The sequence below is a fragment of the Cupressus sempervirens genome, chromosome 5 (genome assembly GCF_028749045.1).
Source record: "Cupressus sempervirens isolate cs-2001-9-10 chromosome 5, ASM2874904v1, whole genome shotgun sequence".
Taxonomy (NCBI): Eukaryota; Viridiplantae; Streptophyta; class Pinopsida; order Cupressales; family Cupressaceae; genus Cupressus; species Cupressus sempervirens.
Genome location: NC_143122.1, coordinates 705,289,930 through 705,362,018, shown reverse-complemented (window position 1 = coordinate 705,362,018; position 72,089 = coordinate 705,289,930). Strand labels below are relative to the sequence as shown.

At 33.6% G+C, this 72,089-nt stretch overlaps 1 pseudogene; it reads right to left on the bottom strand.

Annotated features, from left to right (window-relative positions):
• Window positions 1-20,900: 20,900 nt before the first annotated feature.
• On the bottom strand, window positions 20,901-64,993 carry LOC149557937 (alpha-dioxygenase 1-like; annotated as a pseudogene).
• Between the last annotated feature and the right edge of the window lie 7,096 nt (window positions 64,994-72,089).

Here is a 72,089-nt window from a genome sequence, read left to right as displayed (position 1 = left end):
ATAATACAGTCATTTTTTACTATCACTCAATCTCTACTTCTTTCTATCTCTCGTCCATTACTATTTTATATTACTTGACTATTACTAGTACAACTCATTCCTTTAGGAATCATATTAAAAAAATGATTCTTCTTCATGTCCTTCTCATATTATTTCCCATTAACCATACAAACTCTAATAGTAGTACAATTTAGCTCATCTATAACTTCAACCAAAGGAAATGATATTTTATTCACTCTATTCACCCAAAAAGCATGTTGATTCCATCTTCCCTCATGTACAACAAGTCTATCATACTTTAAAGGTCTACCCAAAAAGTATGACAACAATTGATATGCATAATATCTAACATAACTTCATCAAAGTAGTTTCCAATGTTGAATTTTACAACATACTCCCCACTTACCAACAACTTATGCTCATCCTTGATCTATAAGACATGATAGGGTTTAGGGTGTCTCATCCTTTGCAACTATAACTTTTTAACCAACTCCTGTGATGCTAAATTTTTTGAACTTCTACTATTAATGATTACTTTACAACATTTCCCAGTCATCTTATATCTAGTTTTGAAAAGACTTCTCCTTAGGATAAGTTCCTCAACCTCTTTTTCACTACACAAAGTTCTCCTTACCATCAAGTTTTATCCAACCTTAGGTCAACTTGATGAACTCTCAAGATCTCCTTGAATCACAACATTTTGACCATTATTACCTTCATTCCTCTTTCCAAAAATGTTACATTCAAAGTCTCTATGTCCTTCCTCACCATATTTAAATAAGTTACCACTAAATCATCCTCTTCCATAACTACCTCAGTAAGGACTACCTCTTCCTCAGTAAGAACTACCACCTTTCTACTTGGCCTTGCCTTTCTCATCACTTCTCCATTTGAATTTTCCTTTATCTTGTATTGTATTGTTAGATCTAGTACTTTCTCTACAAGATCTACCTTTTCCTCTATGGAATCTACCACATCTACCTCTTTTCCTTTGTTCATGCTTCTTTGTCAAGACCCCCTTAGTTTTCAAACCATATTGATATACTTCTTCCACACTATCCAATTTCACAAACTTATTTCATTTTGAATTCTAGATCTCAATCCATTCAAGTACCTTGCAACTTTCTCAACCTCATCATCAACATGTCCACATTTGATGCCCAATCTATAAAATTCCTCAGTGTACTCCTTTATAATCATATCCTTTTGTCTCAAATTTTGCATCTTTCTCAAGAAAATAACTTGGTAATCAACATGAAGGAACTTTTTCTTCAGCTTAATCATCATATTCAACCAAGTTTTGATCATTTATTTTCATCTTCTCTATCTATCAGTTTGCAAATGCTCTCACCATAGTGAGGTATGACATTTCAACCTAGTGACTGTAATTTTCACCTTCCTATTATCAGGAGTTCTTTTGAACTCTAAGAAATTCTCCATATTAGAGATCCAATCTGATACAATATTAGTATCCAATCTTCTACCATAAGGAAACTTCAATAAAAATCTTTGAATGTGCCTTAGACAAAAATCTCAATGATCTTTCCTCATCTTGGTCTTCCTTAGGTTTAGGATTAGGGTTTGGTGACATTGTTTCATCATCACTTACATCATCAAAATGTGATCCTCTCCTTTCAGTTGTGTCTATAGAATTTAATTTTGTTGCAATCTATCTCAACATGTCCATTATGGAATTATCAATATTTCCTCTTCCTTGAACCATCTTGACAAATAGGTTCTTGCAAGATCATAACCCTCTATAAGTTATAGGTTAAACCCTTAGATCTTCCATCCTAAACCAAGATGTAGGGTTCTACAAGGTCCAATCCTATGAACAACTGGGATCTAATACCACTTAACATAGGGATGGATGGGAAATTAGGGCTAGAGCCATAGCTAACTATCCAAACACCACACTAAGTAAATACAACAGAAATAAAAATAGAGAAGAACACTAGGGAGATACACATGTCTTATTGATTCATTAAATGATTTGCAAATATTCTTTTCTATGAGGCCTTTTGAGTTACAACCAATACAATGATCAAATATATATCAAAATACATCCAACATGATATAACTATGATTTGATATACTAATTCTAGCTCACTAATTTCTGTAATTCTTCTGCCTTTTCTCTTCCCTAAACCTAAAATAGACTCACTACTTATACTTTCCAAAATTTCTTATAGAAGACTCTAGATCTTCACATTAGAGAAGGCCAACCTCATAATGGTCTACAAGTATCCCAATGCATGATCCTTACATTAAATCCATATCTCAAATCAAGTGAACAGGTTACCTCTAACTAAGAGGCCAAGATGGAATAGTAGTTGTGACTGAGATATGGTATTGACTAAATTGGTATTATGTGGAAGTATTATAATTGATTTACTTTGTGTTAATTGAGATAGTTGTATGTCACTCAATACATGTAAAAAATATTAATGAGGCCCTAAAATTGGAATTCTGAGGTATATAAAAGATTTTTGGAGTCATTTCAAGCATCAAGAATTCATGTTTTTAGAGAGCAGAGTGAATTTGAGTATTTGGAGAGCGTTTATAAGTTATTGCAAGGAGAATAAATGTGTTCCATTAGTAGTCACTATAAATTGAATAGAAGTTGTGGTTGCTGAGTTATATATAAGTTCATGATCAAAACCCTAATTTGAAGAAATGACAACCAATTTGTCAACAAGTGAGAGGAAGCAAGGACTAGAGGTTAGTAATGCTCAATTAGTTAAGAATGATGTATGTACCTCATCTAAGTATAAGATAATACTTGAAATTGTGATGAAAAAAGATTCCTTGGGTGCCCTATCATCAATTTTATCAAGAGTGATGATAATTCATAGTATAAGGTCATGTTATATGTGTAATGTTGGAGAAGTCGGTAATTATGAGGTGATATTGGTGTATGAGAAGTTGTGTGAAGGAGTGATAAATGAATAACATAAGAATATCACCAATAATGGGTTAATTCATGCCCTAAATTTTCCTAGGAACTTCAAGGTTGAATGGATTAGGATAGTGTTAAGTAGGATTCACAACATGCAATTATTGTTGGAGAATAGACCTATGAGGATTACCAAGAAAATCATCAATAATGTGATTGGTTACCTTATGAATGATAGGAAGAAGACCATCAAATGCCAAATCTAAGATGTGATTGAAGAAAATATGATGGCAATCTAAAACAAAAGAGAGTGAAAATTTCTATAATCACTGATCAAAAAATTAAGTTTGGAATAACAATCACTACACACAAATTCTATCAGTCAAGATGACTTGATGGAATCCCATGCATTGCAATTGACCAGGCATGGAAGATTGTGAAGAAAGATCATACTTATGATCTTGTTGAGCTTCAATGAATCCATGTAGTAGACAATCTATCAACCATAAGGAAATCCAAAATCATAATGTGTAAGTTTGGATTGTTAATCATCTATATATTTTTCTATATTCAAAATTTCCTACAATTGGAAATGTTGTTTGGGAACAAGGTAGACCTATTACACAATAGATAAATTGTTTTATTTGTTAGTTAGGAGAAAAATTTAATAATGTGATGGATGCATATTTTGAAGAGTTCAAATAGAAAATGAAGAAAAGGACTAGAATTCCTAAATCATTGGTTGATAAGTATTATGATGATTTTATTTTTCTTCTGGTAGATAGTGATTACACATATGTTTAACTTTTCATTTATAGGGTAGCATGGTTAAGACCATTTCCCTATGAAGTCAACCTAAATGAAGTATGAACAATAATTATTGCATTACTAGCAAAGAAGGTTGATATGGATGTTGAACCTTTTGGCAAGTATGAGGTTGCAAAGTATAAAATTACAATTGAGTTCAAAATTTCCACAATAAATAAACATAGGAAGAGGATGATTAAGAACTTGGAGAAAACACTAGGCGAAGGAGTTAAACAAGAAATGCCTCTACAAATCACATAAGGAAAAAAATAAGAAAGGTCTAGTAGTGAAGATGATGATTATGAAGTAAGTGAAGAGGAGGACAATGAAAATACATAAAAGAAGGGTAAAGTGATAGTAGTGGTTAAGCCAAAGGTCAAGAAAGGAAAATATATTATAATTTTTGAGTCCAAAGTCAAGGAGAGCTTAGAGAAGAAGGTGACTAAACCTACCCTTACTCCTCCTAGTCAGAAAAGACAAAGAACAAGTGTAGTTACCACTATAGATGAGAGCAAGACACCAAAGAAGGGGGAGTGGCAAGAATTCTCAAATCAGGTGAAGGTTCCATTTCAATAAAGAGAAAGCATACTGCAACCAAGGAAGATTCAAGAAAATAAGTAAAGAAACCAAGAAGAATTTTCATAGTTGAACATGAAGAATAATATAATGACAAGACTAAGTTTGATGATGTCATTCATTATAGAGTTTTTGTACATAAGCCTTCCAAAAATATTGATGAGGTATGTGACAATATTGTAAATAGTTTTGGATTATTAGGTTTTCAGTTTATTAAGTATGAGAAGTTAAATAAAATTTATAAAGTTAAGATATAAGCAATCCTTATTGATATGATGGAAAACTTCAAGACCACACCATTAGAGATAGGGAATAATGTCCCAAATGAATTGTATAGAAAAATTGATGCAAAGTGGAAATATGCCATAATGATGGAGAGACATAATAGGGAAGCTACATTAGTTGAAGTCATGCTTGAATTGAAAAAGATACAAATTGTACAATTTATGGACAAATATATATATAAATTTGTACCTAAATCAGGGGAATTCTTAGTTTTGAAGAATAAAATTGAAGACATTGTGTAGCAAAGTAAGTTGATATGGAAGAGGATATTTGGATTGATACCTAAATATAACAAGAAAGATAATTTTGAGAAGAAAGAACATAAGCAAGTTGAGTTAAATAATCGAGAAGATTACTATGATGAGACTGGGAATCTAGAGGAGGCCATACAAAGAAAATTTCAAGAAAGTGAAAAATAGGAAGCTATCACTATTGAAGATGAACCTATAGATAATCCAAAGAATGAGGATGTGTTGGGAGAACTGACAAATGAGACCCTTGTTAAAATGCCTACTACAGGATTATTTCTCAATCAAAATCCTATGTTGATTCAAATAAAAGAGTATCTGAAGGTAGACACATAGATCTATGTACAAATTGTAGACACAAAACTAGATACCTTTCCTCTCCTACATTTTCATTGGAACAAAAGGATAGTCACGATGATTTACCAGGTGAAAATATTGAACAATAGGGAAAACCAAACAATATTGGAGATAATGAGTCACTTGAGCAATTAAAGATAGATGAGGCCACAAAGGGAACTGGTAATTTAAAAGAAGAACAAGGAGAGAAGAACTTTAATTACCAAATAGATCATTGTACTATAATATATTAGATAATTTCCTCAAGACCTCAGCCAAAAGGAGAAAAAGAGGGTGGTAAACAAAGTTCCATAAGTGAACTTCAAATTATTGTGAAAGATCAATTAGGTGTGTCATCACCATAGCCAAGTCAAGGGAGAAAAATAGAGGTGAAGAACATAGGAGAAGAAGAAGAGAAAGATGATGTGACCCAAGAGTCACACAAGCTGAATCTGGTAGTTCAAACTCATGGTTTGCAACAAACTATGTTGGGCTCAAGCACACTAGATCCTAAGGGTAAGAAGTTGAAGAAGCAACATATACACTCACCCTAGGTCATTAAAGGTAAGATGGTTACATTTGAAAGAGACATTGGTATACTTTACTGGGATAAATCTAATTTGAGTGAAGAGAAAATGAAAATATTGAGCGAATTGTATGCTAAAAAGGCTAAGAAAGTCAAGCTAAGAAGAGAGAACCAAAAAAAGAAATTTTTGTATGATATCAAGGATATTTTCCTTGACATTGTAGTTGTTAATAATTTAGAAGATAAACCCCCATTCTTTAATAATTTGTGAAAATTGTTGATAAGATCAATGATATTGACAATGATATTCAATAGAAGCTAATGGAAAGTGATGAAAGAAAATATGGCAATAAGGTCATGGAGAAAGTGTCAGCCAAGATAACTATAAAGATGGTTGAACTTTATAACCAAGCTAATAATGCTAAAATTTTGACCTCTAATATTAATTCATTATTTTGGAAGCTACATTATGTTCCAACATTTACAAAGGAGATAAGAGATCAAATGGATAAAATAGATGTTGATCTACAAAGGAGTGCAAGTACATTGACCTTGGATGCAAGTTCAAGTTTAATTCATTTTTCAAACTTAATTTTTTTTGCAAGGGAAGCAATCTAAACTCATATAGGAAGAGAGAAAAATAAGAGCTAAGCTACTAACTATTCAAGCTTTTCTAACTCCACATTTGGTAGTCATGAAAAAAATCTCAAGATAGCTAAAGATTTGATTCAAGATAATCAACAACTATCCATAGTTGATAATATGATAAATCTTGTAGCTATATTAGAGATTTAGAGACAAACTCTTGATAGACTAAAGACAAATTGGGACAACACCATCGCAATGATTTGACATCCCATAAATCATTTTTAGAGAAGTATCGTATAATTCCTAGCCCCCAGTTGAAAACAAGAACAACCATAAAAAACAACAATGAGGGAATAAATGAATAAGGCATGCGTAAAGCTATAACCAAGCATAACAAATATTTAGAGGTGTGTTAGAAAGATATTTTGAAAATTGCAAGTGCAGAAGTCCAGAGTTATCTTTATGGACTATATCCTAAGGGGGGTACTTATATTTTAGTTTTGATATGTAAAGTTTGATCACGATAAAGTGGTTTTTCCACTAATTTCAAAGGGAGAAATTGTTGATCCTTTAGGAAATCATGGTATTTTTAGTTAGTGTAAAACTTAGTCATTCATTAGGAAAGGTTAGTTAGTCATCACTATGACTGAGTCATCCTATACATGCTAAGCAATGCAATAAAGATCTTGTACATATTTCATTTTGTGTTAAGTAGTAGTTACTATCAAGTAAGTCTATGGTCATTGAGTACTCTAGTATTAGTTGAGTTATCAAGGAGATAGTGTTTTCCATGTACATACTAGTGGTGAGCATAGTAGAGACCAAGTAAAATAGAGTATGTCAAGTAGAGTTGAAGCTAAGTGACATCATGTAGATTAGACATGGCTGAGCATTAGGAAGTTCAAGTGTCGAGTAAGACAGTTTTGAAATGATTGTTTGCAATGGCACAAATATTAAGGTAAACCATTTTTTTATGCTAGAGACATTTTTATATGATTGAGGAGTTAGTTATGGAGTTGATTACATATTCCAGTAAGGATCATTTATCCCTATGCAAGCATATTAGCCAATCAAAAAATCACAAGGACTAAGTAGCCAAACAAATGTATCTTGATCATTGATTGTGATCTAGAAGCTTCACCTAATGGCTATTTAAGAAGGGTTTATGACCTAGTTTATGTGTGTGGGAGAATATATGTTATTAAGAGTTCGATTATATGCCAAGTATGATAGTGAATTGGGAAGAGTGACTAAGAACTATAGAGAAGAAATTGAGTGCAAAGTTAGTGACAAATTAGATCAGAGAAGTGACCAGTAACTATATAGAGGAGATGTATCATCAACATTATAGTACAAACTAAAGGATCAGGTACTGATACATTCTAATAAGTGTTTCAGGGTGTAAATCTCTTAATAGGGTGGTTATTATATACCTTTGTAAATCTCCTAATAGAGTACTCACTTAGTTGTGAGGTAAAATATTTTAACCAAGGTAGACTGTAGAAGTCTCATAAGCTCTTAATAGGGAAGACCCCTCACAAGGTAGATCATTAAAAGTGATCAAAATTTTAGCCCTAATAGGAAAATTTGTTTATGCAATAGTGACTACTTAGTGGGTATTGTTCCCACCACAATTTGACCTTCACCTTGGAGGGTTCCTATGTAACCAAATCTTTGTGTTTTATTTTATAAGTTGTTTGTGTGTTGTGAGTGTTATTTGTGTAATTAGATAATAGATCTAATAATATATTGTAGTGAATGTTTGATTTAATTTATGATAATATTGAGATAAGGGCTAATGGTGAAGTTATTAGATATGGTTAATGTTTGAAGTGTTAAAGTTTGAATAGATCCTTATTTAACCATCCCCTCCCCCTCTTAGTATCTTACTTTCCCATTAGATTTCCAACACTTGGGTCGATGTACTCTAGAATAGGTCAACCTAGTCCTAGAGATTAGGTCTATAATGTTACAAGAAGAAGAAGAAGATACCAAGATAAATATGGTGGAAAGAGGAAGAATATAGAAGAAAAAGACGTTGAAAAAAAGTATGTCCATGGTCCAAAGAAGGAAATATGGAGAGGGAGCTAAAATGTCTTAAAATGAAAATGCATCCATTTTAAGATAACACAACATCTATTTGGAGTCTTCTTCTTCAAATGTTGATCTCTACATATTTCTCATCTTCATGTAGCTCTATTAAAATTGATAAGAAAAAATTATAGTCAGTTATCATTTAAGATGATCTAAGTCATACAACTTATTTTATTGAGTGTGTGAATGACATGTCTATTAGTTAATAATCAAATGGGTACTAGAATCCTCAAATTATGTATGAACTATTTGGTTTTACTGTTAAATTTATTTGATTATGCTCTTCATAATATGGAGGTAATCTCATATATGGAATTATGGGAATTTTAATGTATCATCATGCTATATCAAAGCCATGGTCTAATAATCATACCAGTAATCATGCCTTAGGTCACTTTCTTTTTGGTTGGAGTAATATATGCATCTCTAATCATGTATCTTGTCAAGTTATTTCACAATAATTATTCAAAATTTTCAAACAATTATGGGTACATTACATTATGGTGGGTTAATTATATCGACCCCATTTCATGATTGCATCTCAAATCTATTATACATTTATGGTCTGTTTGGCTATGAGAATATAAATATGGGAGTTGGAATTGTTATTTGGAATAGAAAATAGGGATACATATTCCTATTCTTGTTTGGTTCAATCAAAATATGATGGGGAATTCATGGACCCAAAAATTTATGTTTTCCAAAATAAATAAAACTAGAATAGGAATATGTACTCTAATTCCACCTATTTAGGTGGAATTACAAATGCTCATTTTTGGGACAAAATTGCAATACACATTCCTATTCACAATTCCAATTTGGTGCACGTAAATGGAAAACTCAATACTTTAAGAATCTACATATGCCCATTCCACTCATATTCTTGATGCCAAATGAGCCCTTAGCATTATCAGATTACATTTTGGCAGAATGGTACCCTTTTTAGCTATAATGAATGGAGGGGGAATGACATGTGCATGGGATTTCATCTTTACTTGTCTCGGTACTTCTTTTAGTATTGTACAATCATGACAAGATATACTTTTAACATTTAAGTTCATCTATGTAAATTCCCATTTATTATTCTATTTTTGAAATTTAGTTGCTTAAAAAATGGACTATTGACCAAAATACTATATAATCAAGATTTAATTTCTTGAATGGGAAATGTCATTCAAAGACTCTATTTTGGATGAGGAATTGTCTCAAGAATTTATTTCATCCTATCCATTTTGTAGTCATGCAATAAAATGTATTATGAGTGAAGAAGTGATCTTTCCATCTAAAAAATGGTTGATTTTCCTATTGCAATTGGCTTCAATTTCTCTCTCTCATAGTATGGATATTGTTCAGAGATGAACAACTTTGGAGGAGATTATTGAAGTTGTCGGAAATGTATGGTGGGTTAGGTGATTGAGCGAGGGGGGGGGGTGTGAATTAGGAACCAATAAAACTTTAACTTCAATTCACTAATTAATTCTCTTTAAGATAATCTGATCTAATTGCATGCATGAAAGACTTAAAGAAATAAAATATTCATAAGAGTTGACACAATGATTGGTAATCCAAAAGCCTTCCAAATAGAAAGTCAATCTGGGGTGGGGATAATACCCACAAGCTTTAGTAATATGGTATAAATTTGTCCAGTTAAGGCTTACAAATGATCACTTCTAGTGATCTGCCCTATTAGGAGAAATAAGGACTATTAGATTCACCTTGTAAAAGGATTTATACAATACAATGAAGTATGTACTCGATTAGGAGATTTAGCATAAGATTTTTTAGTCCACCTTGTTAGAGGATTTGACTCATGCACCTATCAAGATGAACCAATGGTTGATCTCTACTTCTACAACTTAGTTTGTTGATTGAGATTCCTTTGATGTAGAAATGATCACCTTGTTGTGATATATGAGACTCTGGTTTTCCTTATAGTACTTATAGAATTTATTCTTTAATTCACATTCATACTTGTTTCATACATACAATCTTACACACTTGGATATGACAAGATGTCTTACATATATACCAATACAAATAATCACCTTCTAGAGTTGGATATAATACCTAACTCAACAATCTTCACTAAGTCGACTCAATGCTATAAATTAGGTTCTGAAGACCACTCGTGTGATATTCTGAAACTTGACAACACTACCTTCTACTTGGTTAACGTGGTTAACTCGGTAGGCACTGTTAGCTTAGTAACACTACATCCTACTTGGTTTATACTGTCAAGCTCAGTAGACTCTATGAAGATCGATAGCAATGTAAACAACCAAATGATTTAAGTGTTTTGGCACTAACTAACAAATGATTTGACCATGAGGCCAACAATCTAGAGGTGGACCTCTTTGGCAGTAGTGGCAAAAACACTTATCATACCAAAATTGAATGCTCAAAAATATAAGTCAAAACTCCTATCAATGTGCTTAGGTCTATAACTCAGTTTTGATTATTGTGCTAATACTCAGCTGACACTAACTCTATTTTTGATTTTTCAAATTTTTTTTAGCTTTTCTCTACATATATTTCCCCCTTTCTTTATTTTTCTTTTGATGTTGTCTTCTTCCTTATATACATATATCTTCTTTTTTGTATGATATAAACATTTCCCCCTTTTTGACACAAATGTCAAAAAAAAATCATAATTACAAGGTAACACCAAAATGTGAAAGGAAATCACTATGAACCTTCAAAATTGTAGACATTGTTTTATCCCAATTATCTTGTAAAAATTTGGAATTGTGCAACGCTATTTGCACTTTAGCTGATAATTCCATCATATTATCAACAATTGAAAAGTTGTTGTCATGGATTAATGTTTTATCATGAACAATATGTTTATTCATTACATCCATGTTGGGAATTATCAAAATCTGAATATCTGCCAATGTAACCCAGATTCTGGCTTATTCTCTCAACAATTCTACCTACAAATTTGTTAGATATCTGATCTTGATGAAATGTGCAGAGTTTGTGCTTGGGTCAAGTGACAACTGATGTGCACTTACCTTCAGATCAATATCTATCTTAGACAACTTGTCCTTGATTTCTTTGGTGAATTTTATAGTATCACTTAATTTTACAAATAAATAAACAACATTATTTATAGAATTTTCAAATTTAACAAGAATAGTGGACAATTCCACTTGATCAATTGCAATCTTCTGTGCCACTTTCTCCAAAACTTTGTTATCAAAATTTATTTCTACCCTTTTTAGTAGTTTTTCTTGTCAACTTAGATCTTCATTAAACTTTTGAACTATATCAATGAGTTGGTCTAGTATAGGTTTCTTTTCATCAACTTGAATACTAAGTACATCAACAAATATACCTTTTATGTCTTATAGCACTTGATTCCTCTTCTTCCTTTCTACTCTCAGTTTCTACTATTTTTCACTTTTCTTCCAAAGCCTTCCAAGTGTGTCCATCTCTTCACAAGTGAGATTAGAGGTATCCCAATTTGGAATAACTATATCCTCATCCAAGTCAATCTCATCAATGGAGGCTTCTACTTCTTTACCCTTTTCTTTTGAAATAGAAGAAGGAGCAATTTTCTTTCCTTTATTCAAATCCTCAGTATTTAGTTGAGGCTTAACCTCAACTATCATTGCACTTACTGATGAAACACTAGAAACAACATTACTGATAATAGAAAGAATATTCATAATACCTTACTGAGACTCGATCTTCCTTAGAGTTATGAAGAGTGGAGCCTACTACTTTGTAGATGTAGTGGTGGTAACAACACTCATCATTACACTCAATAGAATAGCTCCAATAGTCAATTGAGTGCTCGGTGGAACAATGTTTGACTCAATTTTCTATGACTTGGCAAAAAAATTCTCTGAACTTGATATGATCAATGTTTTTCTTGGAGAATTATGAAGGGAGGCCATTACCTCTACTTCTATCTTCTTAGGATTAGAATCTTGGATATCCTAAATCTCAGGTAGATCCTCATTGACTGTATGATCATCCACATCTTCCTCATTATCAACATCATCTACTTGTACAACCTCCTCAGTAGGCTTTACAACATGCAATCCATAGATGTTCTTCCATGCATTTGTATTTGATTGGACAACAGATTCAATATCTTTAGACAAAATCAATAATACATTGAACTTAGGAGTTAGCTTTTGTTCACACTTGGTCAATGCTTCCTTCACTTCCTTGTCTAAAAGATCTAACATTACTTTGCTCAAGGTTTTCTCCCTGACATCCCTAGCAAGTGCTACAACATTATCCCATTGAGGTGTAACTATCTTAAGTATAACATCTGGAACTTGGTTTTTCAATTCACTCATAACATATTTCCATTTAGCTATTTTTCCACTCAGGCTTCTTCAATTGACTTTTTATCTTCCTTACTCCTAGTCTCATACTTGAGTGATTTGAAATATGTCATACCTCCTCCTTCTATGAGTCTTCTTAATCTTTCTTCAAAGGTAAGAGAAAACTTCTAAAAGGTTATTTGTTTCTCTTCTTTGTCATCCTCATCTCAGACTTGTCAGGCCTTTTGGTGAAGAATGTAGGAGAGAACATTGTAGTTTTCTTTGTTATAGTTACCTTCCCCCTTTTCTTTGGAGTTTCTTTTGCTATTTATTTCTCTTCTTCTTCTTCATGTTCCTTTACTCTTTTTTCTTCTTCAATATCATATCCCTTTCCTTCTATGAGTAGAAGAGGAGAACCCAATTTCTTGCTTTCCTTTTGGATCTTTTCAACTATCTTTCTTCCTCCTTTTATGGCTTAAGGAATCTTTTTTTCCAAAGAAATCCTAGTCTTTGTCTCTTCATATGTGCCAAAATATGGTGTCTTAGGATCCATAGGATTATTGACAAGAGACTTATTGGTATCTCTTGTGTCATTAATGTTTACCTCATAACCAAGAGGTTTTACCCATGCCACTCTCAGCCTAAATGCTTGAATATGTACCTTGTCACAGTCCACAAGGAAACATATATCTTGTTCAAAATCATCAATTACTTACTTGGGTATTTTGAATCTAGTCTACATCCTTTCCTTAAAGGTCTCAAAATATGCATCCATGATGCCCTCAAAATTATCTCCCATTTCAGCTATAAACTCATTGATTTTATATAAAATAGGTATATCTTTCTACCAAAGTACAACACCTTTTGAAGGGAAAAACTTCTAAACATAAAATAATAAACATACAAGGAGTGATCCAGACTTACATGAATTAGTTTTGGATACTTGGATGCTCTCCATGTTCTTGCTTAGATGGCTCAGCTATAACTCAACAAGGTCAAAGGATAAATTGTTCTTGACCACTTTGTATGCTAGGTCTACAACTTCACATAGAATGCTATTAAGTTGGTTAGAACTATATTTTTGTGAGCAATTACATGTATCTAAAACTTAATCTACATGTCTATGACACATTAAGCTTCATTCCTCTTCCATCCCACTTAGAAAAAGTCTTCTTCGCTAGCTCAACCCAACCTAGGGTTTTTATGGTTTTAGGTCTTACTAGCATAGGAAACCCAGTAAACCTATGAATCATCTTCTTTTTTATTTTAATGGGTTTGTCAAGCTAGAATTACATGTCATAGACATAACTAAGTATAAACCTAATCCATTTTCCTTGAAAATCCCTCAACATATGTAGAATTTGGGTTAAACCCTTTCTTTCCAGATGCTTATGCTTGGGTTTCAAGTTTCCATCCACACAGTGCCTCATATGCTTGATTCATTTCAAAAGTACCCAATTCTTAAACCAAATAGTGATAAAATGACCTAATATAATGTATCAAGAGTACCTTTGAAGGAATTTGCAAATGTGCTCTGACTGGGTCTAGTTCCTCTGCAATTGTTAGAAAAAGTTTGAACTTCAGGTCTGTGGGTGCTACATTTCTTATCAACATCTCAAACCTTCTTGAATTTTCTACTAGATTAAGATGCCATTATCACTTAGTGATGCAAAGATAATTCTTTAACAAATCTACTTTGAATTTCTTGGGGGCTTAGGAAAGCTCTACTCTATTTTCTCTAAAATTCGAGATGAAAAACAAAACCTTCAATTGTTGCCTTTTAACCAAAAATTTAGTTTCAAGTCACCATTAATTCATTGCACATAGGAAAACTCAATGATACCCTATCCAACTTGCCAAAGTCTTCAACTTGGTAGATACCTTGACTCGGTTAGAACTCCAAACATGCCATTTGTATCCAAGCTTGGTTAGGTCTTTCAACCTGACCTTACTCGATAAGGTCTAAGACATTACCCCAACTATTATCTAACTTGGTGATCAAATGCATCTTAAATGTTGATTTGGATCTTCTTTCTTTTCTGACTATAAATAATATAGGATTTTTCCTTATGAATCATAGTTCTAGTGATCTCCATGGCTAACTAGTTTGAAATGGTTGAGTCACCCAACTCATTGACTTGGGTGTCAACATTTTCAAGACTTTGACTTGCATTCTCTAGAGAATTATTTATCCATTGTTACCTCATTTGACTTCTAATATTGCTAGCCTTTTCTTTCTTCTCATCTTCAACTTTACCTTGGTTCATACAATTTCTAGCTAGATGTCCAAGTTTCGTACATACAAAACATCTCTTTGTAGGGCCTCTCTTCCTCATGTGAGTTCTTATGCAATTTGCTCCAATATGTCCATGATCACCACATAAGTTACATCTACACCATGTGTTGTAATCCCAACCAAAGATAGCTTTCCAAATTTGTTCAGTTGGATTTGACTTCTTGGTCTTGAATTCTAAAGATTTGCATCCTTTTTTGTTGCAATTGAAACATTTTCCTTCAAACTTGGTTTTCCTTGAGCATTCAAATTTTACTTTCTCTATGTCCTAGATTGTTATAGCTATAGAATACTCCACTGAATTTTGATTTACCATTACTCCAACACTTGTTTGATGTATGCCCTATCTTTCCACAATGATTAAAAGTAGGTCTTTTGTTCTTTTGAGTTCCTTGTGTAGATGATTCACCTTCATCTATATAACCTGATCCCACTTTACCTTTGTGTCTGTGTTGAATTTTCTCATTCAATTGATTCATGCTTTCTTGAGATTTCATCATCCTTTCATTAGTTTTCCTTTCAATGTTGAGATCATTCTACAATCTTTCATTTTCTATCCTCAAGTTAATAAGCTCTTAATTTGTACACTTGAATTGACTCATCAAATCTTATCAAATCTACTTGTTGAAGAGATAGGTGTTAAATTTCATTGTCCTTTTCTTCTATCTATTTAGTTAGCAATCTCTTCTCTTCATTTTCCTTGTCCTTTTGTTCCATGTCTTCACACATTCTAACTTGCTGAATTTCTTGTTCTCTTTTCAGCTTTCTAATTTCTTCATGAAGAGTGAGATTCTTCTCTTGAGTAGGTCTTTAATTATTGCATCAACTTCATCTAAACTTCTATTTTGGAAAATATCTTCAATTCTTTCTTTTGTGTAGAGATTGTCATTCATCTTTGCTACCATCTCTTTTCTTCTTTTCAAGGATTGAGAGAGCTGATCCTTTATTTTCTTGAATTTTTCCATGGCCATCTACAAATCTAACTTTTAATTTTCAATATCTTTCTCAAGTCTATACACTTCCATTGGCTCTGATCTTTTCTCAAGTTGCTAAACTCCTGATGTGAGAATAAAATGATCTATACCAATTGTTGGAAATGTATAGTGGGCCAAGTGACTTGGGGGGGGTGGTGGGGGATGTGGGGGGGTGAATCATGATCCAATAAAACTTTAATTTCAATTCACCAATTAATTCTCTTTGAGCCAATTTGATCTAATTGCATGCATGAAATATTGAAAGCAATAAAACATTCATAATAGTTTACAGAATGATTGGTGACCTAGAAAGCTTCCAAATAGAAAGTAAAACTAAGGTGGGCATGATAAACACAAGCTTTAGTAATGTAGTATAAAGTTGGTCAATTAAGGCTTACAGATGATCACTACTGGTGATCTGCCCTATTAGGAGCAATAAGGACTGTTAGGTTCATCTTGTAAAAGGATTTATACAATACAATGAAATATGCACTTGGTTAGGAGATTTAACATAAGAATGTTAAGTCCACCTTGTTAGAGGATTTGACTAATGTACCCATTAGGATGAACTAGTGGCTGATCTCTACTTCTACAAATTGATTTGCTGATTGATATTCTTTTGAAGTAGAAATCATCACCTTACTATGATAGATGAGACTTTAATTTTCCTTATACTACTTATAGCCTTTACTCTTTAATTTTAATTCATACTTTTTTCATACACACACTATTACACACTTGGATATGACAAGATATCTTACATATATACCAATCCAAATAATTACCTTTTGGAGTTGGCTATAATACCTAATTCAAAAATCTTCATTAAGTCAGCTTAATGCTATAACTCAGGTTCTAAAGACCACTTAGGTGATATTCAGACACTCGGTAACACTGTAAACTTAGCAAGCTTTGGCACTTAGTTGAAATTGTTGTTTGGTCCACACTGATCACTCAGGAGTAGGCATGAACTTGGTTAGCACTTATGACTTGACAAACACTAGAGAACTTGGTTGACACTAAAGGGCTTAGTTGACACTGTACCTCAGTCAACACTACCTTCATTCTACTTGGTTAACATGGCTATCTTGGTAGAAACTATTAGCTCGGTTAACATTACACCCTTCTTGGTTTACACTGTGAAGTTTGGTAGACTTTGTGAAGCTTGCTAGCAATGTAACCAACCAAATGATTTAAGTGTTTGGCACTAACTAAAAAAGATTTGACAATCAGGTCAATAGAATTGACAACCAATCCTCAAATCCTAGTTAACATCAATTTGCTAGAATTAGTGAAAAAAATATAGTCTTTGGAATGGTGAGACTATGGTTATAGGTATTTTTCATTGGGTCCCCTTAAACCTATGTAGGAATATAAGCATATTATGGATAGCATGAAGTGTGTAATCAAGGTTTTTCCATATCTATCCATTTTAGTCAACACTAAGGGATGTAGGTTGGGTATTCCTTTTTAATTTATGTAGCAGGGTATATAAAAAACTACATGCACTCTTGACCATACTTGGACATGTTCATCATCTTTGGCCTTTTTCCTAGCTAGTAGTTTCCTATTCTTGCTCTAATTTTTATCCAACTAGCACTTGGGCTTTTGGTCCTTTTTGTCATTCACAATCCTTGTTTGTGCTACCCTGGTCCTTCTTCTTATGCAAGGGGGAATTTTTATAGCATTATCAAGCTAGAACAATAAAATTGAGGAACTATTAGCGACTATTGAAAACATGAAACTTGTTGATGGAGCTGGCTATGTTGACTTCTTCCTCATGGAATTATGAGATAAGTAGTGGGATCCCAAAACTTTCCCTCTAGTTTGAATAGGCTCGAGATTATAATGCCCTCTTCCTTTTTCAGGTATTACAGAAGTATTAATAGATTGATGTCTTTAGTGTTAGTGTTAACTAATTCTAAAACCTTGCTAACCTTCTCTAAATCATAACTACAAGTCAAGGCTACATAGTATCAATTTGGATGGTGAAATTGTGGATAACTATCTACATGCATCATTGAGTTAAATGAGGATCAAATGTACATGTATAAGTTCAATCTATAGAATTGCAGATGTTCCCATGCATTTTATTGTAGTTCCTTATTTCATGTAGTGATTGTTTTTATATAAATCCTCCTTTGTAATTTATTCTCAATCAATGATCAATAAAAATTCATACATTATTATAAATCTCTATTTTTTCTCTATTTTATTTTTGCAATGTTTTCTTCTAAACTTTCAACAAAGGTTTTTAATATATTTCACAATATCTATGAAATTCTACATGGTATAAGATCAATTAGGAGTTGGAAGAAGTATTAATTTTGTTTACAACAATCACAATCAAAGTTATTTTAGAATGAATTTTATTCTTTAGATTGGGGGTTGTTTGTATTTTTCATGCTATAATGAAAAACCAAGATCAAGTTCCATTTTTGGGGGAGATTAATGATGTCTAGAATTTATTTTCATCCTTTTGTTGTCAAGATAACCTTAGAGAATTATTTGTCTTTGAATAAGGGGATAGAGAATCACTTCCTTGAGCAAGATCTACTACCTTATCTCTTCAGGCACATTTCTGAGCCAAGTGATTATGAATTTTTTTTGCATGGTTTAATAGTAATGATATTGTCTATAGACTAATATGTCTTACTATTTTTGAGGATATTTTATATCATATAGAGCACATAGAGTGCCCTTTCATTGTTTGGACCATCATCTGGAAATTGTATGGATACATTGATTCTTCATATGAAAGTGATGATTCCTTGGATAACTAGGCTTCTATGGGTGATACTAAGATTTCATTTGCCCCATCTTGTGTGGAAACATCCTTCTTGGATGATCAGTTTATTAACAACCTTCGTGCTCCTATTGTTTTTTTAAAGATTAGAATTACTTCATTGAAATATTCTAATGGTTCTTTGCAGTAGGATCATTTGTGCCTTCTTGATTCAATTCATTGGGATCAATTTCTATCAGGAATATCTTTTTTTGTTTGTAGAATCCCTCATTCTAGATCTAGATGATAGTATTGATTTCATACATCTCTTTGATGAAGGTGATTCTTCTTCAGTTGTTGGGAGCGAATGTTTTGTCCCTCTTCTTCCTTCTTGACATGGTCATTCTTCACAAATTCATATGAGTTTGGATACTTTTGCACAATATTTTGAGGAGATCTACTTTCCTTCTGAGGAGATAAATGTGCCTTTTAATTATGTTATCTATTAGTTTCTAAAATATTCAAGATATACACAGAGACCATGGAGCAATTTTCAAAGACATCCTACATTTTGAGATTTCTTCCTACATATTCCTTCCAAGATTGGGGAGACTTCATTCATACATCTTCAATTTTGTTTCTTCCTAAAGGGAAGAATTTTGTTTGAAGATTATGTACCACCTTATGTGCATAATTTTGAACATCTACCATTGACTACACATTGTCGAGGGATCTACCTATTTCATTTTCTGAGAGATCTTATTAGAGTGAAAGAAATTGTAGTATGGTAGAGCTTTATTTCTTTATATTCATCTATTTTAAGGGGGAGTTTTATTCCCATTGGGTTTATCTCTTTCCTCTTTATTTTTCTCTTTCTTTTATTAGATTTTTCTCCTCTTGCTTGTTAGAATTAAGGGGGTGTTGGTATTAACTAATTCTAACACCTTGTTAACCTTCTCTAAATTATAATTAGAAATCAAGGCTGCATAATTTCAATTTAGACAGTAAAATTGTATATAACTATCTGCATGCATCATTGAGTTAAATGGGGATAAAATGCACATGTATCGATTCAATCTGTAGAATAGTGGATGTTCCCATGCATTTAATTATAGCTCATTATTTCATGTAGTGATTTGGTTTTGTATAAAGCATCCTATAATTTATTTTCAATCAATGATCAATGAAAATTCATACCTTTGCTTTTTCTCTGTTTTATTTGTGCAAAATTTTCTTATATCTTTCAGAAAAGATCTTTAATGTATTTCACAATATCTTTGAAATTTTACAGTCTGGTTGTTTATGAGGAAAATTGGATGTGTTTTCCATACTTTTTGCACTGGTTTTGTTGCCGACACAAATACTTTTTTTTTGGTTTGATTCAAGAATGGCTAGTTTGGAAGTGCCCCATAGTTGGAAATTAAAGAACTCACTCGATTCAAAATTCCATGTATATATCATATGGTGTATATATACTTGTAATCAAATCAGTTTCTTTTGGGGATTTCGTAATGTATGTAATTTTTTTGTGACATTTGAATTGGTTAGGAGGTGTTTTGGGAGTTATTTTTCAAATGTTGTTTGTAGCCCAAATTATAAGGGCATTTTCCTAGTAGTTTTATTTTGAGGCCCTCTATACTCGTTATCCATTTTTCATGGGCATTCTTAATGGCCTCTAGATTATGTAATTTTTTTGTATGTATTTGGTAAGGATTGGGGGTTCTCTTACTGGTTCTTTCCCTTATGAAATTTGAGCCAACGTTATTATGTTAATAAAATATATTAGTGGCATGTCACTTTCACACAAAAAAAATCACATCTTTAATAAAATATCCTTTCTAAATTATTAACTTACCTAATTCAAAAGGGACATATTTTTGTACAACAATAATGTTGCATTAATTTATGTTTTATATTTTCAACACAAAAATGAATTAATGCATAGACCATAATGAGTTTTCTCTTAGATAATAGCATAATAGAATAGATGCATCTTCATTTACTCATAGACTTCATTTTGGAACTAACATGAATGAATAACCGAAATATCTAAGCAAGTAATTAGAAAATTAATAATTCATAATGTATACTCTTTACATCAAGATAAATAACAAAGAATCTTAGAAGAGTTTTATCTAGAAGAGACGTGAATATTTTAAAAAAAAAAAAAAATAGAGAGTTCTTTTATTTAAATAAGGCTAAATAGCTAGCAATGTATAATATTTATTGCAAGAAAAAGAATAAAAAAGTTTGAATCTGGAATTTAATCTTGCTATGTAGAAATGCAGAGGTAGAGGGGTATATGTTTTATGGCTTCTGGATTGAAACTTGAAATATAGAATGCACTAGATGAGTTCACCCACTTCTTCATCATTTCTAAGTAGTGATGATTCAAAACATCTTTCAAGCTTTCAGTATTGTTCACCCTTGCTAATCCTTCCTTTGTGTATACTTCATCACTAAAATCACTTGTGAAGAAATGATCTGCTTCAAGTTGCCTATATTAAATTTGCATAGTTAGATCCATAAGCATATCAATTCAATAAGTAGAAAATAATGCCAATGGTTTTAAAAAATTTGTTGAAGAAAAAAAATTATTTCACCTTGATGCCATTAGTAGAAAGATGAAAAATGTAGTTTCACCGATTGCATAACCTTTAATCTTTTTCTCCACCATTAATCCAACCAGCAAGTCTAGATTTTCAACATCATTACCATAAACCTCACGAAGAACTTGAGTGGCTTCATTATCATCACTAAGGTCTTCCCACTTTGTAATAGGAATCATAAGCATGTTTCTTCTAAATTTTTTGTATTGTGAAACACTCCTCTCTTAATCATGATAAACTATAAAGAAAAATCAAGTATTAAAACATGGTTATCAACATATCTTCCATACAAAATAAAATAAAATTTAATATTGGGGTTTTCTTAGAATGAAGAGATATTTATTACTTTCAAGAGAAGCCAAATCTTTGTGTTCAAGTCTATCCTCACCATTAGGATCCTAAGCAATAAGGTCTCTCATCCATATGGGGTAGTTCCAAAGTGTTAAGGCTCTACTATCTTGATGCCCCATCGATACAATCATCTCCTCATTTCTAATTATAGATAATGTTTGTTTTCCATTAATTCCTATTATTTTTCTTAGATCCACCTTTCCATTAAATCGATTCATCATTCATTATTGAACATCCACTCATATTTTTTGCATATTGACACAATCTTTTTTTAATTTTTCCTATTAAAAAAAAAAATATTGAATAACATATTGTTACACAACTTCGACTATGAATTCATTATAATATATAAAATAACCATTTTAAACTCAATAATATGTAATATATGTTACCAAATAATTACATTTTGTTATTCAATATATATAACTTAGGCTGATGACAAAAGAGTCAAAGATCTGCAATGGGAAAAAATGTCTATATAAATGTACTGTAGATTTGTGATCAATTATTCTGCTAAATTAAAGAATAATTTATATATACTGGCATACAATTTATGTCTTAATTCTTTACATATATGATTAGATAGTATAAGTTGGTTGAAAATTAGAGAGTGAAACATCTCATATAGGGAATTGTATATATAAATTAGATAATTGATTTTACATAAACATCTTAGAACTACCATGAATTGACTTCTTTTGAATAAGAAACTTTTGTAGAAACTCACTCTTCAAGAACTCATGAGGTTTTTGTCTATCCATAGGGTGCATGAATGTCTCTAATACTGAGATTGTCTGGCATCAAACTGTGTATTCGGTAAATGCTAATGAATTCCTCTGTAAGAGAGTATGGAATTCCACCATGGTTATCAGGTTTCGCCATTCCAATGAAGCCGCATAGTATGACCAAATCTGTCTTTCAATTTTTTACCTAGCAATCCATACCTGCTCACACCCTTACCGTCATCTGAATTAATCAACTTCTATAGAATTAGTAACACTAGATTTCATGGTTCATAACAATCAAACATAATTTTCTTGGAAATATGTGAGTATGAAAATTTAACAAATATATTTGTGCTCTATAATTGATTGATAGTTTACGACCTTTTTTTCAAAAAAAAAAATAAATTTTATAGTCTTTCTTACTTTTCAAGCACTATTTTCTGTTAATGAAGATGACATACCAATTTGCATGCATGGCAGCAAGGAGAGTGCCTATTTTGAGGAGCTCAATTGTTCAGTCAATAGTGTGGATCTTTGCAATAATTGCTGAAGTTACTAATCTTGAATAACAAATACAATTCAGATTTGGTTGAGTGCGAGTATAAAGACTTACAACTCTCTAAATTTGTAAGAAAATGAGAATTCTGGTCCAATATAATGGTAAGGTTTTCTTGGTAATGTTTTAAGTGGGAATGTAGTTTACATCAATAATGCAATAATCATCTTCCATAAAGAGCGGATTCCCTTAATTTGGAATGATGTCCGGTTATGTAATGTTATTTTATGTTAGGAATTAGTTATGATTGTAAACTTGGGGTGTGTTTTAAGTGTTATTTAATATCAAGTTGACACGTAGGGTGACTTGTGGCTTAGTTTGGTATAAGTAGAGGGTCTTGTGATATCTAGAGGAAATTTTCAATTGATGATGGAGTAGCTAAGATCATATTGAGGGATTAAGTTAGGAGGTGGATCTTCACTTATGAGGATTGAGTTGTATTCTTCTTTGTATTTTGTCGTAACCCAGAAGGATAATAAGTGTTATTGAACAAAATCTCGATGTTATTGTTATATTTCCACTGCATATTTACTTGCTAGGGACTAGATCAACTCCAAGTGAAGTACACTCAACCTTGTACTGCATCACATATATATACATGTATATGTATATATTTTTCTTAAAAATCTTATGGACAAAACATTAATTGTTGAAAAAAACACGTAGATTGGTTGTTCTCAACAAAATTAAAAAAATTATTTAAAATATTAAATTGGGAGGGCATGAGACCCAACCCTCACCCTTATGACAGTTATTGCAACAAGAGCTGAGGCTCTGATATTGTCACACTAGTCATTGGATTTGGCAACAAGCTTGCAGTGTGCTGCAAGTAGTCATTGCCACCTATAAGGAGGGAGCCCTTGTTGGCCAAGACTTGTGCGGGGCACCCAAGGTTTACTTTTAAAAATAAAAAAATATAATAATTATTCTTTATTTGGTGTCATTGTTAAATTTACTTAATTATGCTCTTCATAATATGTTGGAAATTAAACATCAAATGCCTGCAAGTTGTCCTCGAGCCCCATGCCCATCTACCCTGTTAGGTCACCGTAGGCATCCATGAATGGCAGGCATTTATTTTTGGTAGGTGAGATTTTGAATTTGGATGTTGAGGGGGAAAAATATGACAAAAAGGAATTTTTCTACATTCATTCAGTGAGTTCAAGTAGATCAAGTAGATCAGAGAGAAGTTGCAGAACTAAGCAGAGAAGGAAGAAGGAAGGAAGTTTGTGCCTGTAGTTGCACGTGTTTCCCCTATTCACTCAGTAAGTTTGTTATTGTTTGGATTTGTCTTGTTGAAGTAGTGATTGCTCCAGGAACCATTGTATGCAACCATTAGAGTTGTAGGTTTAAAAGTTTATTAAAGTTTGAAGTGTTATCAGTTTAGGGTTATTTTAGGGTTTTCTAGTTGAAGCCAAATGCTCCCAAATTTTGCAATAGTTTAAATCTCAGTTGAATAGAAAAGAAAGTAGGCATACTTGAATCTATTGTTATTCCTCTTCTATTCATTATATTTGAGAAACTTGGTTGAAAGGTTAAAGCTCATCTCTCTGGTTTTAATCGTGAAAGCATTCACGTTAGATTTTTTCTAAGTTATAAATCTTATTAATTGGAGCCGACCTTACTTGGCATCCATTGTCTTCTTCGAGTGCCGAGCTAACTCGACACCTATCCTTTGCGTGCCAAGCTCACTCAACACCTGTTGCCCGTCACTCGGCACCATCAAGTGTCGAACAAGTGCCGAGTAAAACTGACACTCAACAATTTCATGTGCCGAGCAATTTTTCAAGTGCCAAGTAAAGATTTTAGTTTTAGGGTTGTGAGTATTTGTGTATTAAATTAATTTTAATTGATATTTCTCACATGGCGATCATGCCGTATATGGAATTATGGGAATTTTAATGTATCATCTTGATATAATAAAGCCATGGTCTAATAATCATAATAATCATACTAATAGTCATGCCTCAGGCTGGAATAATATATGTATCTTTGATCATGTACCTTGTCAAGTTATTTTACAAAAAATATTCAAATTCGTCAGGCAATTATGGTTACATTACAATATTGTGGGTTAAGTATACGCATCTCAATTCATGATTGTGGCTCAGCTCTAACATATAGTTGCATTATCAGATTACTTTTTGGTAGAATGCTACTTTTTTCAGCTATAATGAATGGAGTAGGATGCCCCGCGTATGTGTTTTCATCTTTACTTGCCTCGGTACTTCTTTCAGTATTGTGCAATCATGGAAAGGTATTCTTGATGCATATGGAAATTTAACATTAAAGTTCATTTACGTAAATTCCTATTTATTATTGCATTTTCTATATTTAGTTGCTTTAAAATTGACTACTACCTACAATACTATACAATTAGGTAGCGGTTTCCTGAATAGGAAATGCCATTTGAAGACTCTATTTTGGATGAGCAATTGTCTCAAGCTATCCATTTTGTAGCTATGACATTTGTTAGAAATTTTAATTTCTACTCTTAAATCTTAATAATATCAGTCATTAGATGTTTCTTGCATTTTAAGTTTAGGTTTAGGTTTAGGTTGTATCAGCTATAGTAGTTTCCAGAACTTTGCAGATAATTGTTTTGTCAGCAAATCTCAGATATCTCTAGAATATTGTGAACTTACCTATAAAAGGGAGTGCTATGTATCCATTTTTGGTCAATCAAAGAGTAATCAAATATAGTGCCGCAACACATCATTTTTTATATTTTATTTGTGTGTGCCTCTGCCCACCCATCAGAGTGGTATCAGAGCTTGGTTAAGAAGTGGAGTTTGAAGGATTGTGCATAAGGAGGATTGCAGTAGAGAAAGGGGATAGAAAGTTATTGTGAGATTCGTAAGTTTCTTATTGCCCTATTTAGGGTTTGTTATATATGTGAATTTTTTTTATAAGTTTCTATCAAACATGGCTTCAAGGAGTTTTCAGGCCTCAATTTTAATGTTTTCTGGAAAGAATTATGATGATTGGGCTTTTAGAATGAAGCCTATTTTTTATTCCTATGAGTTATTATATATAATCTTAACTAGTTATGCTAAACCTGTAGATAAGTCTACTTTAAATGCTAATCAAAAGAAAAAGCTTGATGAAAAAGGGCAGAAGAGTAAAAAAGATTTGCAGATTATTGGACAAGCTCTGGATGACTCAGTTCTTGGAAAAATTAAACCAGGGGTTACAACTAAGCAAGCTTGTGACATTCTTGAGACTGCATATCAAGGTACAAGTAACGTAAAGATTGTTAAGTTGCAAGCACTTAGAAGAGAATTTGAGAATTTATAAATGAAGGATTTTGACTCTTTAGAGCAATTTTTAAATTGTGTTATGAATGAAGGAAAAATTAAGCCAAGGGTTACAACCAAGCAAGCTTGGGACATTCTTGAGACTGCATATCAAGGTACAAGTAAGGTAAAGATTGTTAAGTTGAAAGCACTTAGAAGAGAATTTGAGAATTTATAAATGAAGGATTTTGACTCTATAGAGCAATTTTTAAATTGTGTTATGAATATGGTTAATCAAGTAAGGATGAATGGTGATTATCTTTCTAATTAGAAAGTTGTAGAAAATATTTTAAGAAGTTTGCCTCCTAAATTTGATAATATTGTGGTTGCAATTGAAGAATATAAGGATTTAATGGTATTGTCTATAGATGAGGTGTTTGGATCCTTGTATAATAATGAAAATAGGTTGAACAAGTGTAATGGTAATTCACTAGAGAATGTATTCAAAACACAAATGACATTTGGTAGAGGTAGAGGAAGAGGAAATGCTAGATTTAGAGGAAGAGGAAGAGGCAGGAATAATTTTCAAAAAGAAGAAAGGAGTCTAGATTCAGGAGGAAGAAGAAATCAATACTCCTATTCAAGGGGAAGCTATAACAACTAGACATCACAAAGGTATGATAAATCAAATATTCAATGTTATTACTACAAGAATTTTGGACATTTGCAAATGAGTATCAGAAAAAAACAAGTTGATATAATTAAGCACAATGTAAATTTTTTTAAGAGTAATTCTGAGACATTGTTCATTACTTGCAATGTAGCTGAAGAGAGCACAAATGATTTTTGGTTTTTAAATGGTGGTTGCAGCAATCATATGATAAGTAATAAAGAGTTTTTTGAAAGTTTGGATAGATTAATTAAATCAGAAGTGAAGTTGGGAAATAATGAGATAGTGGAAGTGAGTGGAAAGGGCACAATCAATGTTATAACAAAACATGGTAAGAATTCTATTTCTAATGTATACTTTGTGCTTGGTTTGAAACATAATCTTATAAGTGTGGGGCAGCTTAGTCAAAAAAGTTATAGAGTTATTTTTGAGAAAAATTTGTGCACTATATTTGATATGCCTACTAGTAACATGGTGATTGCAAGGGTAGAAATGACAAATAACATAATGTTTCCACTTTGGATGAAGAGCAAGTTTGATTGATGAAGTTGCAGCAAGTTTCAAAGTAGCAAGTCAAGATCAAACATGGATATGGCCCTTGAGGTATGGTCATCTAAATCTCAAAAGACTATCTTTACTACAAAGAAAAGAAATGGTAAGAGATTTACCCCCAATTGAAGCATCATTAAGTCCATGTGAAAGTTGTATTTTGGCCAAACATCATAGAGAGAGTTTTCCAAAAGGGATGTCATACAGAGCAAGGGTACATTTAGAAATTGTGCATTCAGATATATGCGGTCCAATGAAAATGCCATCATTAGGGGGGAGAATTTATTTCTTAACATTTATTGATGAATTTAGTAGAAAGATGTGTGTTTACTTTCTTAAATACAAATCTAAAACTTTTGGCAAATTTAAAGAATTCAAAGATTTTGTTGACAAACAAAGTGGTTTACCTATAAAGGTATTGAGATATGATAGAGGAGGAGAGTATAAGTCAAATAAATTTTTAGATTATTGTAGGGATCATGGAATCAAAAAGCAATTTACTACCAGTTACACACCACAACAAAATGGTGTTGTAGAGATAAAGAATAGGACAATAATGGAGATGGCAAGGAGCATGTTGAAAGGTAAGAATCTTCCTAATGAGTATTGGGCTGAAGTAGTTTCTTGTGCTATTTATATCTTGAATAGGAGTCCGACAAAGATTGTGACGGACATGGTTCCACAACAAGCATGGATTGGTAAGATTCATAGTGTTTCTCATCTCAAAGTATTTGGTTGTATTGCATATGCACATATTCCTAAAGAAATTAGAAGTAAGTTAGATGATAAGAGTGAAGAGTGCATTTTTGTTGGCTATGATGAGAAATCTAAGGCATATAGGTTGTTTAATCTTATCACTAGAAAAGTCATTGTGAATAGGGATGTTGTATTTAAAGAGGATGAATCTAGGGATGGAAATATAGATACAAATGTTACAGGTGTTGCAACAATACCATATGATGAGAAGGATAAAAAGGATCATGAAGATCAAGAGGATCAAATAAGTGACCAAGAAGGAACTCCACCATGAAGCCCATAAGGAGATCACTTAGAAAATGAAGCTGAGCATGGAGAATCTTTGAATTCACAAGTAAGTAATAATTCAAACCCTATACTTGCATAGTTCAGATCAAGGATTACAAGCAAGAAAGCTAGAAGCTTGAATGAGATTTATGATCAAGGAAGTAAAAGAGATTTGCAATTAAAGTTTTCTTTATTTGCTCAAGATCCTATATATTTTGAAGATTCAATTAAGGAAGAAAATTGGATTAATGCAATGAATGATGAAATAGAATCAATTGAGAGAAATGATACATGGGAATTAGTTGATTTGCCTAAGAACAAAGATTGCATTGCTATAAACTGGATTTATAAGACTAAGTTTAAAGCTAATAGAGATGTAGACAAATATAAGCCAAGGTTAGTCCCTTAGGGATTTTCACAAGAATATGGGGTTGACTATAATGAGAAATTTGCACCTGTAGCAAGACTTGATACTATCAAAATAGTATTAGTTATTGTAGCTCAAAACAAATGGATGGTTCACCAAATGGACATCAAATCAACATTTTTGAATGGATATTTGGAAGAAGAAGTCTATGTCCAGCAACCACCAAGATATGAAATAAGAGCATATGAAGATAGAGTTTATAAGTTGAAGAAGGCGCTCTATGGATTGAAGCAAGCTCCAAGATCCTGGTACAGTAGAATAGATTCATACATGATGGAGAATGGATTCAAGAGAAGTACCAATGAACCTACATTATATACCAACATCAATGAACAAGGTCATATTTTGATTGTTTGTTTATATGTTGATGATTTGATCTTCATAGGTAATTTATCTATTGACATGTTTAAATTAGCAATGAAAAGGGAAGTAGAGTATGTCGTAGGAACAACAACAACATGCAAAGTAGTATGGATGCAAAGGATTTTGAAAGACTTAATAAAAGCTCAAGATAGACCTACTACAATCTATTGTGATAACAAGTCTGTTATTGCACTTTCAAAGAACCATGTGTTTCACAAGAGGACAAAGCACATTGACACAAGGTATCACTTCATTAGAGAGCTGGTTAATAATAGAAAAATTAATCTGCAACATTGCAGATTAGAAGAGCAAATTGCAAATATCTTTACCAAGGCTTTAGTATAGAAACAATTTGAGATTTTGAGGGAAGCATTAGGAATTGTAAATATTCATGATGTAGATAGTAGAAATTAGGGGGGAGTGTTAGAAATATTAATTTCTACTCCTAAATTTTAATCATATTAGTCATAAGATGTTTCTAGCATTTTAGGTTTAGGTTTAGGTTTAGGTTGTGTTAGTTGTAGTAGTTTCCAGAACTTTGAAGATAATTGTCTTGTTGAAAAATGTTAGATATCTCTAGAATATTGTGAACTTACCTATAAAAGGGAGTACTATGTATCCCATTTTGGTCAATCAAAGAGTAATCAAATATTGTGTTTCAACACATTGCATTTCATATTTTATTTGTGTGTGTCTCTACCCACCCATCACCATCAAATGTATTGTAGGTGAAGAAGTGATCTTTCAATCCCAAAAAAGATTTATTTTCCTAGCGCAATTGACTTCAATTTTCCTCTCTTGTGTTATGGATATAGTTCATAGTTGGACTGACTCTCGAGGAGATTATTAAAGTGACAATCAATCCTCAAATCCTCAAGTTTCCTATTCTTGCTCCAACTTCTCTCTAGCTGGCACTTGGGCTTTTGGTCCTAGACTTGAGGAAGGCATACTGATCCGTTCAGGAAAACATTTTATAATTTTTTATTTGGAGGTATGTTATACTTTGAATGTGTGCTCTTTGGGTCAAGCTTAACTGGCACATCCAAACCATTGACTAATAGTGGCTAAGAGTTAGCCCATTCACTATTAGCCAATAGCTTGGGGCCACTGTTATGCATTCACCTCATGGTATTGGTTAAGAGTGATTGGGCCCACTCCCAACCATTATTAGTCAATGGTTCAAGTGTGCCGGTTAAGCTAACAATTTTTTTTTGAAATGTTTTATTTCTTTGATTTTAAAAACTGTTGCATATTGATTTGTTCCAAAACTCCGCTTTCATGATGAAATTCCATGGTGAATTGAAAAGTGTTGTTCTAGTTTACTAATTTCATATTCCCTTTGCCTCTTCAATTTTATTTATCTGAAACTTCTTCTTAAGAAAATTGGTCTTGGAATATTTTCCCATAAATTGGATATCGCTGGATTGCTCTAAAAGGTTAACTAGAAAATTGTAAATGTCTTATATATTTATATTGAGGAGAAAGACATATAAATACAGAGTATTAGAGTGGTCAATTCTATATGATCAGATGAAATCCCAAGAATTAGAAACAATCAACTCATTCTGGGAAACAGTTTAAAACTATACAAGGAAAGAAAATAGTTGCTAAATCAACATAATAGTCCCCCTCAATTTGGAGTATGAACATCATGAATACCCAACTTTCAAAGAAGATAGAGAAATTTTGAGCATCCCAATGGCTTGGTGAAAATATTTGCAAGTTGATGCGTAGTAGGTACATAAGTAGTCAAAATTAATCCTGATTGCATTTTCTCATGAATGAGGTGGCAATCTAGTTCAATATGCTTTGTTCTTTCATGGAAAATGGGATTGGTGGTAATATGTAACACTAACTTCTTTTCATAATATAGAACTACTGGTTGAGAATGAGAAATCTATATTTTAATCATGGAGGTAACGAATCTAGGTAAGTTCATAGCTGGTGGTGGCCATGGCATAGTACTCTACTTCAGTAGAGGAGCAAGATAAAATATTGTATTTCTTAGTTTTCCAAGAGAGTAAAGAATCACCAAGTAAGGTGTAGAAAACTATTGTGGAATGCCATGTCATTGGACAACTCACCCAATCTGAATCATAATAAGCCATGAGAGAAAGGGATCTCATGGCTGAATATAAAAGGCCTTGACCAGGGGAACCCTTGAGGTATCAAAGCACTTGCATAACTGCATCTAGATGAGGTCTATGAGGTGCATGCATAAATTGACTCAAGGTATGAATAAAAAATATAATATTTGGCTAAGTTATTGTGAGATAAATAAGGTGCCCTACTAAGTGGCCGAGTTATTGTGAGATAAATAAGGTGACCTACCAAGTGGTCAAGTTATTGTGAGATAAATAAGGTGCCCTACCAAGCCATAATTTTTTTATATTGTGTCAGAGTGAATGATTTAGTTGACTCATATTTGGTTACACTAGGAGAGGATGGTTTGACATTGAGAACGCCTTTGGTAGAATTATTGTTCTTGGGATGGCCAAGTGGACAACCATGCAGATGATAGCACCAATCAATGAAGTGACCAATACCAAGAAGGCCAAGGCTCTAACAATGGTCACAAAAAGACCTCTCTTTTTCTTTTCCTTGTCCATGACCATCTACCCCAGAGTCTAGAGGAGAGCAGGAACCAGAGGAAGAATGGTTCATAGCAAGAGCCACACCATCATAATTGCAAAAAGAGTTGGCAATTTCTCTCTATTTTTCTTCTTGTAAAATAAGGAAATAGGCCCTATTAAGAAGAGGAAGAGGATTCATGAGTAGAATCTATCCATTAACAAAAACATAAGAGTCATGAAGTCCCATGAGAAACTAGAGAACTTTCTCTTCTTGATCACAATTGTGAATGGTGTTCATCGTTCCACAAGTACATGAAGACATGGGTAAATAAGATGCCAATTCATCCCAATATCCCTTCAATTTTTTGAAATAAGTAGCCACAAAATATTGGTCTTGTGTAAGAGATGAAATGGCCCGCCAAATTTGATAGAGATGAGGAGCATTTCTTTGAGAAAAATGCTCAATTAAGTTTGCCCATACCTCTGAAGCTAAATATGTGTAGATGGCATTGTTGGCAAGCTCCACATCAACAGAATTGAGGATCTAGGAGAGAACCATATCATTCTAGCATTACCATAGAGAAAAATTGTCTAGATTCAGATCTAAGTCCAGCTTGGAAATGGTCCCATCAATGAAGCCTAGCTTGTTCTTTGCACTCAATGCCATTTGCATGGCTCTTCTCTAGGTAGAAAAATTGTCTCTTGTTAAGATATGAGAGACCAAAATAGTGCCTAGATTGTCCCAGAATTATGAAGGAAGTAAGAGCTCGTTGAATTGAATGGGGTATATTGACAATGGAACTAAAGAAATATGATCAATCATAGAAGAGGCTTCCATGATAGCAATGATTAGAAATTAGGTTGAAGGGGAGAAAAGAAAATAAATAGGAAGGGAGTAGTTGAGATTGTTATAGCTCTGATACCATGAAAAATTGTAAATGTCTTATATATTTACATTAAGGAGAAAGAAATATAAATATAGAGTATTACAATACTAATTCCATGTGATCAGATGCAATCCCAAGAATCAGAAATAATCAACTCATTCTGGGAAATAGTCTAAAACTATACAAGGAAAGAAAATAGTTGCTAAATCAACATTAGTTAACATTAATAGTGGTTGCATTTATTCTCGATGACCTATGTGGAAACCCCTTCTCAAATATTTGAACCATTACTTGTTTGCCTCTTTCTAAAATGACCACATTCATCATCATCATTTTTTGAAAATTAACTTGAGAAGGAATAGATCTATCATTTGTTTTAGAATATAAACTTGGATAGGAAAAAATTGGTCATAACTATATTTGGATTAAAGGTTGTAATAGTGGTGTCATTCAGAAAGTTACATGTGCGAGAAATATTTTTCAATTGTGTAGTTCACAATAGTCAATATTTCCCCCATAAAAAATTGTGAATCTTTGTTTAGATAGACTAAGTTGAGATCCTCTCTCAGCAACAACAAGTTAAAACATTCTCTTAAAAATATAATGGAAGCAAATGCAATACATGTGCTTTTATAGCTACAATTAAAATATTTCTAAATGAAGGCATATAATATTTCCTTCGTAGTTCTAGTAAATAAATAGATATATTAGCAAGGATACAAGATTGAAAGAATATATCTTGATTATAGTGCTAATAATCCATGTCCTTCGTGAAAGAAGAAAAACTATAATTCAAAAACTATGGCTTGTTGTAGCCAGTACAAAATCCAAAGTTAAGCTTCTTTTGGAGGTTATGAATCTACTCAACTAGGCCCATAGATTACCATAGCCCCACATTCGTATTAATTTTAATGTACATTGTATCTTGTAGTCAGTAGAAAACCTGAAGTTGAGCTATCTTTCAAAGGTTTTCATTCAATTCAACTAAGTGCATGAATCACCATAGCCTCACATTAATATTAATTTTAATCTTCTGTGCATCTTTTATAAAAGCTATCAATACTAAAGAGATTACTAATTCTACTTCTTTTCCTTGATTGTAACTGAGAATTGATCAGCTATTGAGAGGAATTTGGTGAAGCAGGAATTGAAGAAGAGGGGTTTCTTGTTGTAATATCTCTAAAATGGTGTGGAGGACTCATGTTTTCTTGTCCTATGCATGTAGCTAGTGTTGGGTAGAGAAAAAGGGTTAGCAGCACAAAGAGTATCAATGAGCTATAGGTTAGAACAAACTTAGGAAAGAGGCTTCTATGAATCAAGTTGGACTAGATGCTGATTTGAGCCATATTTGTAAACTATCTTCAAATACTAAAAATTGCAAGTACTTTGAAGTGTGAGGGTCTAAGTACAGACATGAAGACAGGAATGCCAATCCAACAAGGTGAACAAATGATGTAGTGCAAGGTAGGAGAATCCCCAAAGGAGATTTCCTAGCCCCGAACAAATAACCACATAGTAGAAGAATAAATAATAACACAGATAATTAGATCCAAAATAATGTCAATTCTCATAATATAATCATAAGATTTGTACATCCAACATGCTCGGCTATAAGGCCTTCTAGGTTATGGCCAAATACATATGAAATTACAATAGTAATTTTGCAAGATCCCTCAAGATCCAATCCCAACTCTAGCTAGTCCAGATCCACACTTTGGTAGAAACCTCCAAGGAAGATCTCAACTTGTGCTTGCAAGCCCACCAAACAATCTCCTTGTTTTCCAAGCCGCAACTACTAGATCTTCTCAAAATTTATCCAAGATCCAAGTGCAAACTACCTCACATTTAGCACCCTGTCCACACACACTTGAAATATTCTCTCACTCAGCTACTCCATCTTCCATTCTCTTTCTCCAAGCTGGATGATAATCACAATCCTATTGTAAATTTCCTCACATTTAGTGATCTATCCAAAGACTCGGGAAAAATTCTCTCTTCAACTACTTTCCACACACACTCCTCCTCCAAATGAATAAGTGGCTAAATACTTCACCACAACCCCTACTTCTATCAACCTAAGGCACATGTCAGCCTAGTAAGTTTCAAATTAAATATGCCTTACATTAACTACTTGAAGAGCCACAAGTCAACCTCTAACATAAATTAAATACCAAATTCCTTTAAAGGCTTACAATACTTATTAAATACATCAAAATTAACTACCCAAGACCCAAATAGATCCACTCAACTCCACCAAAATCCCTTAATCATGTAGGATAGCCAACTACCCCAGGATGCTCCTACATCAGACACCCTAGGTGCACAAAGAAAAGTGTGTTCCACACTTGATGCTTGATCAAAAAGCCGCAACTATCTTCATCTTCACCAAAGGCTTCCACTCCAATAGAGATAATAAAACCAACATGAAAATCATCACATTTGTATCACTCTGTCAAACACCAGAATCTCAACCATCCAATTAGCATGCTCACTCCTAGGAACAAATTGAACATAATGCTTTATCAACAAACTCTCATCCACATTAACAACTAGTGAATCCATACCAGGAGTAACAAAATCCATATCAGTAGCAATATGTAGATCTCCATTAACACATCCAAACTCTCAACACTAGCAATCTTATTACTCACAATAAGATGCTCTACAAGATAGAAATCACCACCAATAGCAACTGGGTCATCCATGACTGAGTGCTCTATAATCTCCATGTCAGACTCAACTAACTAATAATGAAAACCAATTTCCATCCCAACATCAACAAGGTTAGGAATATTCTCAGCAACAATCTCTAGTTGCTCTATAGGTTCTGTACTAGACTCCACAAACTAATCAACAAAACCAAACTCTTCCACATCAACCTTGTTATGCCATCTTCTCTCTTGAACAAGTCTTCTAACTAGCCAGGCAACTCTCTTTTGGATTAGTAGATTCTAGCTCCACAAACATACAAAAAATGCCTTCCTCACCCCATCCTTAACTTGATCAGCCAAGCTAGCTTCAAACCATGTAAATATCTCAAAGAACCTCCTCTCTACCACATTATAGAGATTCACAATTATCCCGAGGTCCAATATTCTTGGAGCCATCTTCCAAGATCATTACAAACCCTCTATAATAAATCACCAATAGATCAATCTTCCCAAACAAGATCAATGTTCCATCTTCACAACCATAGATCCATTTGCATGTCCTCCCAAGGTCTTAGTGCAAATTGACTTCAATGATCTATCTATATGCTCAGAAACAACCTTCACTCTAATACCACTTGATGCAGTATAAGGCAAGAGAATCCCCAAAGGAGATTTCCTAGCTCCCAACAAATAACCACACAATAGAAGAATAAATAATAACATAGATAATTAGATCCAAAATAATGCCAATTCTCATAATATAATCATAAGATTTATATTTAACATGCCTAGTTGTAAAGCCTTCCAGGTTACTGCCAAATACATAAGCAATTACAATAGTATTTTTGCAAGATCCCTCAAGATCCAATCCCAACTCTAGCTAGTCCAAATCCATACTCTAGTAAAAACCTCCAAGGAAGATCTCAACTTGTGCTTGCAAGCCTACCAAGCAATCTCCTTATTTTCTAAGCCATAGGTACTAGCTCTTCTCAAACTTTATCCAAGATCCAAGTGTAGAGTGTCTCTCATTCGACGCTCTATCCAAACACTCTAGAAATATTCTCTTACTCAACTACTCCATCTTCCATGCTCTTCTCCAAGATAGATGATAATCACAATCCTATTATAAACTACCTCACATTCAATGCTCTATCCACAGACTCAGGAAAAACTTGCTCTTCAGGTACTCTCCACACTCATTCCTCCTCCGAATGAAAGAATAAATGAATAAAGACTTCACCACAACCACTACTTATACCAACTAAAGGTAGAAGTTAGACAAGTAAGTTACAAATCAAATATCCCTTACATTAACTACTTGAAGAGCCACAAGTTAGCCTCCAACAAAAATAAAATACCAAATGTCATTAAAGGCTTACAATACTTATTAAATACATCAAAATTATTTACCCAAGACCCAAATAGGTCCACTTAACTACACTAAAATCCCTTAATCATGAAGGATAGACAACTACCCTAGGATGCTCTTGCATCAACAACTAGATAGATAATGAAGCAACTATGTTATATATAAACATAACTATCAGAAGGTATTAGTACAACATTGAGAAGGTAGGACATACTCCTATATTTGAACTTGTTAGCAACTATGTGCATATACAATGTCCCTACAATAAGTTTCAAGTAACAAAGCATGGTTCAAATTTTAAACAAGTCAATCTCCATAATATTCTTCGCAAGAATTCAATATTAAAACATAGTCTTGATGATGCTCAATACATATAAAACTAAAATTTCAAAATTAAATTTAAAACATTAATAAAACACATTTAGATGGATTCAATAACAATTTCATACACTACTATAAGATATTGTAGGATTTGAAGATGAACAAATTCATAGATCCCTGTATATCCTGCATGCAAATAACCTGTTACAATGAAGAAAGAAAGACAGAGAGAGAGAGAGAGAAGGGTTTTCTTGATAAACAATAAGATTGAATTTACTTGTGTAAAAAAGAATGAATGAAATTACAACCAATCAATCCTTATGAAGGAGATAAAAACCCTAAAAGGGAAGCCGTAAGAGGTAAAAGCCATTTAATAATTACTAATTAATTATTAAATGTGAATGCAAAAAAGCATAAAGGAGAAATCTTAAGAAGTGAGAAAAGGTAATTTAATAAATTAAATTAAATTAAATTATTTCTCTAACACCCCCCCACCAAGATGAGCAACAATGAAACTAAAAACAATGCAAGGAAACTACAATGCTAAAAGAAAACTTGGGTCCTGACAATAAGGCCTGGTGAGGTACCCAATCACAACCAAATCTCTATGAAATGGAGAAATAGAGAAAACTAAGTGGGGAAAACTCTACTTCAAAAAGAGATAGAAAAGGATACAAAAATGAAACATCTTAAGAGAATCTCTCAAGATCATAAGTACATTGAAAGCCCCCATGATAGAAGATTGAGACTCCATGGGTCATGGGAAACCCTATGGCCCATTTTGACCTAGTATACAACAACATATCTTCCTAAGGGTCAAAGGATGCCTAGGGACATATATTTTGTGTTTCAATGGGTAGAAAGGGGTTATGGAGTATCCTATGACCCCTTTCAACCTAATACATAATAACATATGTTCCTAGGGGTCTTGAGACCCTTATAGACATATATGTTGTGTTCCAATGGGTCAAAAGGGTTTGTAGAGTATCCTATGACCCTTTTGATCCATTACATGAAAAAATATGCTCCTAGGAGTCATAGGAACCCTAGGAACATATGTTGTCATGTAATGGGCCGAAAGGGGTCATAGAGTATTTGATGACCCCTTTTGACCCATTGGAAAACAACATGTATGTTCCTAGGGTATTAGGACCCCTAGGAAAATATGTTATCATGTAATGGGTCAAAATTTGACCCATTAGAGAACAAAACATTATGATAGGGGTCCTGGGACCCCTAGCAACATATTTTCTCATGTAATGTGTCAAAGGGGTCATAGAATACCCTATCACCCCTTTCTACCCATTGGAATATAAGAAGCATGTCCCTAGGGGTCATATGATACCCTATTACCCCTTTATATTCATTTAACACAACATATATGTCCCTAGGAGCCCTAGGATCCCTAGGAACATAAGTTGTCATGTATTTGATTGACATGGGTCAGGTTATCCTATGACCCCTTTTAACCCATTTCAACACAACATGCTTGTCCCTAGAGGTCTTAGGACCCACAAGAACATATTTTGTTATGTAAAGGGTCAAAAGAGGTCATAGGATGTCATTTAACCCAATTTGACCCATTGGAACACAACATGTATGTCCCTAGGGGTCCTACAAACCTTACAAACATATTTTGTCATGTAATTGTCGAAATGTGTCATGGCATACCTTATGACCCCATTTTAACCATTATAACATAGCATGTATGTCACTAGGGGTCCTAAGACCCCTAAGAACATATATCATGTGTTTGAATGGGCCAAAAGGGGTCATAGGGAACCCTATGACCCCTTTTGAACCATTAAATGATAACATATGTTGATAGGGGTCCTAGAACCCCTAAGTAAATATATCATGTGTTCAAATGAGTTGAAAGAGGTCATAAAGTACCCCATGACTCCTTTTAGTATATTCTATGACAATATATGTTCATAGGGGTCCTAGGACCCCTAAGGACATAAATCATGTGTTTAAATGGGTTGAGAGGGGTCATAGGGTAACCTATGACCTATTTTGACCCATTAAATAAAAATATATGTTCCTAAGGGTCCTAGGACCACTAAGAAAATATATCATATATTTGAATGAGTTGAAATGGTTCATAGAGTACCCTATGACCCTTTTTGTCATATTTCATGACAACATATGTCTTTTCGGGTCCTAGGACCCCTAGGGACATATTATAATAATTTATATGGGTTAAAAGGGGTTATAGTATAACCTATGACCCTTTTCAACACATTTCATTACAACATATGTCTCAAGGGGTCCTAGGACACCTAGGGACATATTATAATCATTTATATGGGTCAAAATGGGTAATGCGATAACACATGACCCCTTTCAACACATCTCATTACAACATATGCCTCTAGGGGTCCCAAAACCCTTAGGGACATATTATAATCGATTATATGGGTCAAAAGGGGTCATAGGATAACCTATGACCCCTTTTGACATCATTCATGACAACATGTATCTCTAGCGGTCCCAAGACCCCTAGAGACATATTATAATTATTTATATGGGTCAAAAGGAGTCATAGCATAACCTTATGACCCCTTTTAACATGTTTTCATGACAAATATGTCCTTAGGGGTCCTTGAACTCCTAGGGACATATTATAATAATTAATATGGGTCGAAAGGGGTCATAGGATAACTTATGACCCCTTTCAACATATTTCATTACAACATATGTTTCTATGGGTCCCAAGACCCCTAGGGACATATTATAATAATTTATATGGGTCAAAAAAGGTCATATAAAAACCTATGACCCCTTTCGACACATTTCATTACAACATGTCTCTAGGGGTCCCAAGACCCCTAGGGACATAATATAATCATTTATATGCATCAAAAGGGGTCATAGGATAACTTGTGACCCCTTTTGACACATTTCATTACAGCATATGTGAAGAGAAATGAGAGCACCCCAAAAATTCATCTGTGATCAGTATGCACATCCTGTATACAATAGTTCCTTGTAAAAATTCTAATAAGCAAATACAAGTGCATACTACTATGCCATAAAAGTAGAAATAGACATAGTTGATTTCCCACAATTAAAACCTTAAAAAGGAAAGTGATTGCAATTTACTGATCTAAATAAATTTCAATAGCATTATGACATACATATTATTATTCTACAATCATAAAACTAGAAGAATGAGATAGAATAGAGAATACAAATATACATGGGGAAAACCTTTCCAAGTAAAAAACCCCACCATCCAAACCATCAAGCTAATGTATTATTTAGCAACAAGTTACAATACATTTTCAGCCTTCACATGAAGATTTACATCTTGCTCCATTCTAGAGAAAATTTGGTAGCATAACCTTGTGTAAATAACTTCTCATCTCTCTCTCTCTCTCTCTCTCTCTCTCTCTCTCTCTCTCTCTCTCTCCATTCTCTACAACAATGCTTTGTACTTATAGAGTTTTCATACAAGAGAAAATAATTTCTAAAGTATCTACATTTGATGCATCTAAAAATTATTTTAGAAACTTCCTTATGTACAACCCTTACATAAATACAAAGCATAAGAGAATAAATCACCAAAAAATAGAAGCTTTCTATTTTTCTATTCCAAGTCTTTTCTTGTGGAAGAATCTAGAGTCATTTAGCAACTTTCCAAGAAAGCACAAATAAAGCAATAAAATGTGGTAAGACTGAGTCACCTCATCCCAAAAATATCCCACTTGATGAATAACTTACAAGATTCAAACTGATGAAACTATATCATCACAGCCATCCATGAAACAACATAAATCATAACATATGCTCTTGTGCTCCAACTAGACACCTGTCCAAATAACAAAAGCATAAGATCCATGTGATAAAAAAAGCTACACACACTATCACCACTCCACTATGCTCATGAGCTACACACAAGCATCAAAAACATCAACTTCTTAACCCAAAAAAATTGTGAAGTCATCCTCCAGAAAATAAGATAAAATATCAGCCAGAACAACAACCAAACTGATTTGTCCAATCCAATTGATAAACCCATGAGATTGAAAATAACATCCACAGTAAATGCTAACCCATCCAATCAACCATACCTCAAAGTTATCCAACACTAGAAAACTCATGCCAACAACATAACTAAACCATAAACTACAACCTCAAGCTCTATGTGCAAACCATTCAATGAAGACCAAACACATACAAGAACTCCCACTGCATGGGTAATCTTGAATCTGAAAAATCAAAAGCATACTGAATCTACTGATGACAACACAAATAAAGTGCAATCAAGTAGTACCAAGGACCATCCACAAAGATATGCAAATCCTATAGCAAGAGCACTACAAGAAACATCTCTCTCATCCAGTCTTCACAACTCTCCCATGTTCTCCACATCCAACAAAGAAAAGAGATAAAGGAACCACCTTGTCATCACAAAAAAAATGAAGTACAAGTGATAACAAATGACCACAAAAGAGTGACAACCATAGCTCCAACAGATCTCAAAAACAATTTTATGTGAACCAAAACATCTAAGAAGATAACCAAGACCAAAGAAAGAAACCAAAAATCATAAGCATGTAGCATGTCCTTCTACAAACACTTCTAAATGTCAACTGTGCCAAGTACGATCTCCTTCACAACCCCAAGATAAAAGCCACAACAACATCCAAAACTGTTCAACCTCAAGAGATCAAACATGGCATGATATCATGAATCTACATGGATGTGAGCCTCCCAAAGAAGATCAAATAATCCCACTTCCCATTTTAGGAAATCAGCCCACTACCATCTCCTATTGTCATCATAAATGAAAGTACACCTCAAGGAGATAAATATGCTATCCATCTCTCACAATGGATCCTCCAGAACCATCTAACTATAGCTCAAGATCCACGAATATGAAAGAAAAGATAAAACACCTAAAAGTAATATTGGGCAATACCTTTCAAGTGATAAACTGCCGAGTAGACCAAGAGCGGGGAATGAGAATGCTCCTCCAAGATATGAAAATCACCCAATGACTTATCCAAGAACAATATCCTCATAGATCTATATTGAACTCACGTCCAACAAAGGTGTAGGCTCCTCAAACTTTCTATTGAAATCTCATCAAGAGTATACATCTCAACAACATGTCTCTCATCTCAAGAGAACTCTAGCCTCATCTAAGTCTCCAAGTATGCACAAGCACCTGTAATCAATCACTCCATGTAAAACTCCATTGCACCATAGCACTATTATGAAGTATCAAGAAAATGATCAAAGTACTCAATACCAAGAAACTAAAACAAGATCAATTTCAAATCTCCAACCATGAAATCAAGAACATAAACATGACATCATGATCTAAACTATCTCCTCCAAAGAGATAACATGCTTCATGTGATCATATCAAATAATAGCTTTAAAAACATCTCTACCAAGGACTGCTTGAATCTTAAAGATGTCAAGATCTCCAAACACATGAAGATACCATCTTCAACTAGTGAACCAACAAATGTGAAAGACCTTTCTACAACAATAGGATCTAAGGCATCCTCAAACATCTGCAACACTAAAGAAGATCATCTATCACCATATGATGGAAAAATATAGCCACTACTAAAGTGTGATACCAAGCTCTCCAAGCATATGACACACCATCCTCCAAATCTAAAAATCATCTAGGCCCACCCATCACACTAGGTGAAACCAAGATCTCCATACTAAGGAAATTCACCATGCTTTAGGACTCCATAACTGACTATCCAAGTACTCAAATATCATTCATCCTCTTATCTCAAAGCAACCACAAAAATGCACAAGTGACCACAAACAAGGCTAGCTAACAAGTCTGCACCAACATTGAATCAAATTTGGTGGATATAAACAATCCACATCCAAGTTATCCCACTATAGTTAAATGGGTGGCCTACCCACCTGAGTGCATAACTTGTAGATCTAATCATTGCAACATGCAAACCCACTATCACATTAGTGACACATGAAAATGAGATCAAATAGAATAATCATGTAGACAACATGACTCAAACACTAGATCAAGCACAAATATGATTTGTCAATTATGTCCACATCAAGCACCATAGTCTAGGAATCCAACAAAGGATCACCACAAAAATGTTGAGTGACTGATCACGAACCAATATCTCCATGCAAAGAAAGAAAAATACCTCCTCTCACCATGTACAAAGAATACATGCATGTAGAACTACAACTATCTCATCTGGTACCACTCTAAAGGAAGAAGAGTCCAAAGAATAACTCTCCAGTAGATCCACAAAAGACTACAAGTTTTTATTTCAGCATGAAAAACCTACAAAAACATTATGTTTAAGAACACCCATGCACATCCACAACCACTTCTCATCTGGAAGACTCAAAGTTTGAATAAAATACCAAACAACTAAACCTAGAATAATGGATTATCATAGATGAACATCACCATAGATTTTTTTTAAGGAAAATCTATAAACCCCTCAAATTCAACGAACAAGAATCCAAGCCATGCATGTATAAAAATCCAAGAGGAGAACATAGTATTGGAACTCTAGAACCACTTGTAGACCAATCCCACAACCACTACTAGTACATGCATCTGAGAGAGATAATCTATCCAGAAGCTTCCAGATCATCAAATGATCAACTCCATAGCCTCTATGCATTCTAGGTAACAAAAGAGACACCTTAAAATACCCATGCATCAAGAGTTATTCTACTATTGACCAAGAACTCCAAATCAATGTCATTTCAACATGACCAACTCTATTTTCTCTATCTTCATCATCCTTCAAAAAATGTCTATTGTCTCCTGAAAGAATAAATCAATTGCAAGACTTCCACTCATCAAAGGATTAATTATCAATTAATTTCTTCAAAACAAACCTCTTCAAGCTCTACAAGCTAAGAAATCTTAACAGAAGAAATACCCATAACTAGAAAATTTGTGAATCCTCACATGGAAGCAACATGCAATTCACAAAACTGAGTTTTGATACCAATTAAAGGGAAATGAGAGAACCCTAGAAATTCATCTGTGATTAGTATGCACATAGTATATATAATAGTTCCTTGTACAACTTCTAATAAGAAAATACAAGTGCATACTACTATGCCATAAAAGAAAAAATAGACATAGTTGATTTCCCACAATTAAAACCAAAAAGGAAAGTGATTGCAATTTACCGATCTAAATAAATTTTAGTAGCATCATGACATACAAATTATTATTCTAAAATCATAAAACTAGAAGAATGAGATAGAATATAGAACACATATATACATGGTGAAAACCTTTCTAGGTAAAAAACCCCACACTCCAAACCATCAAGCTAATGTATTATTCAGTAACAAGTTACAATACATTTTTAGCCTTCACATGGAGATTTACATCTTGCTCCATTTTAAAGAAAATTTGGCAGCATAACCCTATGTAAATAAGTTCTCATCTCTCTCTCCATTCTCTACAATAATGCTTTGTACTTATAGAGTTTTCATACAAGAGGAAATAGTTTCTAAAGCATCTACATTCAATGCATCTACAAATTATTTTAGAAACTTCCTTATGCATAACCCTTGCATAAAAATAAAGCATAAGAGAATAAATCACCAAAAAATAGAAGCTTTCTATTTTTCTACTCCAAGTCTTTTCTTGTGGAAGGATTGAGCTTCATTTAGCAACTTTCTAAGGAAGCACAAATAAAGAAATAAAACATGGTAAGGCTAGGTCACCTTATCCCAACAATATGTCTCTAGGGGTCCTAGGATTCTTGGGGACATATTATAATCATTTATATGGGTCGAAAGGGGCCATAAGATGACCTATGACCTCTTTCGACATATTTCATTACAACATATGTCTCTAGGGATCCTAGGATCCCTAGGGACATATTATAATTATTTATATGGGTCGAAAGGGGTCATATGATAACCTATGATCCCTTTGACACATTCCATTACAACATATGTCTCTAGGGGTCCCCAGATCTCTAAGGACATATTATAATTGTTTATATGGGTTGAAAAGATTCATAGGATCACCTATGACCCTTTTCGACATATTTCATTACAACATATGTCTCTAAGGGTCCTAGGATCCTTAGGGAAATATTATAATCATATATGGGTCGAAAGGGGCCATAGGATGACCTATGACCCCTTTCTACACATTTCATTACAACATATGTCTCTAGGGGTCCTAAGACCCCTAGAAACATATTATAATTGTTTATATGGGTCAAAAGGGGTTATAGGATGACCTATAACCCCTTTCGACACATTTTCATGACAACATATATTATAATCATTTATATGGGTCAAAAGGGGTCATAGGATAACTTATGACCCCTTTTGACACATTTAATCACAACATATATTTCTAGGCATCCCAGGACCCCTAGGGACATATTAGAATCATTTATATGGGTCAAAAGTGGTCATAGGATGACCCGTGACTCCTTTCAACACATTTCATTACAATATATGTCTCTAGGGGTCCCAGGGCCCCTGGTGACATATTATAATCATTTATATGAGTCGAAAGGGATCATAGGATAACCTATCACCCCTTTGACACATTTCATTACAACATATGTCTCTAGGTGTCCCAAGACCCCTAAGGACATATTACAATCATTTGTATGGTTGAAAGGGTCATAGGGTAACCTGTGACCCCTTTCAACACATTTCATTACAACATATGTCTTTAGGGATCTTATGACCCCTAAGGAAATCGAAAGGGGCCATAGGATGACCTATGACCCCTTTCAACACATTCCATTACAACATAAGTCTTTAGGGGTCCTAGGACCCCTAGGGACGTATTATAATTGTTTATATGGTTTGAAATGGGTCATAGGATAACCTATGATGCCTTTTGACACATTTCATTACTACATATGTCTTTAGGGGTCCAAGAACCCCTAGGGACATATTATAATCATTTATATGGGTCGAAAAGGGGTCATGGGATCACTAATGACTACTTTCAACACATTTCGTTACAACATATTTTTTTAGGTGTCCTAGGACCCCTATAGACATTGTAATCATTTATATGGATCAGAAGGGGTCATAGGTTATGACCCCTTTCAACACATTTTATTACAACATATGTCTCTAAGGGTCCCAGGACCCCTAAGAACATATTATAATTTCTTATATGGGTAAAAAGGGGTCATAGGATAACCTATGACCCCTTTTGACACATTTCATGACAACATATGTCTCAAGGGGACCCAAGACCCTAGGAACATATTATAATGATTTATATGAGTCGAAAGGGGTACTAGGATAACCTATGACCCCTTTCAGCACATCTCATGACAACATATGTCTCTAGGGATCCTAGGACCCCTAGGGACATATTATAATCATTTATATGGGTCAAAAGGGATCATAGGATAACCTATGACCCCTTTTGACACATTTCATTATAACATATGTCTCTAGGGGTCCAAGGACACCTACAAACATATTATAATCATTTATATGGGTTGAAAGGGGTCATAGGATAACCTATGAATGCTTTTGACACATTTGATTAAAACATATATCTCTATAGGTCCCAAGACCCCTAGGGACATATTATAATTATTTATATGGGTAGCAAGGGGTTATGGGATAACCTATGATCCCTTTTGACACATTTCATTATAACATATGTCTCTAGGGGTCCTAAGACTCCTAAGGACATATTATAATCATTTATATGGGTCAAAAGGGTTCACAAGATAACCTATGACCCCTTTCAACATATTTCATTATAACATATGTCTCTAGGGTTCCTAGGACCCCTAGGGACATATTATAATCATTTATATGGGTTGAAAGGGGTCATAGGATAACCTATGACCCCTTTCAACATATTTCATGACAACATGTCTCTAGGTGTCCTATGACCCCTTGGGACATATTATAATTGTTTATATGAGTCCAAAGGGGTTATAGGTTCCTAGGGGACCTAGGACCCCTAGGGACATACATTATGTCTTTGAATAGGTTGAATGGGATCATAAAGTTTCCTATGACCCCTTCTGACTCATTAAATAAGAAAATACATTCCCAAGGGTCCTAGGAATATATATTATGTGTGCGAATGAGTCAAAAGGGGTAATAAAGTATCTTATGACCCCTAAGCACACTTAATGTCATCAAATGGGTCAAAAAGGGTCGTAGAGTATTCTAATGCCATTTTGAGTCATTAAATCACATAATTTATGTGGTTAGGGGTCCTAAGAACCATAAGCACAAATATTGTGATTGAATGGGTTAAAGAGTGTCAAAGGGTACCCTATGACCCCTTTTGATCCTTTAGAACCATTATATGTATGGTTAAAGGTCCTAAAGCCTTTAAAAAACATATTAACTTGTATCATAAAGAGGGGTCATACTATTATAAAAGAATTTGAAAATAAAAATTGAAAAGAAAAAGTTTAATTTTTTTATAAAAAAATGGCTATCCAATTTGAGAATGGGTATCAGATTTGGGAATAGATTTTTGATTTGGGAATAAGTACTTGATTAGGCTTGGTTTTTATTTGGATGCCAGCCCTCCATGGTCAATGCCAAAAACATCCCAAAGCATATTTTTGACCTGTTGTTGTGTGTTTCTGACTTCGACGATGTAGCTGACGACATTTTTTTAATCCAAACTTAATGAAATGAAAAGGGTTTCTTGAGAGCATTCTCAGCTTTCCATTGATATAATGTCTATCAAATTATCAGTTAAGTAAGTAATTATTACTTATTTTCTAATAGAATTAGCTACAAGGTGTTGATTGACATACTGATTGAAAAATAGCTATAACTTTCAAACCATATAAGATTTGTGAAATCCAAAAGATGTGTCACATTCAATGCTTCCTATAGTATAAGAAAAAAAAGAAAAAAATAATTTTGATTTTTTTTTGAACTAGTTAAGGTGGTCAGACACAAGAGTTTTTATAATTCTGAAAATAGTATAGTAGAAAATTAATAATTAATTATTGATTTCGAATAAAAAATTCCAAAAATATGCGTCACATCTAGGCATGAGTCTACCTTTTATATCTATAACTATATTAAAAAATATATTCATTTGATTTTGATTAAGGTGGTCAAACACACACCTACTTTTTATTTTTGCCCTAAAATTTTTGTAGTACTGCATTGAAATCCAAACTTTTTTTTGCAGATATAATTTTCTTACAACTTTTAGATATAAAGTCCAAAATCACTTTAAAATTATGTGTCAAGTTGACATAACTCTAATTTTTTGATTTTTTACTACCACTTAAGGCCATAGTTTAGTTGACCATGATCCTTCATATAGCTATGTACCTTGAGGAATACTAATAAAAAATATCAGAGAGTATAATAGGTCTCAACAAGATCTTTTTGACACTTTTTTGGACTGAAAAACAAAGCTATGAACAAGTTATGCCCCCTAGAAGATGATAGACATCAACAAACTTCAAGCATAAAAATAGGTACCAAACTAGAAGAAAATCCAAAAAATACCTATACCATTATCTCCATCTCTAAATAAGTTTTTTGATGCTTCTTTCGAATAAAAAAAAGACCCTCGTATGCTCAATATATCACAAAAAACCCAACAATAGGTCTTTAGGACAAAACAAATCAAAAAAAAATGGGTGAATGAAAATCAAATTTTGGCTTGAAAAATGCTAATACCAACACTTGCGCATATGTTAGCAACTGTACTGCTAACGTCAGTGCTTGTAGTGCTGATGTTAGCACTTTTGAAGTGTTTTTTGACTTTGTTTTTTCTAAAACCTTTTGCATGGGCCATTTTTTTAAAGAAACTTTTTCAATGCCCATTTAATAAAAAATGATTTTTAAAAAAAATTGATTTAATTTTTTAATAGAAAATAAAGCACTGCCTTGAGAAGCATGTCAGATCTAGGGGCAAATTTTTTGCCTTAGATTTCAACTATGTCCGAATTGGACATGCCTTATATGAAAATAAGGGTTTTTGGATGTTCTGAGCACAACAGTGAGGTCCATTTTTGCTCAAAGTGATCTAAAAATTAGAGACCCCCTATTTTTACACAAAAAATTAAAAAATCCTAGATTTCTTCTATCAACCCCTTGTTCTTCTTTTTCTTCAGACAAGAACAGGAAGCCATAGACAAGTGGGAGTGTACACAAACATGTATATATAAAGTTGGAGAATTTTGGGTCCCATGGAGGAACAAAGTATAGGAACTACTAAGAGTTCATAGATCCAAAAGAAGGTTTCTTCATTAATCATCTAGATTGGCAATCAGACAAAACCCTTACAAAATATCGAGCTAATGAAACTTCGATTTACCTGAGAAATGACTATTGTCCATGTGTGTCCACAGAGAACAAGACTACCACATCAAAGAAAATCACACTATAAAGAGATTACCGCATCAACATAGGTCCTCAATAATACTAAATGCATCGGGTCCCATTTACTTAGTAAAGGTATGTATATGTGAATAATTCATTTTCAAAACTAACAAATATATAATGTATAATGAAATCAATAAATTGGGTAATAATTTTTATTAGTCATATGAGATGATGAATAAAACCTATTATAATGTGACATTAATGGTATGACCAATAATTAAAAGTTATAAAAAATAGAATAAATTTAATATCTTCGATCCAAGAATAACTTGGTGGAAGGCATTCATTATTAATGTCATAACTTGATCTAGGTATAACCTGGTGGAGGGAATTCATTATGAATGTCATAACTTGATCTAGGTATAACCTAGTGGAGGGCATTTGTTACAAATTTCATAACTTGATCCAGGTATAACCTAGTGGAGGGCATTCATTACGAATGTCATAACTTGATCCAAGTATAACCTGGTGGAGGGCATTCCATACGAATGCCATATTGTAATCCAAGCAAACTTGGTGAATAATATTTGAATGTTAAAATGTGAAATAGCTAAGTAGATTTATTGTGATCTTTAGTATTATTATGTGTCCCAATCTAACCCTAATAGTGGAGACATTATAGTGGTATCAGAGCATAATCCTACCATTATGTGGACTTGGTTAGCCCACACATTCATCATACCTTAAAGAACGATGGCAAGGGAACTAGCACAAGAAGTAAGGAACTTTATAGAATAGACTAATGAGAGATTTGAAAGGACTAAAAACTCCAATAAGGTACTACTGGAAGCTATACAAAAACTAAGCAGTAATAATAACAAAAATGACAGACTTAACTCACAGAGGGACCATCATTCCACTCATGAGGAAAATGAACCCTCATCACAAAGTTTAGTCCTATGAGAAACATTTTCCTCATTCATTTTGAGAGAAGAACCTATTGTGGATAATGGAACAACCATTAATAGCATGGAAGAAATTGCACAAATTAATGCCAACTTGGATCCAAATCTTTGACAACTTATTCCCTTTAAATAATACTATGAATCTAAACTCATGGAAAATAGAAAGAAACCTTGCATGTAGATGAAGACCTTCAAAAGAAGGTAAATAAGGTAAAATTATTGTGTTTTAATGGGTCAGGAGAAGAAGCTACTCAATCATGGGTCCAAAAGTTAGATACATATCTATCGTATAGTCCTATGATCGAAGAAGGTACTATCAAGTTTTCCATTCTTCATCTAATAAGATCAACCCACAAATGGTGGCACTATGGCCAAGTTTCACTAGGGTTCAATTTTTTTACCTCCTATATCAAATTCACTCAAAGATTAATGAGTAGGTTTGATCTAAGGGATCTTGAATGGTACTTCCAACAACTAACTCACCTAAAACAATTAGGGTTAATAGAAGAATATGCAAATCAATTTCAAGATATTTTTGTAATGGTTCCAAAGCTATTGTAGAATCAACTCACTCATTTATTTGTAGGACTTAAAGATACCATTAAAGCTTATGTAAAAACCCTTGAACCCAAAAGCTTAGAAGAAGCCATTCGAAAAGAAAAGAAGATTGAATCTAATAAGATAGATGAGAGGTCCAAGAATCCTAACACATCTATCAAACATAAAGAAACAAGGAGGGAAGACCAAGAAAGGAAATGTCACTTATGTCATGAACCATGGAACTTTGGTCATAGATGCCTAAAGAGACATGATATACTAAAGAAAGGATTATGTTTCAAATGTAAAGAACCTTGGGAGCATAATCATCGATGTAAAAGAGACAAAATAAATGAAATAACATATATCGAAGGAAGCCTCAACAAAAGAATGAGATGTGATGATCAAGAACATGCAACACTGGCAATTATTACTCAAGAAAATGGGGATAATCCTTTTCAAAATAGAGGTTCACTTTAAGAAAAACTCGATGAATCTAACATTGAAGTTGTATTGCTTTAGGAAAAATTTGAGAGGGGTGGATTGTCATAACCTTGTAATGACATATGACTAATGGAAATATCAATATTATTTTTTATCATTTTCCATCATGATAATGTAAGTTATTTATATTAACATAATAATATAAATATTATATTGAATTAATATATAAAATAGGAAATATTAGCAAATGATAATATTGGATAAATGAATGAATTATATTCTAAATAATCATATTTATAATATGGATAATGTATATACAAATCTTGTTTTTTTCATTTATATATTGACCATTTATAGTCAATCATATTGAATTATTATTAATACTCAATAATAAAAAATACTTACAAAAAATTATATTAAAAAAAATTAAGAAAATAATAATGATATAACATAATTATTCTAATAATCATATTTAATAAATAACATTACACATAATAAAGGAGATTCAAGAGGTCATGACCCCACGACCACAAATCAAGTGTATAAATCAAAGGAACAACATTTATGAGGAAAAAAGGGGGAATGAAGGAACTATTAGGTCAAAGGTGTTAAATGAAGGAAATAACAAAGCCCACATTAGCACCAAATATCAACGAGAAAAAATAGTCCAAGTATCCACCACATTTGGGATTGGACCAAGTCATTCAAACCATGAAAAAAGAGAGGAAAGAAGGTAGCATAGACAAGCGAGACTGTACACAAACACATGTCTATAAATTTGGAGAATATTGAGTCACATGGAGGAAGAAAGGACATGAACTAATAAGAGTTCATAGATCCAAAAGAACGTTGCTTCATTAATCATCTAGATTGGCAATCACGTAGACCCTTACAAAGTATTGAGACAATAAAACTTTGGTTTATGTGAGAAGTGACTATCATCCACATGTGTCCACAAAGAACAAGACTACCATGTTGGAGAAAATAACACTATAAAGAGATTACCACGTCGACATAGGTCCTCAATAATATTAAATGTATTGGGTCTCATTTACTTAGTAAAGGTATGTATAGGTGAATAATTCATTTTCAAAACTAACAAATATATAATGTATAACAAAATCAATAAATTGTGTAATAAGTTTTATTAGTCAAATGAGATGATAAATAAAACCTATTATATTGTGACATTAATGGTATGATCAATAATTAAAAGTTATAAAGGATAGTATAAATTTAAAATCTTTGATCCAAGAATAACTTGGTGGAGGGCATTCATTATGAATGTCATAGCTTGATCCAAGTATAACATGGTGGAGGGCATTCATTATGAATTTCATAACTTGATCCAAGTATAACTTGGTGGAGGGCATTCAAATTTATGAATGTCATAACTTGATCTAGGTATAACCTAGTGGAGGGAATTTGCTACGAATGCCATAACTTGATCTAGGTATACCCTAGTGGAGGGAATTCCATATTAATGTCATAATATAATCTAAGGAAACATGGTAGACAATATTCAAATATTAAAATGTGAAATATCTAAGTAGATTTATTGTGATCTTTAGTATTATTACATGTCCCAATCTAACCCTAATAGTGGGAACATTATAGGAAGCCCTAATAGGTAAAAGCCATTTAATAATTACTAATTAGTTATTAAATGTGAATGCAAAAAATCATAAAGGGGAAATCTTACTTGAAGGGAGAAAAGGTATTTTAATAAATGAAATGAAATTAACCTTTTTCTCTAATAGATTGTTAGAAATAATAGTCCACCAAAATAACTAAAAGGGGTGGGGGGGGGTGGGGTGTGAATTAGTTATCCAACAATTAAAGAATTTATCCCCTTTAAAAAAACTTAACCATTCAACCAAAGTAAACAACCACAATAAGATGCACATAGACAATTACCTCGAATATGTTGACTAGGGAAACCCTTGATTAGAGGGAAAACCCTAGTGGGAATGATGCCCACAAGATGATGTACTAATATACATATTCCTTGTTAGAGGATGGACCTTGTTAGGAGTCTATTACAATATTTAGTACAATGAGTCCCTATTAGGAGACTTTGAATCCTTGTTAGGAGATTCCATCCTTGTTAGGAGCTGTGCCAACCCTATTAATGCAAGAAGAGCCCACTGCCCAAACATGCAATTTCAACCACAAGAAGAGCTCACTGCTCAAACAAGTAATTTACTGTCACCTTCTTCTGTTCTTTGTTCTTTCCTCTATCCTGTCAACTAGAACAATCACTGTTATAACTTGTAGACCACGTCACAAACCTTAGATCCAAATATCAAACTTCAAATCACTCAACAAAACCTCGATAATGAAGTTTCCTTCACTTTCACACTTCTTTGCTCAACTTCACATTCCACATTCTTTGCTACTTATAAATAATTCAAATTACATTCATTTGATACCATGATAAAGGAAAATGTCCTTCCTTTATACCAAGTCCATAAAAAAATTCCCTAAGTCAGCTGTTAGACCTTCTCAATTAATTATTATAGGACCACATTAAGCACATGTTACACTTAGCAATAACATTAATCTTTTCCCTTGCAACTTGAATAGCTTTCCATACACACAATATTACGATGAGTGAGCTTAGCCATGTCATCCTCAACATGTCTTCTTCATGTCCTCAACCTCGATCCTCAAGATATCAACTCTACTAAGAGATATAACAAGTTTACCAGAACATGCCTCTATAAACTCTATCTCAAAACAAACATCAACAAAACTTACATAACTTCTTCTAGACTTATCCTTTCTTCTTCCAATGGTAACTACATATACTAGATACTTAGAAGTATCTCCCATAACCTTAGGTGGTTATTATGCTCAATTAACCATCCATACCAACTTGATCTTTTCATTGTTCTTCTGTTAGATACCATAGAAAACTTACTATGTTGACATCAAACTTGCTATGTTGACATCAATGACAAACTTAGTCATGAATGTAACATATCATCATAGTAGTACTCCCCCATAGGAATATCATCAAATTTCATGCTTCCAACCAATCTTCCAACAATCTCTCCCTTTGACATTGATGGCAACATAGATGAAAAACATCTAGTTCCAAGAATATGAACATAAGACTATTCATCTTCAAATCTTCTTCATCAATCATACTTCCCCATTGATATACCTCAATGTGCTCAATACCAAACTATCATTCTGCATATTGTGCTTATGCCAAACTTCTCTCCTTTAGCATAATGTTTTTCATGCCAAACTTCCCCCCCATTGAAATCAATGTCAAAAGTTTCTGCAATCAACGTCTCTACATCAAACTCAACAACAACTTGCTAGCTCGAGTGTCAAAAGACACTATTCAAAACAACATCAACAAGAGTCCTAGATGACTCTGTCCATCATAGATACTCCCCCATATAGGAAGCATTAGCATCTAGTCTAGACAAATAATGGTGCTCTATTAACCTGGAATGATGCACTCTTGCATCTTCTACTCTGATGGAGGAAGGGGCATAACCCCAAGCATACCTCACAAATACTCAAAAGTCTCTTTGGGAAGAGGCTTAGTGAATATATTTTTAATTTTCTCTTTAGTGCTCACATGCCCCAATCTAATTTCCTTTTCTGCAACTTTTTCTCTCAACATATGACACTTAATAGAAACGTGCTTAGTCCTTGAATGCAATATTGGATTCTTAGAAATATTTAGCATGCTTATGTCACTACTACATCTGAGGCCATTTTTCGACCATTATTGGTTGAAATTTTGACCTACATTTTGACCAAACTTTAACCAATGTCGACCAATACATTGGTCGGAATTTCTTTGGTCAAAATTTTGACCAACATTTTGGTTGGTCAAAATTTTGACCAATACATTGGTCAAAAAACCTCTATAACCACAGTGCAAGTTTTGCCTAGAATTGGTCCAAATTTTGACCATTGAAGATTTCCATTTTGACCAATATAAGTAGAAATTTTGACCAACAATGGTAGAAAGTGTTGGCCATGAAAGATGGAAAGTTTTACCAATGAAGGTAGAAATTTTGACCAATATAGGTAGAAATTTTGACCAATAAAGTTTGAAAAGTTTGACCAACAAAGGTGGAAATGTTGACCAGGAAAGGTAGAAATTTTGACCAATGATGGTCGCAAAGTTTGACCAATGAAGGTGGATAATGTTGACCAATAAAGGTAGAAAGTTCGACCAATGATGGTCAAAAAGTTTGACCATTGAAGGTAGGAAATATTGACCAATAAGGTAGAACTTTCGACCAATGAAGGTCAACAATTTTGACCATTGAAGGTAGAAATTTTGACCAATGAAGGTAGAAATTTCTACCAACACCTGGGTGTAAATTTTTTTTAGGCATTCTATAAAATAGTTCACATGCTTTCCCTATGATATGACATTTTGCATGCATCCTGTAGTGTCTCATCCGGCTGATGATGGATTATGGAGAGTGATCTGAAACGATGATGCTAAAAAACATCACAATCAAATCCAAAATGAACTTGCATTACAAATGGATTGTGGAAATCTGATATTGTTGATTTTGCATGCATGTCTACCAGGACAATCAAAACTTAAACATATTATGTTTAAGTTGTGATTGTCCTAGTAGGCATGCATGCAAAATCAACAATATCAGATTTCCACAATCCATTTGTAATGCAAGTTCATTTTGGATTTGATTGTGATGTTTTTTAGCATCATCGTTTCAGATCACTCTCTGTAATCCATCATCAGCCGGATGAGACACTGCAGGATGCATGCAAAATGTCATATCATACAGAAGGCATGTGAACTATTTTATAGAATGCCTAAAAAATATTGACAATAACTAATCAAATTGTCGTAATCATCAACAGTAACTAATATGCTTCTTCATTAATATGCCTGATACAATAACCAAACTTGGAAACTATGCACAACAACTTATACACTAAAAGGAAATCATTTAGGAGATAAAAAATTTGAACAACCATATGTTAAGATTCTACAATAAAACATCACTTGCCTGAGTCTGACAGTTGAGATTAAGTTCGTCATCCTCCCTACAGTATGTTGTGATGGCCTGCACATCCACAAAAGTTCTAACATCTTGAATTTTTAGAATAAGAATTGTTTCATAGCAAATGGACATGATTGACAATAAATCATCATATAAAAAGACTCTCGTGTGAAGCATGAATAGAAAAGGAAATGAATATGGGTGATAGGGAAGAGAATTCAATAATAGAGGCTTTTAACTTTAGTTATATATAGTCATGATATGGGTAATGCACAATTGCCTCCTGGATTCACGTTCCATCCCACAGATGAAGAGCTCATAACACATTATCTCATTAGAAAAGTTTTAGATAACAATTTCACAGGAAGGTCCATTATTGAAGTGGACCTCAACAAGTGCGAGCGTCAGGGAGGGTTCAATTCCCTCCTTTATTATTTACTGTGCGTATAATCCCACACACCCATTTGATCTCAAATGATATGTAATGAATGCTGAGTGTTTGTGCCGAGTGTTGAGTAAGGCTTATCTATTTGGCACAAAAGAAAACTTTAAGTCTTGTACCAAGGAAGCAACTGAGCCAATCTCTTTGTCAATAAGGGTGCAGTTTTGCTAGTGTATCCTTCACAATTGTTGTATCTACAAATTTTGAGGAATGATCCTTGATCTTCCTCTTACAATAAGACATACATTTGAGATCTACCATAAGAGTGGGGACCAATGTGAAAATATGAGTCTAAGTTGATGATAATTTCCTATAAATGTTGTTCTATCCAAATTTTGTTATAGGATATCAAACAATCAACCCTTATTCAAGATTGGATGTGTTTCTTGTTATAATGGAATTTCAAGGCCTTCGCCTACTTTGATGCTTTTGATGTATGATTTTGAATAAATATATTAAATACAACATTAAAATATACCACCTTAAATGTATGTTTTCCATGGGTGTTTAAATAGTGAAATAATATGCACTTTATATGTTGTATGGGAGGAATTTTTGTTTTTTGTTATTTCAAAGCCTTTCATATGAAATGGTGGTTCCTTGATTGTTTTTCTCACTATCAAGATATTTGCCAAATGGTAAAATTAAACTACCATCTTTTGAAATTATCAATGAACAATTCTTGGAAAGAAAATGCATAGTAAATATCACTATAAATCCACAATTTACAAAGGTGTTGAAGCTTCCATTGTGTACCCACAAAGCAAGCTAAATAGACTTATAGTAATAGAGATCAAATACTGCATAACTGCCTTTTGTTGTTCAATCATCTTGATGTAGCACTTCATTTCTATGGATATTTAGTGCTAAGGCTTTTGGTACCTCTTCTGCATCTCCTACTTGTAGTTGCTTCCAGTCTTTTTGATCTTAATAATTTTAGTCGTCTAGCTTGTCTTTTTGCTAGTTTTCTAATGGCATGTTTTTCTTGCAAACTTTGGGTTACAATTTCAATTACCTTGAGCTTCTTTATTACTTATAATTTCTACAAACTACAATGTTGGATGTTACTGTTCACCAGTTAAGTCTGCCTAGCAGTAATAACAGTATCATGACAAAGTTGATTAAAAGGTACAGTATGATGATGTGTGGCACAATATGTTCATGTCTGTTCATGTATGTTCATTTCTTGACATCTCTGTTTCTCAGGCTTCTCTAAGATTCTCATCTTACTCCAACAATCAATGTAGTGAGCCTTCTTAAAATGATGCTTGCCCTCATGAATAACCATAAAGTGACTGTGTGCTTTAGTTAAATAGAACAGTGGATAGACATTCGTTTCTGAAAATTACCCATGCATGGGTAAACTCCAAATCGACAAAGAACGATACAACTTTGAGAAGCAACATTGATTAAAGCTCCCAGTAATGGTTCCTTAAATTACAATATGATGAGGTCCAGGCAAAGAACTAAATAATGTTATGGATCTTTAGTAGACAATTGTGAAACATGAATGATGTTTTCTCTTCCTAAGTATTTCTACGGCAACACCTTAACCAAATCATAATGATTGTAGCTATCAGATCTCAATGACTGATCTATATCACCAATTCTGATGGATCTAATTGGTAGGAGTTACTTTGTGATGGCCTAAGAAGAAGAGTCAAATCAAGGGAGAATCTTCTCATGATTTTCATAAAAATAAGCCGATTTATGTTGGACTGCAATTATAGAAGGAAGAAAAGGAGAAACTAGATAGATAGAAATAGAAGAGTTGACAATGCAATCCAATAGAGAAATAGAGAAGAAGAGCTCAATCAACTTCATACACATTGCAAGTAAGAGAATGTTAGGAACCTGTGTGTTCCTTCTGTTTATTTTGTTAGAGTAGTGTTGTTGGACGCATATGCTTTGTAAGTCGTCCCGTGAGTATATTTTATTATCCCACATGCATAGGTAGTATTACTTTTCTAGATCGTACCCAGTATATAAGAAGAGGTTGAGGCCCTTGATGGACACGGACGAATTTATTGTATTGAGCTTGCTCAAAGGAGGTTACCCCCTCGAAGTGGCCTGCGATCAGTAGATTCATTTTGAGTTCTGCTATCACTTTGTATTCTGTTATTTCGAGCATTCTCACGATATTGCTATAAGGAGGTTCTTCACATCTGGTATCAGAGCACTCTCTTGGGCTCGCTGGGTGGAAATTACATCAAATTTTTTTCTGTCGTGGCCTTCAGGAGCAAAAATCATGGAAGAGGAAATTGCATCCCTCAAAACCAAACTTCAAGATCTGGATGACAAAATTCTGGGTCTTAACTTTCAGCAGTCAGCCATGAGCCGAAACCATTCAGGAGATACTGGGTCCTCTTCTGGCAATTTCCGTGGACCAAAGCTTGATTTTCCACGCTTCGATGGTTCTGATCCGACTGGATGGATCTATAGGGCAGAGCAGTATTTCAGCTTGCATAATACTTTGGATAACCACAAAGTCCCCCTTGCATCTTTTCATTTGGAACATGAAGCTCTTCAATGGTTCCGTTGGTACATCAAGGCTAATGTAGGCCCAACATGGAGCGAATTGTGCACCCTCATTTTGGAGCGCTTTGGCCCTAGTTCCTTTGATGATTTCACAGGAGCACTCACTAAACTGCGTCAAACAGGCACTGTAAGAGAATACCAGACAGAGTTTGAAAAATTAGCTAATCACACAGAGGGCTTGTCTGACGAATTCTTCCGTAGTTGTTTTGTCAGTGGTCTGAAGGATGCACTTCGCTCAGAAGTCAAAATGTTTCGACCTACTACAATGATGGAAGCCCTTGGGTTGGCTAAGTTAGCGGAAGACAAGATTAGTGCTCTACAACGCTCCAGATCTAATTTTGTTCCATTCAGAAATACAGGTTCTCACAACCCTCCAGTCATACCAGCTCCTAGAACTACTCCGATCAAGCACTTGTCTGAAACAGAGATGCGAGTCAGGCGAGACAAAGGGCTTTGTTATAATTGTGATGAGAAATGGTCTCGGGGCCATAGATGTGTTCAGCAAAAGCTCTATCTCTTGGATGTGGATTCTCCACCGGAACTGGAAGAATATGTAGATGCTCAGGAAACAGTGGATGATGAGGTTGAGCCTCACCAGCCTGAACCTCCTTCACCAGAAGCTCCACCAGAGATATCTGTCCATGCTTTGGCAGGAGTCACTACTCCACAAACCATGCGGGTCAAGGGTTTCTTCAAGAAGATCCCTCTTACTATACTCATTGATTCTGGTAGCACTCATAACTTCATTGATCCACGAATAGCCAAACAGGCTGATTGCTTTATCCATCCCTGCTCTAGCTTTGAAGTCATGATTGCCAATGGGGGCACTTTACCTTGTAAAGGGAAATGTCGCAATGTGCATCTCTCTATTGGAGATTATAACATGCGCTCTGACATGTTTGCCTTACCCTTAGGTGGCTGTGATGTGGTTTTGGGTGCCCAATGGTTACGCACTCTTGGCCCCATTCTCTGGGATTTTGCTGAACTTTGGATTCAGTTTTCAGCCGAGGGGCACCAACACACTTTGAAAGGCTTACAACCAGGGTCTCTCAGCATCATCAGTTCACACCGTATGGAAAAACTTCTTAAGAAGAATTCACATGGTGTCATCGCTCAGCTCCATTCCATTCAGATGCAGCCATTAGCAGTCTCTAGCACTCCTGCCGATCTCCAACACATTTTGGACAAGTATTCTGGTATATTTGCTGAACCTGTGGGATTACCTCCTTCTCGTCCAGAGGACCACCGTATTCAGCTCCTTCCTGGCAGTGTTCCGCCCAACATCAGGCCCTACCGCTACCCATTTCATCAGAAGACCGAAATTGAGATACTTGTCCGTGACTTACTGAAGCAAGGTATTATTCGCCCTAGTACCAGTTCCTTTTCTTCTCCAGTTCTGCTTGTTCGCAAAAAAGATGGGTCATGGCGACTCTGCATTGATTTCCGAGCACTTAATCATCTCACTATAAAGGACAAGTTTCCCATTCCAGTTGTTGATGAACTTCTTGATGAACTTCATGGGGCTCATTTTTTCTCCAAGTTAGATCTTCGTTCTGGGTATCATCAAATTCAGGTTAATGAGGAGGATATACCTAAAACTGCCTTCCGCACACATGATGGTCACTATGAATTTTTAGTCATGCCCTTTGGCCTCACGAATGCTCCTTCAACATTTCAGGTAGTGATGAATAACATATTTCGACCATACCTCCGGAAATTCATTCTGGTCTTCTTTGATGATATCCTCATATATAGCAAAACTTGGGCTGAGCATCTCCATCATCTGGAGCTTGTCTTGCAACTTCTCTCTGATCATCAACTCTGTGCAAAACTATCTAAATGTGTGTTTGGCCAGGAGGAAGTGGAGTATCTCGGGCATATTGTTGCACACCATGGAGTGCGGGTGGATCCTACAAAAATAGATGCCATCAAAACTTGGCCGCATCCTAAAACTCTCAAGAGCCTTCGGGGTTTTTTGGGGTTGACTGGCTACTACCGCAAGTTTGTCAAAGATTACGGGAAAATTGCAGCACCATTGACAGCTCTGTTAAAAAAGGATGCCTTCTCCTGGACCCCTGTTGTTGAGACTACATTTGAACAACTGAAACAGGCTATGTGCAGTACACCTGTTCTCGCGATGCCAGATTTTTCCAAACCCTTCACTATTGAGAGTGATGCTTGCGGCAATGGATTGGGTGTTGTTCTCCTGCAAGATGACCATCCTATTGCATTCACTAGCAAAGCCCTCTCTGGTAAGAATCTAGCCCTCTCTACTTATGAAAAAGAAATGATGGCTATTTTGCATGCTGTATAGAAGTGGCGGCCATACCTCTTAGGGAGTCATTTTTGCATCAGAACCGATCACCAAAGTCTGAAATACTTCCTGGAACAACGGGTATCCTCTCCTACACAACAGAAATGGGTCAGCAAACTCATGGGGTATGATTATGAGATCACCTACAAGAAGGGTAAGGAGAATATTGTGGCAGATGCTCTTTCTCGCACATTTGATAATCAAGCTTCCCTTTCCGCTATTTCTATGCCCATTCCCAATTGGTTAGCGTCTGTTCAGTAGGGCTATGACAGTGACTCTTCTTTATCTCAAATCATTCACCAGCTAGCCAATAATCCTTCTGCTATACCACATTACTCTTGGGATGGTGCTTCTCTTCGATACAAGGGTCGGCTAGTGCTTCCTCAGAACCCAGCTCTACATCAGGCTATTTTTTATGAACTCCATGCTTCTCCTTCAGCAGGGCACTCAGGCTTCCTCAAAACTTATGAGCGAGCAAGGAGAAACTTTTTTTGGAAAGGGATGAAACAGACGATTCAACAGATGGTGGCTGAATGTGATACTTGCCAACGCCACAAGGGTGAAACGACCCTCCTTCCTGGCTTGCTCAAACCATTGCCCATCCCTACATGGATTTGGACTGATATTTCTATGGATTTCATTGAAGGGCTTCCTAAATCCGCTGGCAAGACAGTGATCTTGGTTGTGGTTGATCGTCTCTCGAAATATAGTCATTTTTGTGCCCTCAGCCACCCCTATACTGCCTCCTCTGTTGCACAAATTCTGATGGATCTAATTGGTAGGAGTTACTTTGTGATGGCCTAAGAAGAAGAGTCAAATCAAGGGAGAATCTTCTCATGATTTTCATAAAAATAAGCCGATTTATGTTGGACTGCAATTATAGAAGGAAGAAAAGGAGAAACTAGATAGATAGAAATAGAAGAGTTGACAATGCAATCCAATAGAGCAATAGAGAAGAAGAGCTCAATCAACTTCATACACATTGCAAGTAAGAGAAGAAAAATAGTAGAGCCAGAAGCAAAAATTTAAAAGAGCCTATGTATAAGTTTGAAGAACAAGACACCTATTGTAAAAGAAATTCTGAAATCTGGCCTCTTCTTCCTTTCTTTTCTTGACACCTATTGTATATCCAGTCTAATACATCTTGACACTTTCCTCAATAGAGTTAACACTGTTGTTTGCTATACATATATTAGATTACAATAGTAACATCATAGAACAAACTGCGTATAATAAGACACTAGATACTTAAATAGTCCACACAAGAAGGCATCAAAAGCAATAAAAGACAATTTAGAGAGGTTCACAATGATGAGTTAACGTGCATGGTTTTCCTATATGAAATATTGTACTATTTGTTCATAGTAGACAAAATATATGTGCATTGTTAGGCAGCTTCTACCTAAAAAAGCCTACTCTTAAGTTCCCATAATAAAAAACTGTATGGTATGCACTCATGAAAATATCTCCGAGAATCCTAAAAGAAAATTAGTGTTTACAAAAACTTACTCTAAATCTATGTTTGCAAATAGAAAAGGAAAAATTACATGGCACAACATACCATGTCAGACCCAATTGGTGGAGGAACATCCACGCCCACAAATCCACTTAGGCATCTAGCAGTAGCACCTTCACCAACTTTTAGAATATATGCTTCCTGCAACACCCACATGGAATGGATTAAAATATTTCTTAAAATAGTAAAAATTAAATATGATACAATACATCCATTTAGAAAAATGAAACATATACTGTGAAAATTAAATAAAGATCCTAGTGCACTTTTCAGTTGTCTTAGCATTGAGACATCTATTGACAATGAGTATGTGACTGGGTCATATAATTTCAATCTTATTTCTAAGAGTAAAAATGCAAGGGAATGTTAACTTCCAATTTATGGATAGAAGGACAACCTGTCAATAGAGTTCTAGGATAGATTTGGAGAACAGCATACAAATATGATTTATGGATAGTAAAAAGGATTTGTAAATGGAGTTTAAGGTTATATTTGGATCATAATATATAAGCATGAAGTATTAGCCATTGATCTATTGACACATAATCTTTATGATAATCATTGACTTGTACATAAGGATGTTATTCAAAGGTGTGCATCTATGTATTCATAAAAATCTTGGGAGTTCTTGCATGTGTGGCTGGTAGGATCTGTGTTGCCCATTTTTTAAGTGCAAACACAAAATATGACTGTGTTGGGTGGATGGAAAAAACTTGTGCTCCTTGTCTCGATGGAGATCTCCACACAGTTGAAGAAATCCCAGTTGCCAAGCCTGCTTGAGATTATCAGATTTGTTGCACAATGTAAAAGTAGAGAAATTGTTTGGGAGATTTGGAGAATGGGATTTTATGATTGTACTTTATTTTTATCATGGGTCTGAAGGATTTTCTGTTCCAAATTGAGTACTTGGATTCAAGAATTTCTTTTCTTTGAGTTACTATGTTCCCATGAAAACATGACACTATGCTAAATAACTCCAAGTGCTGAATTGCTCTATGGAAATATTGGACCTGTCTCTTGGCAGCAGAAGATTTCCTCTCAAATTTTAAGAGGAGACTTTTATGTTGGAATCTGGAATTAAAAATCTACCTATTACAAGTTCATAGAATATAGAGAAGATCGAATGCTAAGCTTTTTAAAGAGATACAAAAAACAAAAAACACTATTATATGCTGCTATGTACAAGATTACTTTCTACAATTATATGTTTTTGTAGATCTATACTTTTATAAACTTAGTTTTATTATATAAAGCTTTAGTTATGCTTTCAAATCAAACATCTATCGGCGTCTCCTTGCACCTCCTTTTGGTGCAAGTGCTAGTTATATATGAATTGTAACAAGAAACTTTTGAAATCACACACTGATTATTCTTTCATAATGATAAGTCACTCTATGCTATTAAAAACTTTCAATAATAATAATTCATAAGCAGTTATATCCAAAAGCTATCACTGTGAAAAAATCTTACCCTCTTATCCTTACTTTCTCAATCTCAAGTTACCATAAATTATTTGTGGTGGAGAGTATACAAATTTTTTTTTAAATGCCCAATTGGGAAATATGGTCTGATGAAAAGTCATTATCAAGAATGAAGAATGAATATAATGTGGCAACAAAACAAGACTACTAGGTGACAGTTAATGGCTGGTTGTAATGCCAAGTGTTTCTTTCTCTTCTCTGCAATTGCTACTTGAGTAGATTTTGATTTATCCCCTGTGATGAACTCATACATTCAGTATTCATCAACTTCTTATTATGTGATTAGCGAGGTTTATCTGTTGATCCATCTAATATTTCTTCTTCCTTTACCTCCTGCACATTGAATCTACCTTGAAGTTTCCAAAATACTTCTAAAAACTCCATTTTGTGCATATCCCATGGTTTATAGCTTTCAATAAGATCACATTTCGGTTAGCTCCCATTTTGCCACTGGCATAGAAATTGCTGGTAAAGGGTACATAATTTGGCTTTGCCTCTGCCATTGGTACTGGTATGAAAAGTTCTAAACCTATTTCAGTGAATCTATAAATGTATCTACTAGACGAATCTACCCTTGTCTTTGACACAAGTTTTCCCATCTAACAAATTTTCTACATGTCTAAAATAAATGAGAATGATGAAGGTGAAGAGAGAACAGAGGATCCCTAGTATTGGTATGTTAGCTATTTGGCTTCCTTTTCTGTTGGATTTTGGGGATTATTTTCCCTTGTTTGTGCAAGGAAAGCATGGTGAAGAAGATATGTCAACATGGTTGATGAAGCTACTGTTAGCTTTTGTGATTTGTTTTCAAGGAGTTAAAAGGTTACCTAAAGCCAAATCATAGATTTCAACTCAAGATAGTGCTTCTACTTGATGAACAATAAAATAGGAGATGCATTTCTAAATCTAGGTTTTGTAGTAGTAGGAAGACCTTGCAAAACTAGTGGCAAATCACATTCAATATTGTAGAAGAAGAGTATTGTAGCAGCATCATTTGCATCTTCAAACTATGTATGTAGAAACTATCTATATAGAAGATTAGAATTTTGAGAAAGAACATACATATTTTAATTACAGATATTTCTCACCACTTACTTCTAATTGTTAATTTTTAGTATAACACATTACCTTGTTAATAAATTTATTATACTAATTAGACTAAACAATTAGAAAAGCAGTTGCATACTAAAGGGGAAAACGAATCTACCCTTGTCTCTGACAAAAGTTTTCCCACCTAACAAAAGTGTCAACATGGTGCTCAAGAATGTTAGATTTGTTAAAGTTGATAAAAATTCTTGGGTAGAGGAAAGCAAAGAGATGCCACTATTTATCATTGTGAATGATGAACTTGTCAATATCATCAAATTGATCGAACATGGACTTCATCATCAAAAGAGATAGAAGAATCAACAAGTGTGTGATCATGATAGAACATGATCATCAAAAGAGATAGAACATGAGCATGATTAGAACCATTGATGTAAAAAATTGTACAATTAATTTAGAAGTATTTGTACTATACCTATGGATTGTGGAAAGCCGATAGATCAAGTATTGGTATCTATTTTGTTAAAATCTTTAAGATACTAAAAATATACCATCCTCCTTACTAGTTGCAGTGAATCACACTTCTTTGATACTTCTTCCAAGTTTCTATACTTATATTCCTTGTGACACTATCTTGAAATGTTCTTTTTCAACTAAGTAATATACTATGTATGAGATAGATTAGATTTCCACTATCTATTACAATTATTGTTTTGCGTCTGAATTTCACTATGAGTTTTTTGTTTGCATCAATGTTTGTGATCACTCTCATCTTGATGATGGTTCATGGAGTGTAATCTAAAATGTTCTTACAAACAAAATCATCCAATAAAATATAGAAGCAAAACAATAAAATATGTCATATTTTAAACAACAGTAGAAAGAATTGACTTATATCATCCTTGTTTTCTCTTTTGTCATCCTGATGATAGATCATAGAACATGATCCCAAATATTAATAGAGAAAAACCCAAAAACTCAAATACAATATAAACCATTTTGACACTTTTCCCCTTTACTACACTATTCTCTTCTTTCGATCAGCAGACCCTATTTTCTTGATTTTTCTCTTAAAACTTCCCAAAACACCAAGAAAATAAATAGGCTTTTCAGATACCCTTTTGGGAGTTCTATAACATACTCAAAACTTAATATGGACTCCTTTAGAAAAATATGCCAAAAATCATGATTGTCACTATTTTTCAAGGGTAAAACATGAGGTTTTACAAAGAAACTATGCAATATACTTATCTCAACTCCACCAAATTCATAGATTCATCATATTCTGTGCCTAATTAGATAAATCCATCATCAATTTCATCCTACAAGGACTTTTGATATGAAACCCACAAATTCAAGCCTTAAAACTGTCAAAATCAAGGGTATCACCAATCTAGGTCAAGCACACACTTCTAGGATCTAAAACTTAGGATTCACCATCCACTCATCATGTATTCAAATAATATCAAATAAAAAGTATACCTTGTTAAGCCAGATGTATGGCTGCATAACACCTAGCACTCATTTGGATACCCAAATTAGTCCATCCAGCACTCAACTTTGCATTTCTTTCACAATAACCTGCAAATCTTCACTTTTCTTGCATATTAGAGGTTAGTTGGGCATTTTACTGCTATGGGTTCCATCCCAAGAAGCATTTAAGAGTACACATTGGATGGAACCCTCATTTCTTCATGTTAAACTTGTGTTGGTCAAAATTTTGACCAACACGGGTTCATCTTTAACCAAACTCATCACAATTCGACCAAATTGACCCCAAATTATCAGATGGTCAAAAGTTTTGGTCAAAAATTTGAGTCAAATGTACTAGTGTGTTGTCACAATATATAACAATAGGTTCACTAATTTCTATCCTTATATCCTTCAACATCTGCTTCATCAAAATGAATTGATTGCAATTATTTGTTGCTGCAACATACTCTGCTTTTGCTATACTTTGAGATGTACAATCCTGCTTCTTGCTTAACCAAGAAATAAATCTTCCTCCAAGAAAGAAAGTTCCTCTATTAATGCTCTTTCTGTCATCCATACTACCTACCTAATTTGCATCAGTATAAGCACTTAAAGTAAAATCATTAGATCTATCATACCATAATCTAAACTCAAATGTTCCCTTCAGGTATCTAAATATCTTTTTCACTAATACATAGTGTCCTTCTCTAGGATCATCTTAGAATCTTGCAACAATTCCAACTGCATATACTAGATACTCAAAAATATCTTCCATAATCTCAGGCGGTTATCATTTTCAACTAGCTTTCTCTATGAACTTGATCTTTCTATTGTTCTTCTATTAGATACCATAGGAAACTTGCTATGTTGAAATCAAACTTACTATGTTGACATCAATGAAAAAATCAGTCACAAATGTAACATATCATCATAGTAGTACTCTCTCATAAGAATATCATCAAAATTCATGCTTCCAACAAATCTTCCAACAATCTTCCCAATCTTCCAACATATCAACCTTAACTTCTTTATCTTAGTTTTTCTCATTCTAATTAATTAATTGATAACATTTACATTTTTTTGATAGGTCCAAGAGTTATTATGTACAAATTTATTTCTTTGGCATATAGATTAAAAATGGTATTTGAAAGTAGTTTCTTGTCTTGCTTGCAATGATTATGGGTGGTTATTTATGTTTCTTTTGCTTCAGTATGCAAATATGAAACAATTAAAGTCTTTTGATAAGTTTGGTTAGCCTAAACCAATATGGAACTGCACATTGCATGATGTTGTTCTAAATATATTGAATGTAAATATTTAATGTGACCTTGTTGTTTTCCTTCACTTCAATGTTTCCAATGTGCAATGACTAGTCTTTTTCATTGGGGGTACATGAGAGAGTTAATTATAAATTTTAATAGAATTAATAGTATATGTTTCTAATAAACTTAGTTTTTCTAATGTATGTATCAAAAATTTCTTTTAATGGATAGAAACTTGTCTTATTTGATTCATCAACCTAGTTTCATGAGTTTCACCTCAATGCTTTTAGAAGACAACATGGGTGAAAATTTGATTTCCTCTAATGATGACTATAACCTAGAGTTTGTTCCTAGTACAAAAGTGAACAATGAAGATGTGGTCATTAATGAAGTGATAATTGTAAAGGAGATTTCTTGTAGTGATGCAAACATTATAGAAATTCAAGTACTTCCTCAAACAACTAAAACCAAAAGTAGAGTTCACTGGAGCATTAACCACAATGGTTCTAATTTAAGCTAAAAGAATTGAAAGAGAAACACAATCATCTGGTGGTCTAATGAGAAAAGCATTAACTTCCATTGAAAAATGGAAAATTATCCAAGCATACTATTCTCATGATGTTGTTTGTATGGAAAACCAATGTAGAGATCATTGGGAGCATATTCATTGTGAGTACAAAAGGATTAGGAACTATGAACATAATATTTAATTTGGGCATGATAATTACTGGAACATAACAAGTCAAGAAAGGATTAATAAAAAGCTTCCTACAAATTTTATTTTCAAACTTTATGATGCAATGGAGACCACATTTGTTAAAGATCGAGCTATCAATCCTAGAAAAATCACTATTGACTCATCTAACAAAATTTGCATTTGATGAGAACAATTCTCTAAATGAAGAGGATACATTGCATGAACCTAACACACCAAACATGTAAACTTATGAGAAACCTAACAGTAGTGATGAAAGAGACAAAAAATTCACAAGAAAGAAATGAAAGTCTATTTCAAATGTAGCTAGCATGAAGGATGTTATTGTAGATAGCAATAAGATCTACTCTACAAATGGCTGAAGAGGGGAAATCAAAATGCCATGAAAAATGCATGAATAAAGATGATTTAATTTAAGAAGGTTAATAAAACTTGAAGAGTAGAAAAATTTAGTCCAAATGAGCATGGTTTCAACACTAAATAATATTGGTCAAGCAATGTTGAAGTTAGTGCATCATATGTCAAAGAAGATTGATTTTATTATTTGTTAGTAGCATAAGTCTTCAAAATAAAACTAATAAGTTTTATAGAATTTCTTATGAATTAGCTTCATCATTTTCAACTATAATAACATTTATTTGCATAGCAATTGCAACTATTTGTTGTGAGTTTTTGTGAAACACTGACAAATAGAAAATTCATGTTCTATCATTGTTTGATCTAGTGCAAATTCAAATTCAAGCAACAATATTTAAACTTTCTATTTATTGTCTACTTTGCGAAATTTTTTAATTCAAGTACAAGTATTAAATCTCTATTCATTGTGTGATCTACTGCAAATTAAAATTTAGTTCTGTTATATTTCTCTTCTTATATGTTCAATTTTTATTTGGGATTTTTTAAAATAAAAATAAAGTAAACAACAATATTACAGCCATTCCATTTTTTATTTAGACTAGATCTGTGGTTCCATGATTTGTTTTTTATTGGACAAAATTAAACAATCTAGGTTTATTATGGTTCACAATTATAGTTCTTGATACACAATTGTTTTATGGAAGTTTCATTATGATTAATTAGCCTTGTCTATGGTAAAACTAATGGACCTCAGTTCTTTTTGTTTGCATTGATACATATTTTTATCTAGAATGATATCATTGTTTTTGTAATTACACTACTTATATTGTATTTTAAGAGCCTAGAAGTTGTTTTCCTTTTTCTAGTACACTATTTTATTAATAGGTTATAAATTTGGTAGTGTAGGTGATGGATACAAATAGCAAAAAAAGAGTTAGGGCATTGTTACAATGTCTTTCAGTGATACAAAAATTAGCATTGCAAGTTTTTGGTGATGTTGAAGATTCAACAAACATATTAAAGAAGTACATGAAAGAATCATCACAAACTTTTCATTGTTTAGATGATGAGGAGGAAGATGAAATAAATTTAGAGCTTTACACAATATACTCTGACCAACAAAATCTACTCCAAAACTCATATTTTTCTAAATCTCAATGGAAAGGGAAGGTCAATGATGACTAGTATATCAAACCACACTCCTTGTACTAGTGGAACCATTATATTTTTGAATTTAAACATGATGACAAACAATTTTGTAGTATCTTTAGGTTGTAGTATGCATTATTTCTATTTCTATGTGAATCATTGTATGAAGATCTTAAACAAGTTGATATAGCTGTATCCTTGGCAACATCCATCAAGAGTAGGGTGCTTCCCATTGAGAAATAGGTTGCTATTGCTATTTTAAGACTATAATTTGGAAAGCCTATGATTAACATTAGTGAGTTTTTTGGGTGTGGAAACTCAATGGCTACAAGAGTTGCGACAAAGTTCATTAATGCTATGCAAAGTAATTTTTGAAACCATATACAATGGCCAAATAACCATTCATCACTTGAACTTGCTAAGCAATGATTTCACCAAAAACAAGGCTTTCCAAATTGTTGTGGGGCTATAAATGTAGGACATGTTGATTTTGAGCTTCAAGAAAATGAATGTTTAGTTGATTGGTATGATTGTGATAAAAAATACAGTATGTCATTACAAGTAATTGTTGATAGTAATATGCATTTCATGGATGTTTTTACAAGTTGGCAGAGATCTATCAATGATGGTAGGCTCCTAAGAAATTCTTCTTTCTACAAGTTATGTGAAGGTGGAGAGAGGTTAAATGGAATTTATGTTTCTATTGGTTCATCAAATATAAGGGAGTACATTATTAGAGAGGGTGGATATCCATTGTTACCATGGTTAATCACACCATTCAGTGGAGCTGCATCTAATGATAAAAATATATTTAACTTTAAGCTATCTTCAACTCGTATTGTTCTTGAACATGCATTTGGAAAGCTGAAAGGTGTTTGGTAAATTTTAAATTCAAAGACGTGTCATCTAAATTTTTGTATGCTACCAAATACTATATTTGTGTGTTGAATTTTGCATAATATTATGTTGACATATGAAGAAGATGACAATGAAGTCATTGCTGACTTTGACAACCATGAGAACAATATACCAAGTAATGAAGCAATACCCCAAGATTCTATTATGTGGTTAGCTAGAATGACCTTAATGGAATTTGTTAACGGTGATAAAAATGTTGTGCATCAAAACAATTAATCACTAAGTTTTGATGAAGCCTCTTTGAAATCTTCTTACCAATGTAATTAAAAAAATTGTGCATCAAACAGCTGAAGATTGGATGTAGTTGGAAGCTATTTGAGATCATCAGATAATCACTGATTGATTGCTTATATATTCTCATGTTATGATAACGCTATATTTTTTTCTATAATCAACCATACCTATTTACTAACCATAAAGTTAGTATTATGAAATGTGTATTGTATCAAAGTGAACCTCCACATGTATCCCCATATTTAATAGTTTGGCTAGCATTACACAATCCACTTCCAACACAAACTAGAATCAAAATCTGCACATATTTTGTTGCCTTTCCAATGAGCATTATTTCATATTTTAACCTGCAGTTGCAAATTTAGTAATTTTTTATGAAGAAACCAGATGGTTAACATGGAAGAGGTTCTTAAAAATCATAAGTACAATGATTTAAGTAATTCA